We start from the raw sequence: 72,089 nt of genomic DNA, 5'->3' as shown, positions 1-72,089 counted from the left end.
TCCTTCAGTATCAGTTTCTTGCAATACCAGACAATCATGTAGAGAATTATGACAGATAGTGGCAACCCCATTCTTTTTACCATCACCTGGTAAAAAATAAACGTCACTAACCCACTCTCTCTTCAAAATCAAGGACTCTGATTCTGTAAGATGAGACTTCTGTATGAGAGCAATATCAGCTTTAATATTGGATACATGTGGTAAAACCCGTTGCTTTTTAATAGGTGATCCTAGACCCTTGACATTCCAATATACAATTTTTAATTACATAAAGAGGAAATATGAGGTGATATATCAGATAATAGAAAAAGAAGGACCAAGTTTGAGGTGAACAATAAATGAACTAGGAATGGAAGCGAGATCATGTAAAAGGAAGCACTGAAAAAAGAAATAGTGGTGATTAATAGAAACAAACAGAAAAACAACAGGTATCATACGTAAAAGAAAAGAAGACTACAAAACAAAAAACAAAAAGGAAATGGGACATACCTAAAGATATTTTCAAAAAGTCTTGGGATGTTGACCCACATGGAAGGATGACACACCTGGGCTCTGTAAACAAGGCAAAAGGGAGACTTGAATGTGGAACAGCATTGATGCAAACAAATACAAAACCTATGAATCGAAAGATAACGTTAGTTGAGGTAACATTTCAAAAGAGGCAAATACAAACAATGATAATGTAAACAACAACACATGTCAAACAATGTCAATTTGAAAGTGAGACATATGCAAATGAGAAACAAAAGAAATAAGTGAAAAAATTAAAATGTCAAGGTTTAGTAGTTGTGGATACATCCACGGCTTCAGCTTGACAACCCTGGAGAAAGGCTTTTAGATGGGAAGGCTCCTCGAAGATAGAAGTTTTATTATTTTATGTGACCTTGAACAAACAGGGATGGAAAAGTCCATAAAGAGCTCCAAGAGTACAAAGGGCTGGGCTCATGAAAAGAAATGCTTTGCATCTGTCTGCCATATTTTCTTGCACAGAAATAAATGGTTTCGCTGGACCACAAGATCAACTTCATCTACCTAGCTGCTGAAAGAAATTTAAGCCAGAAAGTAGAGAATGACACCAATGGGTCTTTTAGAAGTGGAAGCAGCATTGGTAGATGACCAGGTGTAGGAGAGCATTGAGAGGAGGAGTTTCTAAAATATTTAGTAGTGAAGGTAGAAATCTTTTGAAGAACAAAATTGGATCAATACCCTCAGAAGCCTCTGGGAGGTCATAAATTCATACATTGTTACACCTGTTTCTGTTTTTCAAGTCCTCAACCTGTTTTTAAAGCTTGACGACTTGGGTCTGAAGATGAGTAACTGTCAGAGAAGTGGAGGTAAAGGTAGAAATTTGGTGCTCAGCTGAGAAAATTCTTTCTTCCATCCTTTCTCATCAAGATTTTGCAATTCTGCATTGGTCTCCTCCATATTCGGGCTGAAGATTCTATTTTTCTCCAATAAAATGTCCATTGAAGCCTAGAGAAGAGGTTTGGAAGGAGAGGGAGGATCTTTTTTAAGTTGATTTTCCTACTATAGTTGGAGGTGGAGGAATGGTGACACCTGCTATAGCAGCTGAGTAGAGATGTGTGAAAAACAGAGTCCTCCATCTCTTGTTTGTTAGAAAGTAGAAGAAGTTGCAGAGGGAATACATGTTAGGATTTTGAGGAACTCCTATGAGATACGCATAGCTTTCTCAATCTGCCCATTTAACTAACTATATGTAGAATTATAGTGTGTCTCCTGTCACGCAAACAGCGTAGCAATAAAAGTCAGCACTATGATGATAATGCAGGTAGAGTGATGAGGCGCAAGATAAGCTCATATGAGCTGAAACCACATCTGTTTGAGGAGATATAGTTTCACACAAAAGAAAGGAGTATATGGGAGGGGGCATTTATGATGAGGCATGGACATTGAAATTGAAAACCGCAAGGAGCCATATGGAGAAATAAATACAGGTTCCATGTCACAGAAAAACGTACACACAGCTAATGAAATAGCAGCAGAGAGCTTTCAGTAGATTAAATGTCAGTGATGGGCGCTATGGATACCTCATGAAGCGTATGTCAGCCACCATGCATCACTCTCATAGGAAAAGGACTGTGTCACGGTGAAAATGCAGGGGGACACAACCTCGTTGTAGCTAATGGAGCTGTGTAGTGATGCTATGATTCATCTCTGCTGTGAATCTGTTTATGGCAGTGAGCAGCACATGAAGAGGCCATCGTCTTGTGAATAGGTTGTCCCTCAGCCTAAAGAGAGCTACAGGAATACCACCATCTTCCATGGGTGCAAGCCACACCCTCCTCTTGAGCATTTACTCCTCATTTGTTACAATTTTTATACTGGAAAGCTGTAGTACCAGCATTATAGAAACAGCAGCAGACTTGATGCCACCACATATGGGAGCTCCATGCTGGGCACCAGGTAACCCTGCATTCTTGAAAGGCCTGATACTTGATAAAAGAATGAAGGGTTCTATGTCCTTCAATGGAAGGCTTTAAGTTCATTTATGCACCTCTTCCTGCATATTGCAGAATACATTTTTGGTTCTCCCGCAAACACTCGCTTCCCCTCTTCCTGAGCTTTAGTGTCAACCAATTGTTCTTTCAGACCATGGGACAGTGGTGGCAAAATTTGTGTTCTCCTTGGTCCTTTCCATACTCCCTAGCTGATGTCTAAACCAACTCTTTCTTAACAGAAGTTTCACAAAATAGGATAAACTCAAAACTCTTCTCTGGGGAATGCTGTCTGTTACATGACCAAATCTCATAGGGATACACAGTTGTTTCCTGAGAGTTGGTGACATTTTGGCACATTTGCAGTTTAAGCTTCTTTCCTTATCACTCTGTGGCAGAGGCTCTGCATTATGGAGAGCTCAAATGTAAAGTGTTAAGAAAAATCAAAAATTTGAAAAATATATTTTGATTATTGTTTTCCCATTAAAAATGAAGTCATTTAATCCATTTATCACCATACCGCAGGAACATATGTAATTTGCATGCATTTTCTCTATTCTTTCTGCAGTGCTGACACCAGAGTAAATGTTGGACGAGCATTATGAATTTTAAGAATGGGTGGGTTATCAGACCACCATGTGATACTACAGCTGGCAAGGCCCACTTTCACTCGTTTTGGCTCTTATGAATACGAATCTTCAGTATACTATGCATAAGTTCGAAAGCCGCATATTAGACCTCCTCATGTGTGATTTTGTATGTTGTGCACTGTTCCCAAGCCTGCGTAAGTAACATCCATGAAGAACTTGTGAAAAACTCTCAAGAAAAAAAGAACCCAGTCCTCTATTTTGTGACCTCTCAGAAGCCTGTGGTACCTAAGACCAATGAATTTGATAGAAAGACTTAAGGAATTGATTCAGATTTCTGGTCCAGCTCTGGACTTGATCCTTCCTCTCCCACTGCAGCAAGCACGTTTAAAATGGGTCAGTATGATTATCATCTCACACAGTATCCTGTAAGGAAACAAAAGGATCACCCCTGTCCTGCCTGTTCTTTAACTTCTACCTGTGTACTAGAACAGTATCAGGTTTAGGGCAGAGAAGAAATCAATTGCTGCACACTTTCAAAGGCTTTGAAGCCTAGACATGGCAACTCCCACTGCAGTAAAAGGGAAAAGTCTGAGAGTCTCAGATTTAAGCAGCAAGTCAATTGAAACATCAATGGTATCAGTCTTCAACTCTTCCTTTTTTATTGATTCCTATACCAGACCGTTAAACCAGTGGGTTTAAGAAGAGAAATCTGGTATTTCAAGCCTGCTTGAACTTCCATTTAAATGCAAATTTTCTCAGTATCACAGAAGCCTTTATGATTCTTTGTGGCACAACATTTCCCGTTACATCAAAACAACGTTGCTTGACACATGTGTACACTGTACATACACTTTTAGGTGTTTCTTCACTGATCGAGTCCTTTCTTTTGTTACAGCAGAGAAGTGGATAAGGGTTGCTCTTTTCCTTCACTTCCCTCACTTGTTATGTGAAAACAAATGTTTAATAGCCTTGAAACAGTTCATGAATACTAAAAGAAAATTTGTTAATCTATAGAAAGGCCCATTGATGTACACCGATATGCCATATGTGTCCTAGGGAATTGATGTACTAGCTATGGTGTACTACCTTAGTAATAAAAAAATATAGCCAGATGTGGAAGCAGCTATCACTGGTGGAGATAACCCTAACATTTTAACAACAACCTGTGAAAAGATTCACTCACATTTGTAATAAGATCCAAAATGTATTTAAGAGATTCACGTACACCCTATTCATCAGGAGCGTCCTCGCCAGGTTCAGCCACCGACTCTTCAACCACAACTCTAATTTGAACCCAAACATTCTAACTCAATTTGATCAAGAAAACTCAGCGCTATCAAGAATATAAGATTACCACACACCTCCTCTTTATGAACTAAATAAACACAGATTAGTTATACAAAGAACTTACATGCAAAACAAAACAAAAATGAAAATTGGCAAAGCATAAAAAATCAAGTTCAAACAAAATCTTTCATATAGGATGGCCTTTTTCCAAAATGGGAGCTCTTCCTCCTGCCCTTCAAATTGACCTGCTTGTTCTTGGCATCCTTGGCAAATGGAGCTACACAGATGCTCTTCCTTCTGTTTTTCTCATGTCCTTGGCCAAACTGTCCCTTTGTAAACCAGAACCCTAAAAAGCCACCCTTTCCAGATTTCAAATTCGGTGATCATCAGTCTTGACAACATTTTCTGAAAGTCTTAGGGGCATATTTACAACGAGGCGATAAAAAATTATCGCCGCTTTAGCGACCGTTTTCGGCCGAAAAGCGGCGATAATTTTATCGCCATATTAGCAAGGCCACGCTAACGCGTGAAACCTTGCTTTAGCGTGGGGATGTCTAACGCCCAGCTTTGCATCTCTAATGAGACGCAAAGTGGGCGTTCCTGACCTGACATGATAGGAGAAATGTCGCTAAGCGACATTTCTCCTATCATCAAGCCCCACGCTATGAAGCATAGCGTCAGGAAAAGTAGCGATAACACCTGTTATCGCTACTTTCCTAACACCTGCTTCAGGACTGACTTAGCCATGATATCCTATGGAAGGTGGATATCATGGCTAAGTTTGTGAGTGCCTATCAACAAGCTAACGTGAGATTATCGCTGGGTTTCCAGCGATAATCTCACGTTAGCCAGTTAGCGCTAGGATTTTTATCGCTGATGAGATAAGCGTTGCTAATAGGACGCTATCTCAGCGATAACAATCGGCGCTAGCCGGCGATAATTATCCGAGCGCTAAGTGCGCTCAGCGATAATTATCGCCGGTTGTTGTTGATATGCCCCTTATTACCTTCAAGAGCTGGCTTAACTTGTCAACTAAACCCCCTCTCCTCAGGTTCTTTAACCTAACCCCAGCACAAACACAGACCTTTGTATCCTTAGCAGCCATGCTCTTGTCAAAATACATTTTTATTCGCTAATTTCTGCCTTCCATACAACCAGTATTTTCTCCAGCCACACCATCCTTACAATGCCATCTCATTTTATTCACCCATGATGCACACATTTGGCTATTAGAGGCTCTTTTCCTAAACAACTCAAAGGGAGAAACCCCAGTTGTGGAATGCAGTGTCAACCTGTGAACATGCACCTTCTTATCAAGCTCCTCAAACCAATTCAACCCATTAGCCAAGGCATGCTGCACAGAATCTTTAAGAACTTTATTAATGCATTCTATCATGCCATTGACCTTCAGATGACATGACACCATTTTTATATGTTTAATTCCCCTTTCTTCAAACAATTCCTCCATTGCATTAGAAGTTAACTGTATGCCATTGTACGTCAATAAAGATGTGGGTAGACCCACTCTTCTAATGGGATCTCCTAAAAACCTGATCATATCACACATCTCTGCAGAATTTACAATATTCACCTCAGGCCATCAAGAAAACACATTAATAAATGCTATGGTATACATATCTGTACTAGAAATCCCAATAGGGCCACGTCCACCCAAGGTTCAGATGCCCATTCCCTGATCACCATGGGCTGAGCCCTATATTTCAAACTTTTATCACTCTTCCTGCACTCAAAACATTTCCTTACCACTCTTTCAATCAATAGATCCATCCCAGGTTACCAGCTACTCTCTCTGACCCTTTACTTCATCTTGGATGTGCTAGGATGGCTCTCATGAGCACATTCAACCAACTTCAACCTCACATTAACAGGTGGCACAAGTCTATTTTCTCTCACAAGTACACCATCTACTAAAGAAAGTTCATCTCTCACATGTGAATATCCTCTCATATTAGCATCACACATGTTCATTACAATCTACCCATCCTTCAACTAACAAAGCACTTCCAACAAATACTTCTTGTTCTTTTCTCCACTCGTCTTGACATACAATGCCACCTGAGGGTAAACACACTTTAACACTTTCCGACAAAGTCATCTTCCAAAAACTCACCACACAATCCTTCAGATTCTTCAACACACTGTCTAGAACAACAGTCTACTACAGTATTCATAGCACACAGGAGTTATGACAAAACAAAATCAAATTCTTGCAAGGCCACTACCCATCTACGTAGACTGCTAGAGATGGAATCTATCCTTTTCTTACAAAAAACCTCCTATAATGGCTTATGATCCGTCTTAATGTCAAAGAGGCTGCCCCACCAACGTTTTATAGCTTTCTCACTGCCAAGTACATAAGTAGAGCCAACTTTTCAATGACTGAATAAGCAACCTCAGCCCCTCTCAATCCACAAGACACAAATATAATGATGTTCTTCTTCCCAGTGCATACCTGAGGCAGAACTGCACCAAATCTGTTCGAACTGGCATGCATCTTTAGAATCGTCTTTGCTTATGGTACAAAGCTTCTCAACCTAAAAGCTTTGCACAAATTAAGTTTAATTTCATTGAACACCTTCTCACTAACTTCTGGCCACAAATATTCCACTCCTTTCTTCAATAACTTCTTCATACAACTACATTTCTCTGCAAAAGCTGAAACAAACTTACTGTAGTATTTTGAGGTCTCCAAGACCTTTAAAAGTTCATCCTTGTTACTCGGGTTAGGCATTTTCTTAATAGCACTCTTTAAATCTTCCTTTGGCTGTATGCCTTCAGACATAATTGGATTACCTATGTACTCTATTCTTGCAACATCAAACTTACATTTCTTCAACATAAGAGTCAGACCACTTTACTTAGTTTTGTCAAGACAACATCATGCTCCTTCTGACTCTTTCCATACATATATGATATTGATACTCATCTCCAGTCATTTTTAGATCTGGGTTAAATCCATCATCGTTCTTTAGCTCACTTCTACACCCCAGCTCACCAGTGCTTGGCAGTAGAAACTTCTCTTCAACAAAATGTACAGATCCATAGTTCAGAAAAGGTGACCACTTATTCACAGTGAAGATTAATGGTATCTTGCAGATATCCAAAGTTCACAAGTTCAGCTACCACGATGTTCAGATTTCTCTTCACCGTCATTCTTGCCCCTCGTCGCCAGTGTGAAAAGATCCATGCACAGATGTTGTAAGATCCAGAATGTAATTAAGAGATTTAAATACTTAAACCCCATCCATTAGGCCCTTTCTCACCAGCCCAGCCATTGACTCTTTGACCACAAACCCAATGCAAATCCAAGCATTCAAACTCTCTTAGAGACAACACATCAAAGTATTCTAGAACTCAATGCTATCAAGAAAACTAGTGCTATCAAGAATTTTAAGATTATCACACATATCAAATAGGCTAGCAACTTAATATAATTGACCCTCAAATGATTAAATAATACTCAGATATATCTGAGATTCCTCATAGATACTGTGGAGGTCAGGGGTGTTGAAGCTTTCCGGGGAAATGGTGAAATGGCAAGCTTTGTGCATGTTAGGAGTACTACATCATCTGCAATATTTCAGGGGAGAAGTTCAAAAGGATTCAAAGAGAGAGTAGAAAAACTTTAACTCTCAGATCAAATTTCCTTAAGGATGCTGGCACAAATGGTGGGCTTGTTATCTTCAATGATTCAAGCTGTTTTTGTGGACTGTTGAATTATTGTGCTTTATAACCATTAACGGCAGGCCATTTACAGAGAGGTTTGAAATATTCCCAGATAATATTTTTGACTTAGGAGTCAAGTATGGAGTTAGAATGATGGCTCAATAATTTAGAGGCTGGGAAAGGTTTGGCGATGATTGGAGAACATCCAGATTTTATGATATAATCAAATGCAAGTCTACACTGGTCCGGGTGCATGGGTGAGGGTGGTACAGTGCAGATGGTAGTGAGGGGCATAGTGCGTGATACTGTTGCCCTCTGTTTCCTCTGCTGTTTTCCCTAGCTATACTGGCAATACAAGTGCTTTGGGTTATGGATTAATGGGGGATATGCAGGTGATGCATTATTTTACCTCAGGGCCCCAATGGTGTCCTTCGAGGTCTTAAAATTGCTACAGGAATTTGGAGAGGTGTCTAGTCTTCAAATTATTCCGAGGATCGTCATTATTGTTCCTGTTGTGGGCATTGGCTGGGATGCCCGTAGATCGGTTACCGGACCTGGGCCTGAGATCGTAGGTTGATCATTTTTTTAACATGAATTATTGTGGCACATACATGAAAAGAGCAGTTGCAACACACTATTGAACTGCGGGAGATAAGACTCCTTGCAGGCTTCTGTGTGGTTTTGGAACACCCTTTTATTATCACTTACGGGCATAATTGCAGATTTCAAAATGGTGTTACTGCCCAGTTGCCTGTATGTGACCCAGAACGTCTTGTATCAGTTGCACACGGGGTCATCAGCTGAATGCACTCCTCACCTTTCTTATTTGGGCCGGGAAGCACAGCTGGGTGGCTCATTAAACACTAATGAGGAGTAATATTATTATTATGCCTCACAAATGCAACACGCGGTGAAAAGGATGGTGGTTGGCACCTACTGGGAAAAGGCTCTTGTGGTGGGCATGGTGGAGTGAAGTGAGGTCCTGGTTGTTGATGGCTGGATCGAATGCATCCCATACAGCCCTCTATATGATGTGTCAGACTGCGACGGTGTGGCAGAGATTGGTTGCAATGGTGATTATAAGGACTCGATTCCATAGGGAGTTGCCTTTATGGTTGTTGGCTCCATTTCAACAGATAGAGAAGGTTGTTTTGTTTTGTTTCAATCTTGGCCTGAGGGAGACTGCCAGTTGGCAGGTGACTTGTATCCTAATGACATATTTATAACCTTTGAGGAAGCACAGACTCACTTTCAGCTGGGTCCAGGACACTTTTTACACCACATGGTCATAACAGATGTAGTCAGAACAGAATGGGCATCTCTTCCTGCTGCACCGTGAGTATTGCATCTTTGGCAGCTGTGACACTAGGAACTGGGAGTCATCATATCTCACTAATCAACAAGGTGCTACAGGCCCATACAACTACAGGACCGCTAAGGGTATGACAGGTCTGGGAAGTAAATGTTGGAGTACCGTTCTCAGATGTGGACTGAGCTAGGATCTGCGAACCACTGAAGTCTGCGTCCAGCAATGCCCAGTTCAAACTAATTTATTTGAATTTCTTACACCGTACATACATGACTCCTGGGGTTTACACAGAATGAATCGAGAGCATTCTCCTGCATGTCCCCGTTGCAGGGTGGGGGAAACAGACTTAATGCACATGGTGTGGGCTTGTCCACAAGTGAGTGACTTTTGGGGGAGGGTTGTAATCAGGCTGAGTCAGACTACACTTACTTGCCCAGACACACCTCAGTTTTGCCTGCCGAGCAGTCTTGTTTGACAAAAGAAATGCAAATGGACCTACTGGTTGCCCCAATAGGCCCAGGTCCTGGCAAGGAGGCAAGTGGCCATCACATTGATGGGTGTCTGTGTATCCACTGAGGACATTGGGATGTCTCGGAATGGGTGGTGGTAGAGGAAACGCAGATGCGTCTCACCTGCTCAGATCATAAATTACCTATTGATCTGGAATCCTGGGGTGTACTACGTAATAGACTACTCGGAGAATGATTCCCTGGCAACTGATTAAATTAACACTCACCTCTGACTGTTACCTAACCTGGTATGCTTCGTCAATGGGCATGTTAACATGATGCGTATAGTGTTTTGTATACAATGCTGTTGTGATGCGACCCTTGATCATAGTGCTGAGCTGTGGTTTGTTGTTTATAATTTGATAAATAAAGGTTCTTTTAAAAAAAGGATGGATTGTTATTGCACTGTGCTAAAGCCTGTAGGAAGATACTTTGTTGCATTGAATTTACCAGTTTACTGTAGTAGGCAAGAGTTTTGGTGTTGGCGATCCACCCAAGCAAACTGTGGGGATAGAAGATATGCACTACATTTCTACTTTTGAAACTGTTTGCTGGGTGGTTGCCTTGTGCAATCTTCCGCTCTGAACAACGAGTTTCTGTTGGTAATGGTGACAAGGCAATAATAAAGGCTATATGTCTGATTGTGTATTGGAAAAAGTATGATAAAAGCTGTAGGCCTGACATATTTATTGTGGAAACATGTATGTTAAAGTCAAGAAGCATTTAAGGATGAATTTTTCTTACTCTGAAATATAGCCTACACATAGGATTTTATTTCGCTATGTGGAATGTCATCAATTACCTTAGTAGGCACGTGTTTTGGTGTTGGTTACCCCTCTGACAAAGTGTGAGTATAGAAGTTTGCGCTGTGGGAATCCTTGGTAAATCCTCTTAGGAGAGGTACTATTTTTCTTTGCCAACTGTAATTTTGTATGCATTTGCAATGTTATGACCGCATGCCTGAGGGTTGCTTTATGGGAAAGCCTTTGCTCAGTACAATAGGCCTGAGTTGGTTATGTTGAGAAGCCACTAAAACAGCTACAAGCTTGATTGGTGTATATGAAAATGTGATGCCCGATGACATAGGTCTGGCCTGTTTAGTATGAAAAGTTATTACTAATGCAGTATGCTTGGCATATTTAACAGTGGATTTTTATTACATTATATCACTCGGCATAGAAAGGTATTTGGTTGCATGTAATCACACAGATTACAGTCGAAGGCAAGGTTTATGGTGTTGTTCATTTATTCTGATAAACCCAGGGAGTAGAATTTCACTGTGATGTTTCTTTTTAGGTTCACAACAAAACACAGTGGTAGGGACAAATTGCGCAGAGAAGTGAAAATCTTAGTTCAGATATCAAACTAGAACCCTTGCTGCAAGGTTAACGGTACGACGACCACTGACGTCGTAAACGATGAACAAAGTTCACCTCAAACATAAACAAGCATTGAAAACCGAGCAAAATGGTTCTTAAGTAAAGCACAAATCCGCGAACGGACTAGCCGCATATTACATCAAACACAAAGGTTGCCCCATTGGAAGGCCTCACTCAAGGGGGTTTCACACTCGTTTGCCGCCGGCAGTGGCACCGCAGTCCGGTCGCGGAAGGCCCCGCCGCTTTAAGAGGAGCGGATCTACATTGCCCGTGATTTTGAGCAGTGAATTGAACGAGGGGGGCCTGAGCCGCAGGTATATATTTGTGTCATTGCGGCTCTCACCACGCTGTACTCTGCCCACAGGGTCTTGACATTTTTAACACAGGGAAATACTGGCAACCACTGGGTAGTTGCACTTTGTCCAACAAGGAACTGCAAAGACCATAATGCTCCCTGATGACGCCTATTTGGGCGGGACTGAATATCCAAATAAATTATGTGCAAGTAATCAGCCTGTGTCTCCTGTTGTTTCAGCCAGTGATCAAGGGCGGGAGGTACGCCCGAAACGCGTTTGGCACGAGATGGAGTAAAGCATGACGGGCTGCGATGCCACTGCCGGCGGCAAACAAGTGTGAAACCCCCTTGAGTGAGGCCTTCCAATGGGGCAACCTTTGTGTTTGATGTAATATGCGGCTAGTCCGGTCGCGGAAGGCCCTGCCGCTTTAAGAGGAGCGGATCTACATTGTCCGTGATTTTGAGCAGTGAATTGAACGAGGGGGGCCTGAGCCGCAGGTATATATTGGTGTCATTGCGGCTCTCACCTCGCTGTACTCTGCCCACTGGGGCTTGACATTTTTAACAATGAGAAATACTGGCAACCACTGGGTAGTTGCACTTTGTCCAACAAGGAACTGCAAAGACCATAATGCTCCCTGATGACGCCTATTTGGGCGGGACTGAATTTCCAAATAAATTACGTGCAAGTAATCAGCCTGTGTCTCCTGCTGTTTCAGCCAGTGATCAAGGGCGGGAGGTACGCCCGAAACGCGTTTGGCACGAGATGGAGTAAAGCATGACGGGCTGCGGTGCCACTGCCGCGGCAAACGAGTGTGAAACCCCCTTGAGTGATGCCTTCCAATGGGGCAACCTTTGTGTTTGATGTAATATGCGGCTAGTCCGGTCACGGAAGGCCCCGCCGCTTTAAGAGGAGCGGATCTACATTGCCCGTGATTTTGAGCAGTGAATTGAACGAGGGGGGCCTGAGCCGCAGGTATATATTGGTGTCATTGCGGCTCTCACCATGCTGTACTCTGCCCACTGGGGCTTGACATTTTTAACAATGGGAAATACTGGCAACCACTGGGTAGTTGCACTTTGTCCAACAAGGAACTGCAAAGACCATAATGCTCCCTGATGACGCCTATTTGGGCGGGACTGAATTTCCAAATAAATTACGTGCAAGTAATCAGCCTGTGTCTCCTGTTGTTTCAGCCAGTGATCAAGGGCAGGAGGTACGCCCGAAACGCGTTTGGCACGAGATGGAGTAAAGCATGACGGGCTGCGGTGCCACTGCCGGCGGCAGACGAGTGTGAAACCCCCTTGAGTGAGGCCTTCCAATGGGGAAACCTTTGTGTTTGATGTAATATGCGGCTAGTCCGGTCGCGGAAGGCCCCGCCGCTTTAAGAGGAGCGGATCTACATTGCCCGTGAATTTGAGCAGTGAATTGAACGAGGGGGGCCTGAGCCGCAGGTATATGTTGGTGTCATTGCGGCTCTCACCACGCTGTACTCCACCCACTGGGGCTTGAAATTTTTAACAATGGGAAATACTAGCAACCACTGGGTAGTTGCACTTTGTCCAACAAGGAACTGCAAAGACCATAATGCTCCCTGATGACGCCTATTTGGGCGGGACTGAATTTCCAAATAAATTACGTGCAAGTAATCAGCCTGTATCTCCTGTTGTTTCAGCCAGTGATCAAGGGCGGGAGGTACGCCCGAAACGCGTTTGGCACGAGATGGAGTAAAGCATGACGGGCTGCGGTGCCACTGCCGGTGGCAAACAAGTGTGAAACCCCCTTGAGTGAGGCCTTCCAATAGGGCAACCTTTGTGTTTGATGTAATATGCGGCTAGTCCGGTCGCGGAAGGCCCCGCCGCTTTAAGAGGAGCGGATCTACATTGCCCGTGATTTTGAGCAGTGAATTGAACGAGGGGGGCCTGAGCCGCAGGTATATATTGGTGTCATTGCGGCTCTCACCACGCTGTACTCTGCCCACTGGGGCTTGACATTTTTAACAATGGGAAATACTGGCAACCACTGGGTAGTTGCACTTTGTCCAACAATGAACTGCAAAGACCATAATGCTCCCTGATGACGCCTATTTGGGCGGGACTGAATTTCCAAATAAATTACCTGCAAGTAGTCAGCCTGTGTCTCCTGTTGTTTCAGCCAGTGATCAAGGGCGGGAGATGCGCCCGAAACGCGTTTGGCACGAGATGGAGTAAAGCATGATGGGCTGCGGTGCCACTGCCGGCGGCAAACGAGTGTGAAACCCCCTTGAGTGAGGCCTTCCAATGGGGCAACCTTTGTGTTTGATGTAATATGCGGCTAGTCCGGTCGCGGAAGTCCCCGCCGCTTTAAGAGGAGCGGATCTACATTGCCCGTGATTTTGCGCAGTGAACTGAACGAGGGGGGCCTGAGCCGCAGGTATATATTGGTGTCATTGCGGCTCTCACCTCGCTGTACTCTGCCCACTGGGGCTTGACATTTTTAACAATGGGAAATACTGGCAACCACTGGGTAGTTGCACTTTGTCCAACAAGGAACTGCAAAGACCATAATGCTCCCTGATGACGCATATTTGGGCGGGACTGAATTTCCAAATAAATTACGTGCAAGTAATCATCCTGTGTCTCCTGTTGTTTCAGCCAGTGATCAAGGGCGGGAGGTACGCCCGAAACGCGTTTGGCACGAGATGGAGTAAAGCATGACGGGCTGCGGTGCCACTGCCGGCGGCAAACAAGTGTGAAACCCCCTTGAGTGAGTCCTTCCAATAGGGCAACCTTTGTGTTTCATGTAATATGCGGCTAGTCCGGTCGCGGAAGGCCCCACCGCTTTAAGAGGAGCGGATCTACATTGCCCGTGATTTTGAGCAGTGAATTGAACGAGGGGGGCCTGAGCCGCAGGTATATATTGGTGTCATTGCGGCTCTCACCACTCTGTACTCTGCCCACTGGGGGACACAACCTTTACAACGCAACTTTTACAACGCACTACCATTACAACGCATTTTTTACAACACATAATCCATTACAACGCATGACATTACAACGCATGACACTACAACGCATTTTTAAAAACTACCTTTACAACGCATTCCATTACAACGCATACTACCATTACAACGCATACCATTACAACGCATAATATTACACTATACTATCCAACACTTACCCTACTGATGCACCCCCTGGAGTTAGAATAGTAATTTTTACCCCTACACTATCCAACACTTACCCTACTGTTGCACCCCCTGGAGTTAGAATAGTAATTTTTACCCCTACACTATCCAACACTTACCCTACTGTTGCACCCCCTGGAGTTAGAATAGTAATTTTTACCCCTACACTATCCAACACTTACCCTACTGTTGCACCCCCTGGAGTTAGAATAGTAATTTTTACCCCTATACTATCCAACACTTACCCTACTGATGCACCCCCTGGAGTTAGAATAGTAATTTTTACCCCTATACTATCCAACACTTACCCTACTGATGCACCCCCTGGAGTTAGAATAGTAATTTTTACCCCTATACTATCCAACACTTACCCTACTGATGCACCCCCTGGAGTTAGAATAGTAATTTTTACCCCTATACTATCCAACACTTACCCTACTGATGCACCCCCTGGAGTTAGAATAGTAATTTTTACCCCTATACTATCCAACACTTACCCTACTGATGCAACCCCTGGAGTTAGAATAGTAATTTTTACCCCTATACTATCCAACACTTACCCTACTGATGCACCCCCTGGAGTTAGAATAGTAATTTTTACCCCTACACTATCCAACACTTACCCTACTGTTGCACCCCCTGGAGTTAGAATAGTAATTTTTACCCCTATACTATCTAATACTTACCTTAAATGTAATTTAATATTATGCGTTGTAATGGTATGCGTTGTAAAGGTAGTATGCGTTGTAATGGTAATGCGTTGTAAAGGTATTTTTTAAAAATGCGTTGTAGTGTCCTGCGTTGTAATGTCATGCGTTGTAATGGATTATGCGTTGTAAAAAATGCGTTGTAAGTGCATGCGTTGTAAAAGTGTGCGTTGTAACGTCATACATCCGCCCACTGGGGCTTGACATTTTTAACAATGGGAAATACTGGCAACCACTGGGTAGTTGCACTTTGTCCAACAAGGAACTGCAAAGACCATAATGCTCCCTGATGATGCCTATTTGGGCGGTACTGAATTTCCAAATAAATTACGTGCAAGTAATCAGCCTGTGTCTCCTGTTGTTTCAGCCAGTGATCAAGGGCGGGAGGTACGCCCGAAACGCGTTTGGCTCGAGATGGAGTAAAGCATGACGGGCTGCGGTGCCACTGCCGGCGGCAAACGAGTGTGAAACCCCCTTGAGTGAGGCCTTCCAATGGGGCAACCTTTGTGTTTGATGTAATATGCGGCTAGTCCGGTCGCGGAAGGCCCCGCCGCTTTAAGAGGAGCGAATCTAAATTGCCCATGATTTTGCGCAGTGAACTGAACGAGGGGGGCCTGAGCCGCAGGTATATATTGGTGTCATTGCGGCTCTCACCTCGCTGTACTCTGCCCACTGGGGCTTGACATTTTTAACAATGGGAAATACTGGCAACCACTGGGTAGTTGCACTTTGTCCAACAAGGAACTGCAAAGACCATAATGCTCCCTGATGACGTCTATTTGGGCGGGACTGAATTTCCAAATAAATTACGTGCAAGTAATCAGCCTGTGTCTCCTGTTGTTTCAGCCAGTGATCAAGGGCAGGAGGTACGCCCGAAACGCGTTTGGCACGAGATGGAGTAAAGCATGAAGGGCTGCGGTGCCACTGCCGGCGGCAAACGAGTGTGAAACCCCCTTGAGTGAGGCCTTCCAATGGGGCAACCTTTGTGTTTGATGTAATATGCGGCTAGTCCGGTCGCGGAAGCCCCCGCCGCTTTAAGAGGAGCGGATCTACATTGCCCGTGATTTTGCGCAGTGAACAGAACGAGGGGGGCCTGAGCCGCAGGTATATATTGGTGTCATTGCGGCTCTCACCACACTGTACTCTGCCCACTGGGGCTTGACATTTTTAACAATGGGAAATACTGGCAACCACTGGGTAGTTGCACTTTGTCCAACAAGGAACTGCAAAGACCATAATGCTCCCTGATGACGCCTATTTGAGCGGGACTGAATTTCCAAATAAATTACGTGCAAGTAATCAGCCTGTGTCTCCTGTTGTTTCAGCCAGTGATCAAGGGCGGGAGGTACGCCCGAAACGCGTTTGGCACGAGATGGAGTAAAGCATGACGGGCTGCGGTGCCACTGCCGGCGGCAAACGAGTGTGAAACCCCCTTGAGTGAGGCCTTCCAATGGGGCAACCTTTGTGTTTGATGTAATATGCGGCTAGTCCGGTCGCGGAAGGCCCCGCCGCTTTAAGAGGAGCGGATCTACATTGCCCGTGATTTTGCACAGTGAACTGAACGAGGGGGGCCTGAGCCGCAGGTATATATTGTTGTCATCGCGGCTCTCACCACGCTGTACTCTGCCCACTGGAGCTTGACATTTTTAACAATGGGAAATACTGGCAACCACTGGGTAGTTGCACTTTGTCCAACAAGGAACTGCAAAGACCATAATGCTCCCTGATGACGCCTATTTGGGCGGGACTGAATTTCCAAATAAATTACGTGCAAGTAATCAGCCTGTGTCTCCTGTTGTTTCAGCCAGTGATCAAGGGCGGGACTTACGCCCGAAACCCGTTTGGCACGAGATGGAGTAAAGCATGACGGGCTGCGGTGCCACTGCCGGCGGCAAACGAGTGTGAAACCCCCTTGAGTGAGGCCTTCCAATAGGGCAACATTTGTGTTTGATGTAATATGCGGCTAGTCCGGTCGCGGAAGGCCCCACCGCTTTAAGAGGAGCGGATCTACATTGCCCGTGATTTTGAGCAGTAAATTGAACGAGGGGGGCCTGAGCCGCAGGTATATATTGGTGTCATTGCGGCTCTCACCACGCTGTACTCTGCCCACTGGGGCTTGACATTTTTAACAATGGGAAATACTGACAACCACTGGGTAGTTGCACTTTGTCCAACAAGGAACTGCAAAGACCATAATGCTCCCTGATGACGCCTATTTGGGCGGGACTGAATTTCCAAATAAATTATGTGCAAGTAATCAGCCTGTGTCTCCTGTTGTTTCAGCCAGTGATCAAGGGCGGGAGGTACGCCCGAAACGCTTTTGGCACGAGATGGAGGAAAGCATGACGGGCTGAGGTGCCACAGCCGGCGGCAAACGAGTGTGAAACCCCCTTGAGTGAGGCCTTCCAATGGGGCAACCTTTGTGTTTGATATATATATATATATCTATATATATATATATATATTACCTACTGGCGGTCGCCAGTAGGTAGTTATAGTAAGGACCCTGTTTCATAGGAAATCCGCAACATTCTATTTGGAATAACTTTGGCACCGATCGACGAATCCTCGCGAAATTTTCAAAATAGGTGGGGCGCTACGCTCCGCTCCTACCCTGAAAGTCTCGGGGGGATTCGTCAAGCGGGGGCTGAGAAAAAAGGAGGGTCCCAAAACGCGTTTTTCCCATGCATTTTTCCATAGGACCTTTAGACACAGCTACAGCCCGAACGGCCGAACAGAGTTACTTGAAATTTGGCAGAGAGGTAGTCCTCAGGTCAAGGAAGTGCCTTTTGTAGGTCTGGTGTAAATCTGTTCAGTAGATCCTGAGAAAATAGCATTTAAATGAAAATATAAAAGTTTTAAAAAAAAATAATAATCCTACTATCCCCACCCCGTGTGCAAAGGGCACCATTTGTGCATAGTATATATAAACAATGAAAATGTAAAAGTTTACCTTGCACAACGAAGCGCATAATATGCCCTCCATGTGCGCACGGTGGCCCATCCAGCGTAACGTGGGCACGCGGTGCGCGTAGCGCACCGCGTGTCCACCGTGCGTGCACGGCACTAACTGCGTAAAGTGGGCGTGCGGAACCAACTGCGTTAAGTGGGCGCGCACGCCACGAATGGGGTAAAGTAGCTTAGCATTTAAAAAACTGTACAAATTCACTGAAAAAACCATAGGTTTCACACACGTTATAGTTATGAATTAGCATTTAAAAAACCTTGCAAATTCACTGAAAAAACCATAGGTTTCACACATGTTATAGTTAGCTGGACATTTTACTGATAAAAAACCTATGAAATTCCCCCGTTATAGTTAGTGCAGGCAACTATAACTCACGCGACCGCAATCCTCTGCTGATGACATATGTGTCTTTATGAAAAAAAAATATTTGTAATATATGTATAGCTAAAATTTAATGGAAGAAGACATGGGCAAATAAGTGTCTAAATACAGTATTAGCATCAGCAGAGGATTGCGGTCGCGTGAGTTATAGTTGCCTGCACTAACTATAACGGGGGAATTTCATAGGTTTTTTATCAGTAAAATGTCCAGCTAACTATAACATGTGTGAAACCTATGGTTTTTTCAGTGAATATATATATATATGTGTGTATATATATATATATATTCACTGAAAAAAACATAGGTTTCAGGCGCGTTATAGTTAGGAATTAGCATTTAAAAAACCTTAGAAATTCACTGAAAAAACCATAGGTTTCAGGGGCGTTATAGTTAGCTGGACATTTCCCTCGTACAAAACCCTAGAAATTCCCCTGTTATAGTCAGTTCAGCTAACTATAACTCGCGCCCCCGCAATGCACTGCTGATGACGTCACATATTACATCTCTCATGACATGGTCAGTGACATCACTGATGACATCACTGATCACATCTCAAATGACATCACTGGTGACATCACTGATGACGAAGGCTGTGATGCCAGAAACCGGTCCCCGGAAGCTTGTTTCCTTCCCAGTATAAGAATTGGCTTGGTAGCTTGGTTTGCCCTGTTCCCATCATGCACTGGGACAGGTACAGACTAATTTGCATGTAGCCAGGTTCTGAGCTGGGATGGTGCAGTGAGCTAAAAAACGGTGATGGATTAAAACCATGATCTCTTGACTTGGTAAGAGTATTCTGCATCATTCAGAAACTCTGTCCATCACCACCCCCTTTTTCCCAAATCGATTTTATCCACACTCAGTGTGGGAGGGTATGCTCAGACGTGAGTCCCTTGCTCATTGCACCATCAGGATTCAGGCAAGCCGGGCCGACGAAGGCTGTGATGCCAGAAACCGGTCCCCGGAAGCTTGTTTCCTTCCCAGTATAAGAATTGGCTTGGTAGTTTGGTTTGCCCTGTTCCCATCATGCACTGGGACAGGTACAGACTAATTTGCATGTAGCCAGGTTCTGAGCTGGGATGGTGCAGTGAGCTAAAAAACGGTGATGGATTAAAACCATGATCTCTTGACTTGGTAAGAGTATTCTGCGTCATTCAGAAACTCTGTCCATCACCACCCCCTTTTTCCCAAATCGACATCACTGATGACGTCATCCATGTGACAAATTAGTGCACCTTCACACACCCTAATATAACCTTTGATACACCGACTCAAAATTTCAAACGGCCATTTTGACAACCATAGATACTCCAACTACACACCCACTCATTGACTTTTAGGTCTACATACATGTCCACTCACTCCCCTGTACAGTCACTCATACTTACAGTCACTGTGCATTTATACGGGAAACACCCATTACAACGACTCTGTATTCACGCGCTGCCATCGCAACGCGGCTTTTACATCGCGGGAGGCTTAACACCGCAGGTTTTTAGATCGCGTACACATTTACTTCGGCTACGTTTACAACGCAAGCAAGTGCAACGGGAAACACATGATGTGTTTAGATCGCATGCACATTTACTTCGCGCATGCTTTTAGATCGCAAGCACATTAAAAACGCCATTAAAGGGCAACATTGGAAAAAGCGATTAGAGGCCCCCCCCCAGATGCTAAGCAACCAAGCACCTGCGGTGTGCAATGCTCAGAACAGTAGTTTTAAACTCTCGTAAAATGCAGTTATTTAATTGGTGACTGTTACTAAACGTAATGCTGTTGAAGTTAGCACATGATGCTATAAATAATAATGCCCCCTCCCTTGCCACTACCTGGTATATCCAATATCATGCAAACGGAGTAAGAGTTTTGTAACTATGTGGCATGTTCGAGGAATGCTGCTTCTGACTAACGCCAGTTATGATTATTTAATGAACTGTTAGAATGTTGCTGAGTATATTCACCACTGTGAGCCTAGCCCGGGACACGTCTTGTGTCTGTTTCTAGCTCTGCAGCCAGGGAGCAGTGAGCAGTCAGAGCACAAGGTGCCCCATTTCTTGCTCTCCTTGCACCTGTCTGTGTGAGATAATGACAGGGCGCTGGGGCATTTCGGCACTGGGCTCCTAACCTTGAACCCAGTGGACGTGGATTCTTTGAATGTTTTCTCTGTCTAATGATTCTGTATCGTGCACACGCGTGAACACTGAGGCGGGACTTTGAAGCACATAAGCTAAGCAGGTGCACCTGAGAGGAGCACTGTATATGTTACAGAATGCAGGGTAGTGCCCCGATTCCTTACTGGTAACCCTCATTACACCTCCTCCTTCACGTCACAGACGTCACCGAAACATTCTCCCAAACATAGCATTATAACATATTTTTGAATGGACAGAAGCGAATTTTGCGGTGTGATACAATGCGTGGTCTTTGTGTCTGTTGCAAATGTATTTTGCATGCGTGTGAAGGCGGAGTGCGATGTAATGGTTTTCGTGGTGAATGCGTGCGATGTAACGGTGCGTGCGATGTGAGGAATGCGATGTAGTGGTATGTGTTGTGCTTGTTTGCGTTGGATCGTCGTACATCCATTTATACACCTATATAGACACTCACACACCGCCAATCATCCATTGAGGTACTGACACATCTAGTCAGTCATGCAAATAATTAATCACAGTCCAATTTACTCACCTATACAGTTAAACACACTCAAGTTCACTTACTCATAAAAATACTAATAAATTCTGTGTCTTCCTGCAGAAAAACAAACAGCACATGACACAGATATCCTTGCACTATGGCGCATACAGCCACTCCCAAAATCACACACTCTCACATATAGATAGTTATATACTCTTACACACATATACACTGCGTTTCACATATCTAGTTACTGACACATGTACAACTGAGATATACATTCAATCACTAACACACCCTTACATACAGTCACCCAACCATACAGTCCATCACAGATGCACTCTTAAAACCATGCACCCACTGAATCACCCACTCACACATCTAGTCACAGAGTCACACACACCCTACCCACACAAACACTCAGTCACCCATACAGATACTCAGACAACAAATCAATAACCCATATAGACACTCATATAGCTATTCACAAAACCATGCAGCCACTTATACACCAACACACAGACACATACAGACATTCACACAGTTTAGTCACTAGTCTGCAGTAAGATACATTTAATGACTCACTTATAGAGTCAGTTACTCACCTAGAAAATCAACCATTCACACACTTGTACACCCACTTATTCTTCAACAGGCCTTTCCCTATATATATTAAACATATTAAAACTGTTCAGAAACACATACTCAATGGATGATGTCATCATTGATGTCATCAGTGATGTCATTTGAGATGTCATCAGTGATGTCATCAGTGATGTCACTGACCATGTCCTGAGTGATGTAATATGTGACATCATCAGCAGTGCATTGCGGGGGCGTGAGTTATAGTTAGCTGAACTAACTATAACAGGGGAACTTCTAGGGTTTTGTACGAGGGAAATGTCCAGCTAACTATAACGCCCCTGAAACCTATGGTTTTTTCAGTGAATTTCTAAGGTTTTTTAAATGCTAATTCCTAACTATAACGTGCCTGAAACCTATGGTTTTTTCAGTGAATTTCAAAGGTTTTTTAAATGCCAATTCCTAACTATAATGTGCATGAAACCTATGGTTTTTTCAGTGAATTTCAAAGGTTTTTTAAATGCTAATTCCTATCTATAACTTATCTCTAAAGATATCATGAAAAGCATTCTTTTTTAAAAGTAGGGTGCACATTATTTTTGTGGAAAAGCATCTTTGTGATTGGTTAAGAAAAAGCAGTTTCAACATGGAGTACATATCATAGGATAAAATTTGCTCAGCTCAACCACACCTGCTACTTGCATTTGGAAGGCACTGTTCGAACTTAAAACAATCGTGAACTTTTAACCTGCACGTGTCGTTAAATGTTCAAGAAAATGTTGCAAAACAATATCGTTAAGTTTTAAAAAATTGATGAACTTTAACCTGCACGTGTTGTAGAATGTTCTAGAAAGTGTGTTGATAGAATACGTTGCACTTCTGACTTCTATGTGTTGTTGAATATTAGAAAAACGGTTCATATGGAAAATTAAAAAGAAACCAATAGAGAAGTTTTGAAACCTAAAAGAATCAAGGAACTATTCTAATTTATTCTTTACATGTATTTATGTGTTGAGCAACAAAATTATAGACACAACAGCACCAGGAAGAGGAAGAAGCAGGGAGTGGGGGGAGGGGGGGAGATGGGCTGAATGGCACACATGCACACACACATGCACAATTAAGTACAACGCACATATAGACTAACAATGGCCAAAATGAAACACACCAACAAGGAGCACAAGTCACACAACCCGCCAACATCACACCACTGAACGAGCATAGAAGTGAAAACCACGCTGCATTCATACAGGATGTGTACAAAGGCCAGCCATTGGTGTTGTGGGATGTCTGCGACCGTGGTCATCATGGATGAGATGCCCAGCATGTGGCACATGGTCGAGTTCACTGTGTGTTATGTTGCCAAATGGCTGCTCCTCCCTCCCACAAGCCCCCACACTTTTGTACGGTGCGCTGTTATATCTCGTGCACTCGTACAGCACACCATTGTAATGCCTATTTGCGCATGTCCTACTACATTCCAACTACACCATCACAGTGCCGCTTGGAGGTGGTGCATGCCACTTTACAACATCGACTGCTGCGGCTCTTGTAGCAGGCCACACTAGAACACAGAGACACACTTACCGCACTTCCTGTACATGGACATGTCTGAGACACCCCGTTCCCATTGCCAGATAGGCACACCCCTGCACTGACCTGTGAACCCCAGACCAGCACACGCCAGTTGTGCATGCAGGAGGATGCGTGCGTGGCTACACGTCCAGGCTCACTGCCAACGCTGAGGTGACAGCACACTGTGATGTTGCATGGCTCGTGCCTATCATGCTAAGACAATGACCACAGGGACATACTTGCTAAGATGTGGGTTTGGGGGGTATTGGCGGTCCTGGAGTTGTTGAGATGAGTCTTCTGGCCCTCATGGGTATCCCTGTATCATGCTCATTGACTCTATGGCACCTGTGGGTGTTCTGGTGTGGCTCTTGGCTGTGTTCCCTTTCATGGTGCAGGTAGTTGTCCTGCTTAACACCAGCAGAAAGCAGGTGTAAAATCCCTGGTGCTAACGTGTCTTATAGCCGGAATTTGTTACGCATTGCAATTGGTGTGAAAGTTGTGATGTGATTTTTTTCGTGTGCAGAACAATATACGAACTGAGCAGTGTATCTCGTCAAGATCCAGCACCTGACGCACTATTCCCAATCAATATAAATACAATGAGATTTCTTAATAGATTTTGTGTGTACACTGTAAGTGCAGCCAATACCGCAGTGCAATTCAATACAGGATTTTAGTATTTAGAATAAATCGGAAAGGTGCACCTCGTGTCTTTTTGCTCGAGAACGGCTAGTCTCCATTTCATTATCAGCACTTTAACGGAAGTAAAGTTGAGATAAATCTAACACACTATTGAGAAGTTGTTGCAAACTGCAGATATCACCAGTATTCCAGCAATAAGTGCCCCAAAATTTAACACCATGGTGGACTCCATCAAATAACAGTAATAAGAACAAGAAAGAGTCACACAGCAGTTAAGAGAACAACCAAAAACGTTATTAATTTTTTTTTCAAACTTTATTTTTTATAATCATAAATATGTAAACGATAAACTATTTTCAAACTTTATTTTTTTATTAACATATATATGAACGATAAACTAATAAACAAAATGTATCAACAATAATACAAAATAACAAGGCGGAACACTCCTGTGGGGACCATGGATGTCGACGACAGACCTGGAAAATCAGAAAGATTGTTAAAAAAACAACAACATGCTATTCTCAACAAAATACCACAAGAAACAAATCACAGATATATAAAATGCATACAGCTAACAAAATTTTATAAGTTTAACTTCCAAAAACTGTAAATGTTGCCGCTTTAAAATATTTACCGAATCTGTGGATTTTTTTTTGCAGAAGGCACCACGCCCACAACGTTTTTCTTCAGTGGTGAGGACATTTTGTACTTTTCCCAAGGGGCAAACAAAGACCAATGCCACCTTGGTCACATGCAAGATTTGCAAAAGAGTTTTGTCACGAGGGGATCCTAACAAGAAATACTCGTACGGCACGGCAAGTATGATGAAACATCCGAACAATCTTGCACGAGAAGAGTGCAAACAGATGAGAAACACTCCTATTCTGTATCTGTAAAAAAGAATCACAAATAAATATATATTAATAACTTTAAAAATTATACTATTCCATTACTGTACAAACACATTTTATATAAATACTGACTAAGAAACTATGTCACTGAACCACAAGTGTGACAATGGTTAAAACACTACATGCATAGTGCAAACTACTTTGAAGCAGTTCATGCCCTAAAGCCTACCTCACTAAAACTCTACATGCTAACTGACTAAATGATTACAGTACTATAAGGAGACACACTGGGAGAGTGACAGGGTGTTTGCTAGAAGAGTATGAATACTAAATAGGGAATTGAAGGTGTGAAACACAACTGTGTAGGTGATTAGAGGACTGCATCCATACTGCATAGGCATTTAAAGCAGTCCATGTGCTAAGGCCTGGCTCACTGCATGACTACTTGGGTACTGACTGAATGATTAGAGTACAGCAAGGAGAGTGCCTAGGAGAATTTATAAGTGCTAGGCTTTTCGCACAGGGAATGGATTAGTACTTGGTACTGAATGGGTCACTAAAGGAGTGCAAAGGCAGTGACAAGATGTTTGCTGGACTGTATGGATACTGACTAGGAAATTGAAAGTGTGAAAGACAAGTGTCTAGGTGGTTAGAAGACTGCATGCATAGTGGATAGGGGTTTGAAACAGTCCATGTGCTAAGGCCTGGCTCAGTGCATGAAAACTTAGGCACTGACTGAATGATTAGAGTACTGCAAAGATAGTATCTTGGTGAATTTATAAGTCTTTGAGTTTTCGCACAGTGAATGGATTAGTACATGATGCTGAATGGGTCACTAGAAAACTGCAAAGGGAGTGACAGGGTGTTTCCTGGAAGTGTATGGATACTGACTAGGGAATTGATGGTGTGAAAGACAATTGTGTAGGTGGTTAGAGGACTGCATGCATAGTGGATAGGGGTTTGAAGCAGTCCATATACTAAGGCCTGAGTCACTGGATGACTACTTGGGTACTGACTGAATGATTAGAGTACGGCAAGGAGAGTGCCTGGGTGAATTTATTAGGGTTTGGCGCAGTGAATGGATTAGTACATGATGCTGAATGGGTCACTAGAGGAGTGCAATGGGAGTGACAGGGTGTTTTCTGGAAGTGAATGAATACTGACTGGGGAATTGAAAGTGTGAAAGACAAGTGTGTAGGTGGTTAGAGGACTGCATGCATAGTGGATAGGGGTTTGAAGAAGTCCATGTGCTAAGTCCTGGCTCAGTGCATGAATAATTAGGCAGTGACTGAATCATTAGAGTAATGGAAAGAGAGTGTCTTGGTGAATTTATAAGTGTTTGGGTTTTGGCACAGTGAATGGATTAGTACATGCTGTTGAATGGGTCTCTAGAGGACTGCAAAGGAAGTGACAAGGTGTTTCCTGGAAGTGTATGGATAGTGACTAGGGAATTGAAGGTGTAAAAGACAAGTGTATAGTATGTTAGAACACTACATGCATACTGCATAGACATTTGAAGCAACCTATTTGGTACTTAGAAACTGACTAAATAATCAGACTACTTCTAGGACAGTGCTTAGGTAAAACTTTTACATTTTCAGTTCTGCAACAGTGAACAGAATAGTACATGGTACTGCACCTTAGTGTCAAACCCTGACTCATTTTATCAATGCATAAGCAAAGACTAGCTTCTAATGCTACTAAAACTTGACAACATGACAGGTTTTAAAAGAGTTATCTGCTAAAAAATACACGATGTTACCAAATGCTTCTCTCACAGTGCTTCCCAAATGCACACAGACTCACAGTGTGATTCTAGACAACAACCACTATACCTAGGAGTTTACCAAAAATCATTCACTACTGTGGAAGTGGTAAGGGAACTGCCTACAATCTTCATATTTCAGGCCTGCACTTTTGTGTCAAAGCCTGACTCATTTAATCAAAGCATAAGCAAAGACTGACTTCTAATGCTACTAAAACTTGACAACATGACCAGTTTTAAAACAGTTATCTGTCAGCAAATACACAATGTTACCAAATGCTTCTCTCACAATCCTTACCCAAATGCACACAGACTCACAGTGTGATTTTAGACAAGCAACACTATCCTAGGAGTTTACCAAAACTCATTCACTAGTCTAGAAGAGTTAATGGTACTGCACACAATCTACATATTTAAGTACAGCACATCAGTGTCAAAGCATGACTCATTTAATCAACGCCTAAGCAAAGACTGGATTCTAATGCTACCAAAACTTCACAACATGACAGGTTTTAAAACAGTTATCTGTCAGCAAATACATGATGTTACCAAATGCTTCTCTCACAGTAATCCCAAATACACACTAACTCACAGTGTGATTCTAGACAAGCACCACTATCCCAAGGAGTTTACCAAAACTCATTCACTACAGTGCAAGTGGTAAGGGAACTGCACATAATCTACATATTTCACGACTGCACTTTACTGTCAATGCCTGACTCATTTAATGAATGCATAATTCATAACTGTCTTCTAATGCTACGAAAACTTGACAACATGACAGGTTTTAAAACAGTTATCTGTCAGCAAATACACGATGTTACCAAACACTTCTCTCACAGTGGTTCCCAAATGCACACAAACTCACAGTGTGATTCTAGACAAACAACACTATCCCTAGCAGCTTACCAAAACTCATTCACTACAGTAAAAGTGGTAAGGAAACTGCACACAATCTACATATTTCATGACTGCACTTTAGTGTCAATGCCTGACTCATTTAATCAACGCATAAGCAATGACTGGCTTCTAATGCTACTAAAACTTGACAACATGACAGGTTTTAAAATAGTTATCTGTCAGCAAATACACGATGTTACCAAGGGGCACATGTATCAAACGATTTTGAATTTGCAAACGCTGCGAATCGCAAAAAAACAGCGTTTGCGAATACAAAATCGCAAAATGAGATGTATGAGGCATTTCAGCATCGCATTCTTAAGGAATCTCTAATTTTGTGATTTCTTAAGTTTGCGTAAGCATTTAAGAAATCGCAAATTGCGATTCCTTAAATGCTATGTAACACGCACCCAAGTTGTGCTATTTCTCCTTAAGAAATCGCAAATTACCACCAACTTCAAGTTGGCGGTAATTTACGATTTCTTTGAAAAATGCACTTTTTGGCATTTTTCAAAGTGCCATGTGGCGCACATACATGCCCTTAGGGCATGTATGTGCGCCATATGCTCACACATGCTGATTTCAGGGGTGCATCAGGGTGTCATCATGACACCCTTGCACCTTTGAAAATATTCTCAATTTGCGATTAGCAAATTGCGATTCGCAAATTGAGGAAGACTTCCCATTCATTGCTATGGGCCTCCTGGCCCGTAGGAATGAATGGGAAGGTATTCCTTAATTGCGATTTCTCAATTTGCTAATCTCAATTAAGGAATTTTAAGAATTCGCAAAATGTGTGCGATTTTTTAGATACATCCCGTTTTGCAATTCTCAAATAGCGATTCTCAAAAAATCGCTATTTGAGAATCGCAAATGGAGATTTTGATACATATGCCCCCAAATGCTTCTCTCACAGTGGTTCCCAAATGCACACAGACTCACAGTGTGATTCTGGACAACAACCACTATACCTAGGAGTTTACCAAAAATCATTCACTACTGTGGAAGTGGTAAGGGAACTGCACACAATCTTCATATTTCAGGACTGCACTTTTGTGTCAAAGCCTGACTCATTTAATCAAAGCATAAGCAAAGACTGGCTTCTAATGCTACTAAAACTTGACAACATGACCGGTTTTAAAACAGTTATCTGTCAGCAAATACACGATGTTACCAAATGCTTCTCTCACAGTCCTTACCCAAATGCACACAGACTCACAGTGTGATTTTAGACAATCAACACTATCCTAGGACTTTACCAAAACTCATTCACTAGTCTAGAAGAGTTAATGGTACTGAACACAATCTACATATTTAAGTACAGCACATCAGTGTCAAAGCATGACTCATTTAATCAACGCCTAAGCAAAGACTGGATTCTAATGCTACTAAAACTTCACAACATGACAGGTCTTAAAAAAATTATCTGTCAGCAAATACATGATGTCACCAAATGCTTCTCTCACACTGATCCTAAATACACACTAACTCACACTGTGATTCTAGACAAGCACCACTATCCCTAGGAGTTTACCAAAACTCATTCACCACAGTGCAAGTGGTAAGGGAACTGCACACAATCTACATATTTCAGGACTGCACTTTTCTGTCAAAGCCTGACTCATTTAATCAAATCTTAAGCCATAACTGTCTTCTAATGCTACTAAAACTTCACAACATGACAGTTTAAAACAGTTATCTGTCAGCAAATACACGATGCTACCAAATGCTTCTCTCACAGTGGTTCCCAAATGCACACATAATCACTGTGTGATTCTAGACAAACAACACTATCCCTTGCACTATACCAAAACACATTTCTTCATCTAGAAGTAGTACTACATTTCAGTATAGAAACATAACATAACTCATTTCACAAATTCATAAACAATGACTGGTTTCTAATTCTACCAAAATATAAAAACAGCACAGTTATCTGTCTGCAAACACATGAAAAAAACAAATGCTTATCACAGAATGGTTTCTACATGCACACACACTGTCAATAAGATTGTAGAGAAAAAAAGTACTCCCTACACTTTAGCAGGAGAAAGACATTAGTCTGATTAAAATCAAAATAGTCTACATACATCCCCTCACAATTAAATAACTCATCTTTCAAGTTCTTTTGTAGATTAGGAAGTATATCAGTCACTCACCATATTTTATTTTACAGAATCTCTGCACTGTGCACCTCTCAGCAAAAACAAAGAATGGAAAAGTTTCCCTTTCATTTTCCACACATATACATGTAAACATCAAATCAAAATCCTTCACACATAAACTCAAAAGAAAACACACATTTCTATTGGTTAAACATTTCAACCCTTTCCAACTGAAAGACATTTCAACCCTTCCCCTAATCTGCCTTCTGCCTGTTACCATAGAAACAGGCCATGGAACACTGCACTAAGCACACAGGTCAGAAGTTCAGCACACAATGTTCCTACACAAGAGAGGAAGTGTGCTTCACTTTTCAACATATCAGCTAATCATATATAATGTTCCTTACAATCTGTTTTTGTTAACCAATAAGAATCATACCTTTAAAAAACATACAACCAATGATTTCTTGTCTTGTTTTAAAAAAATTCCATGGATCCGCGTAACCAACGCGATAGGATGCACGCACTGTGCGCGCATTTCGCCATTTTTTTTTTTAAAGGGGGCCCCAGCGGCTCCTTCTGGGACCCCCTAAGCACCTCTAGAGGGTCAGAGTATTTCCACTCTGCCCCCTTTATATGTTTTACACACTTATTCCCCTTGCATCTTCAGCCTCGCTTCTACCGAGGCAGAAAATGGCCGGCAACAGTTCCTGGTTTCGAATGTAGAGAGACACTCGACAGCCAATTAGCATTCAGCGCGCGATCGGGAGGGTGCGCGCTCGGTTCGGGGAGGGTGCGCGTACGGTGCGTGTACGGTCCGCGAATCCTCCGCGGCCATAGATATTTATGTACTTTTAACTCTCATTTTCTCAGGAACTACTCAACGGATTCACACCATTTATGCAAAAGGCACGAGTCTGAACTGAGGACTACCTCTTTGCCAAATTTGGTGTCATTCCGTTCGGCGGTTCGGGCTGTAGCTGCGACAATAGATCCTATGGGAAATTGCATGGGGAAAACGTGTTTTGGGGCCCCCCTTTTTTCTCGGCCCCCGCTTGACGAATCACCACAAAACTTTCAGGGTAGGAGCGGAGCGGAGCTGGCCAAAAGTTTGGAAAATTTCGCGAGGATTTGTCAACCGGTGCCAGACTTATTGGGAATAGAATGTTGCGGATTTCCTATGGAAAATAGGTCCTAACTATAACTACCTACTGGCGACCGCCAGTAAGTAATATATACACACACATATATATATCCGCACAGCTGCCCCTGCTGATGTATATCCTGAGACTTGGGGCTGAAGCGGTGAGGGAGCTCGGGGAAGCGTTTCTTGGACACAACAAGCAGGACATCCTGGTCTACATCCCTATCGGAATCCTGCATTCCGCTTTACCACTTGGTGCAACATGCCCCCCACCCACCACTTACCTGAAGCGGAGCACTGCATTCTGGGTGTTGGAGTTCTCGTCCATCTTGGGAGCTACTAGCAGGGGGAGCTTCGTTCTACAGGGCGGAGCCTTCATGAGGACCAATAAAAGTGGCAGGAACACTTATCCGACATTGATGGAAGCCACCTGTGAACTTGGGCGCTGAGGAAGGCAGTCATTGCCGAAATGCATTCGCCATGTCATCCGTGTTCAATAAAGTCTTCTTTGAACTTCCCTTTTGGGTCCTGCTCTTTCGTTAGGAGGAGATTCGTTCTATTTGCCTGTGTCAGCCAGAGACACATTTCTGCGACCCCCGCTTCACTTTGGACTGTACCTAAACTGGCGCTGCTTCGGCTAATCTGTTTATTTCACGGGAGTGAATTGGGTCGTGTCCGCCTCGATGACTGGGAGCTCCGGAGCAGTGGTGCGATGATTTCATTGCACTTTGGGCGGCGTGCATCCGCACAGCTGCCCCTGCTGATGTATATCCTGAGACTTGGGGCTGAAGCGGTGAGGGAGCTCGGGGAAGCGTTTCTTGGACACAACAAGCAGGACATCCTGGTCTACATCCCTATCGGAATCCTGCATTCCGCTTTACCACTTGGTGCAACATGCCCCCCACCCACCACTTACCTGAAGCGGAGCACTGCATTCTGGGTGTTGGAGTTCTCGTCCATCTTGGGAGCTACTAGCAGGGGGAGCTTCGTTCTACAGGGCGGAGCCTTCATGAGGACCAATAAAAGTGGCAGGAACACTTATCCGACATTGATGGAAGCCACCTGTGAACTTGGGCGCTGAGGAAGGCAGTCATTGCCGAAATGCATTCGCCATGTCATCCGTGTTCAATAAAGTCTTCTTTGAACTTCCCTTTTGGGTCCTGCTCTTTCGTTAGGAGGAGATTTGTTCTATTTGCCTGTGTCAGCCAGAGACACATTTCTGCGACCCCCGCTTCACTTTGGACTGTACCTAAACTGGCGCTGCTTCGGCTAATCTGTTTATTTCACGGGAGTGAATTGGGTCGTGTCCGCCTCGATGACTGGGAGCTCCGGAGCAGTGGTGCGATGATTTCATTGCACTTTGGGCGGCGTGCATCCGCACAGCTGCCCCTGCTGATGTATATCCTGAGACTTGGGGCTGAAGCGGTGAGGGAGCTCGGGGAAGCGTTTCTTGGACACAACAAGCAGGACATCCTGGTCTACATCCCTATCGGAATCCTGCATTCCGCTTTACCACTTGGTGCAACATGCCCCCCACCCACCACTTACCTGAAGCGGAGCACTGCATTCTGGGTGTTGGAGTTCTCGTCCATCTTGGGAGCTACTAGCAGGGGGAGCTTCGTTCTACAGGGCGGAGCCTTCATGAGGACCAATAAAAGTGGCAGGAACACTTATCCGACATTGATGGAAGCCACCTGTGAACTTGGGCGCTGAGGAAGGCAGTCATTGCCGAAATGCATTCGCCATGTCATCCGTGTTCAATAAAGTCTTCTTTGAACTTCCCTTTTGGGTCCTGCTCTTTCGTTAGGAGGAGATTCGTTATATATATATATATATATATATATATATATATATATATATATATATATATATATATATTACCTACTGGCGGTCGCCAGTAGGTAGTTATAGTTAGGACCACGTTTCCATAGGAAATCCGCAACATTCTATTTTGAATAACTTTGGCGCCGGTTGACGAATCCTCGCGAATTTTTCAAAATAGGTGGGGCGCTCCGCTCCGCTCCTACCCTGAAAGTCTCGGGGGGATTCGTCAAGCGGGGGCTGAGATAAAAAGGGGGTCCCAAAACGCATTTTTCCCATGCATTTTTCCATAGAACCTTTAGACACAGCTACAGCCCGAACGGCTGAACAGAATTACTTGAAATTTGGCAGAGAGGTAGTCCTCAGGTCAAGGAAGTGCCTTTTGTAGGTTTGGTGTAAATCTGTTCAGTAGATTCAGAGAAAATAGCCTTTAAATCAATATATATATCTGAGCCAGCGTACAGTGCTCTTACGGTGCGCTTACCGTACGCGTACGGTGACGTGCGCGAGCGCGATTCTGATTGGCTGTTAGATCTTAGTAAACATTCGAATCGGTCGAAACCAGGAAGCGGCGGCCGCCATTTCGTGTGTTTCACTCAGAAAAAAAAGAGTGATATCTTGAAAAGGGGGCAAGGGAGAGAGTTACAGACCCCCTAACATTTGTAAGGGGGTCAAAGAAGGACAGAAAAGTACAAAGAAAACATTTATTGATTTTAAAAAAAAACGCGGGGTACGCGTACGGTAAGCTCAACGTACGCGTACGGTAGAAAAAAAATAAAATAAAAGAAATGAAATGCAGATTTAAGAGTTTAGATATTAGGGGGCTTTAAAAAGAGCCGTTGTGTTTATGAAGTGATTTTTTAGTGGTACCTACAAGTAAGTACCGATGCAGAGTCTAAGGTTCAAGAGGAAGACTCTGTTCCCTTCATCATTGAAGTGCACACCATCTCCTCTATAAATGTCTTGCATGTCGTAACGCAAGTTGTTGTGGTAAATGGAACCCATACCATAGTCACGGAGGAAAGCAGAAACAGATTTGTTGACGTGCTTTCTTGCTTTGTCAATCTGCGGACAGAAATGATTGGACCAGTTCCATTTTTGCCTTTGGCATATGTTAGAAAACACAAAGGCAGTTTTAGGGAAAAGTGAAAACAGTTGTGCAAAGGTGTCCTTCATAAGCATTTCCAGACCTACCCCAGTCAAAGTGCCTAGGTCATTGCCACCACAGTGCACTATTATGAGGTCAGGGTGTTGGATTTGCATGAAGGATTTCACCAATGGCATCAATTGGTGCCACTTTAACCCTCTCTGACCAATCCATTTAATGTCTACATTTGGCAAAGCAAGGTCTCTCACCATATCTGTTTTCTCTGCATACTTTTCACTCCAGAAGACATAGCTGTGCCCTACAATCCACACTGTGAACATCTTCAAAGGAGAACTGGATGCACTCAGGAGGTGTAATTCAGTAGAATGGTAAAAAGAAATGAAAGACAGTTTGGAAATGGAGGCATACATATTTTTTTTATAAAAAAAAGAACTGATTGGCTGTTTCATACCATTCTAGAATAAAAACTAGGCTGTATGTGTAAATTAATAGAAGCATGTTTTGTATTGGTACAGAAAAATGTGTTACCAAAGAACAGTACTATGGATTTGCTGTTAGGTTTGAAAAGTCAAGCACTCTTGCACTGTGGAATTGAAACATTGTTTTGTGAACTTCTGACCTAACTCCACACAGCAGTGTTCCATGAGCTGTTGCTATGGTAGCAGGCAGAAGTCAAGTTGGGGGAAGGGTACTAGGCAGAAGTCAAGTTGGGGGAAGGGTACTTTTGGAAAAGGGTTGGTTTTCAACCAATAGAAATGTGTGATTACATTTGAAAAAAAGGGGGAAGCACTGAGATTTGAAATTAACATGTATATGTGTGGAAAAAGAGAGGGACAGTTTGCCATTATCTGGTTCTGCTGAGAGGAGAGAGGTGTAAAGAACAGAGATCCTGGCTCTGATAATCTGCTGTTTGAGTGCCACATTTCTTTCACAGCTAACTAATTTTAAAGGTGAGTTTAGAGTTTGAGAGGGGATGTATATGGTAAATTAAGAAATGAATAATAGAAATGGAATTCCTTTTGTTGAAGTTGTGTTTATCATTTTCTGTTTTGGGAGAAATTTAAATGTGAGGAACATGTAAAATAATATGGACTATGTTTTCACGATAAATTAAGGTGTACTGGTAAAAATAAGGAATACTTTAAGGGTTTGAGGTTGCACTCAGTAATGCAAATACATACAGCATCAGTAAGGCTGGTTGCACTTGCTGGAGTGTAGGCAGTCACCCAGGTTACACATGGTGCTGGTCTGAAAAAGCAGTTTGGACATGTGCTTTTTTAAGAATCTAAAAAGTGGATTCATAATGTGTCAGTCTGTAAAAGTGTTTATCACTTGCCAAAAAAAAGAGTAGTAAGTGTGCTTTCAAATTGGCAAAGAAATTTCGTTTTGTGACTAATATGAAAACATGACTCTGTGTGCAAAGAGGAATTACAAGCAGAGATTTATTGCGTATTGCTCTGGTGATTTCACAGTTGCATTAGATGGAAAGGGGGAGCCATTTTTTGGTGCAGAAGCAGACTCTTAGCACACACCCAGCTGCTTACCCTGTGGAATCATGCACAGTATTCACAAGCGAGTGGGGTTTGAGGTTTCAGTCAGTAATGCAAATACATTCAGCATCACTAAGGCTGGTTGCCCTTGCTGGAGTGTAGTCAGTCACCCAGGTTACACATGGTGCTGGTCTGAAAAAGCAGTTTGGACATGTGCTTTTTTAAGAATCTGAAAAGTGGATTCATAATGTGTCAGTCTGTAAAAGTGTTTATCACTTGCCAAAAAAAAGAGTAGTAAGTGTGCTTTCAAATTGGCAAAGAAATTTCGTTTTGTGACTAATATGAAAACATGACCCTGTGTGCAAAGAGGAATTACAGGCAGAGATTTATTGCGTATTGCTCTGGTGATTTCACAGTTGCATTAGATGGAAAGGGGGAGCCATTTTTTGGTGCAGAAGCAGACTCTTAGCACACACCCAGCTGCTTACCCTGTGGAATCATGCACAGTATTCACAAGCGAGTGGGGTTTGAGGTTTCAGTCAGTAATGCAAATACATTCAGCATCACTAAGGCTGGTTGCCCTTGCTGGAGTGTAGTCAGTCACCCAGGTTACACATGGTGCTGGTCTGAAAAAGCAGTTTGGACATGTGCTTTTTTAAGAATCTGAAAAGTGGATTCATAATGTGTCAGTCTGTAAAAGAGTTTATCACTTGCCAAAAAAAAGAGTAGTAAGTGTGCTTTCAAATTGGCAAAGAAATTTCGTTTTGTGACTAATATGAAAACATGACTCTGTGTGCAAAGAGGAATTACAGGCAGAGATTTATTGCGTATTGCTCTGGTGATTTCACAGTTGCATTAGATGGAAAGGGGGAGCCATTTTTTGGTGCAGAAGCAGACTCTTAGCACACACCCAGCTGCTTACCCTGTGGAATCATGCACAGTATTCACAAGAGAGTGGGGTTTGAGGTTTCAGTCAGTAATGCAAATACATTCAGCATCACTAAGGCTGGTTGCCCTTGCTGGAGTGTAGTCAGTCACCCAGGTTACACATGGTGCTGGTCTGAAAAAGCAGTTTGGACATGTGCTTTTTTAAGAATCTGAAAAGTTGGTTTAAAATGTGTCAGTCTGTAAAAGTGTTTATCAATTGCCAAAAAAAAGAGTAGTAAGTGTGCTTTCAAATTGGCAAAGAAATTTCGTTTTGTGACTAATATGAAAACATGACTCTGTGTGCAAAGAGGAATTACAGGTAGAGATGTATTGCGTATTGCTCTGGTGATTTCACAGTTGCATTAGATGGAAAGGGGGTGCCATTTTTTTGTGCAGAAGCACACTCTTAGCACACGCCCAGCTGCTTACCCTGTGGAATCATGCACAAAATTCACAAGCGAGTGGGGTTTGAGGTTTCAGTCAGTAATGCAAATACATTCAGCATCACTAAGGCTGGTTGCCCTTGCTGGAGTGTAGTCAGTCACCCAGGTTACACATGGTGCTGGTCTGAAAAAGCTGTTTGGACATGTGCTTTTATCAGAATCTGAAAAGTGGATTCATAATGTGTCAGTCTGTAAAAGTACTTTTCACTTGCCTAAAAAGTAGTAGAAAGTATGCTTTGCAATTGGCAAAGAAATTTTGTTTTCTGTCTAATTTCAAAGCATGACTTTGTGTGCACACAGGAATTATTTTTAGATATTTAATTTGTGAAGGTGTTATTGTGATTTTCATTTATAGGAAAGGGGTTTATAGTATTTTAAGATTTCTAAAGAACATAAAAAATGTAGTAATATATTTAAATAAAATAAAGGAATTTTTTTTAGTTTTTTTCAGGTATTGCTGAAGAGCAGTGAACAAAATTTAAGATGCCTACAAAATCCAGAGTAAAGAAAGACGACAAAAAAAACCTATATTTGAAGACAACTGGAGGACCTAAGTTAGTTGGAGATGCTCATGTTGGGAAAAAGAAAAAATCTTCTGGTAAGCAGACAAAAGATTTTTTAAAGAACATATTCAAAAAAAGGAAAAATGTACAAAATGTCTGTACTGGAAAGAATGTTTTCAATAGAAAAGGACAGGAAAAAATTGAGAATTTAGTTAATGCAAATATACCTTCTGCAACTAAAAAGATTAACTTAAACAGAAAAACAGCGTTTAAAGAGATACGTAGAAAAATGTTTCAGAGAAGAGTTATGTCCAATTTGATAAAGGATGTGAAGAAATATAAGCAAAAGGCTAAATTTTACAAGAGAAAAAAAGAAATTGAAGCCATTGCAGCAAAGGCATTAGAATTAAAAAGGAAACTATTCATTTTAATTTTGAATAGGATGCGTACATTAGATAAAATGGTTAATGTACTGAAATCACAAAGCAAAAGGAAAAGAGTAGTGAACAGAACAAAGTTTTGTAAAGTGTTTTTAGGAAAATGGATGCATAGTTCAAGTAGTGAACCTTTTTTTAATGAAGAGAGCTATTTTCAAAGTAATAGTTTGCTGCATGCAGTTGACACCAGAGGTCGTGCTTACGAAGTGAAAAATGGTTGCATAATGGAGAAGGAGATAATGGTTCCAAGAGATGAGGTACAAGTGATGGCGGATGAGGCTATGGGGAGACGTCCTAAAGCCCCAGTGTACACTTGGAATTGTAGTAGTATTTGCACTGTGCGTCAGGAATCTATTGATAAATTTTGTGAGTTTCTAAGAGAATATAGTAAAAAAAGTGTAAAACAGAAGATTAAGGTGCTTCAAAGTCTAGATCCATGCAGAGTGAGAGAGAATACTGGTTTGCAGGGTCATTCTCTGGCTTGTCTATCTAGAAAAGTGTGTAATAGTGTTTTCCATCATTTTAGAATGCTGGCTGTTCATCATACTGAAATGAGAAAGTTTGTGAGACGGTTGTATTTTGCTAAAAGTCCAGCAATAAAGTTAGATGAATTGAATAGGGCTCTGTTCTGTGGATCGGTATCAGATGTAGAGAAGGTTGTTGATGAAATTCAGTTTTGTTACTTTGGTCCTGAACAAAACAGTGCAGAAAAGGACACAGTAAATGAGGAAGAAGTGGAAGAGAATGTAGAACCCTCTGTAAGTAAGACATTTAATGATCACATAACAAAATTTGCAATAATCTCTAATGAAAGACCAAATATTACTTGTATTTGTTGCCGCAGAACTCATTATAGAAAACAAACTAGGAATGTTGATCTCTACAGAAAGAGTGAAAATGAAGATAATTATAAGTGGAAGGATTTTGCCACATATATATTTCTTGAAAATTGTTTTGAATTGGGTGAAGATCAGCGTATTTGTAAATACTGTTACAACAAGTTAGAGGAAAATAGAATGCCGACCAGAGCTGTACATAATAATTTAGAATTGGATGCTATTCCTGCTGAACTTTCTGAATTAAATACATATGAGTCTATACTCATTCAATGTGTTCATCCGTTCCAGACCATAGTACGTATGGAGCCCAAAACTGGTAAATTACCTCCTTCAGATTTACTGAGAGGTTTAAAAGGTAGAGTGGTGTATTTGCCCTTGGATTTGAAAAAAAATATGGAAACTATTGATGCGGATACTTTGGAAACTGAACCATTAATTATTCTGGTTAATGGTGTACCTACAAAGAATAAGAAGATTTGGCAGGAGCTGGTAGATGTACGGAAAGTACAAAGAGCAAATTTGTATTTGAAAAGGAATAACAAATGGTATGAATCAATTTATATAGAAGAAGAAGAAGAAGAAGATTTACAAGAAGACACAGAAACACCAACTGGACAAATTGAAAAAGTGGACAAGTCAAAGGAAGAAGAAATTTATGAACATTTTAGCATACATCCTCTTCATTCAAAAGAAGTTATGGGAGACAATATTGATCTGTTTCAGATGAAGAAAGCAAAAGGAACTCCCGTGAGTGTATGGGAGGAGAGCTTGGAAGCTCGATGTTTTCCCCAGCTGTTTCCTAAAGGAAAAGGAGGACGATACGATGAACGTCCAGAACAGATTCCATTATTGATGAGGTGAGCATGGTATCAAACTTAATGCTTGCCTTTGTGCATTTAAGAATGCAGCAAATTCTAAGGACAGACTATGACGTGTTTTTTGGTGGAAAACATGTCATAGTTTTTGGGGATCTTCTACAGCTTACTCCAGTTAAAGGACAAACAGTGTTTAATACTGTGACACATGAAGACACAAAGAAGTAATTGGGAAGCATCGGTAATGCAAATATTTGGTCCTTCTTTGAGTACAAGGAACTTACTACTAATATGAGGCAAGCAAACGATGAAGAATATGGAAGTATTCTGAAAGATATCAGAATTGGACTACTCACTGAAGCTGGCACAAAAGCATTACAGAGTCGGTTGCTACATAATTTATTTCCAAAGGAAGAAATAGTTGCAGAGAAGATATACAAGAACATTGCAGAAAAGAAAAGTGTAATCTGCTTAATGCCAACTCTACGTGAATGCTCAATATTCAATGAGGAGCTTTTGAAATTGGAAAAGGAAGATATCAGGAAATTGGAAGCAGTGGACAAAATTGAGGATGGAAGAATTACTATCACATTAACAGGCACACTGAAAAATAAATTGGATTCACTAGAGAAGAACATTTCCATAACAGCTGGATTAGAAAAAAATCTATATGTTTGCATGAACTGTAGAGTATTTTTAAGGAGAAATTTGGATGTTGAAAAAGGTTTAGTTAATGGAGCTATGGGAAGAGTTGTGGGTTTTATTAATTATCAGAAAAAAGATGGAATTGAATGTTTAAAAATAAAATTTGATCAGATAGAAGAAGTTAAAGATATTTGTCGTTGTTCTGTTCGTTTCATGCTTGTGAAAGACATATGTACGTAGGAAGCAGTTTCCGTTTTCTCTAGCATATGCTGTAACTATTCACAAGTCTCAAGGATTGACTGTAGATTGTGCATTTGTGAACATTGGTTCAACTGTGTTCAAAGAAGGTATGGCATATGTTGCTTTGTCACGAGTGAAAACATTATCAGGTTTATTCGTGATAGACTTTGATGACTCAAAAGTTAGTGCTGATACAAATTGTGTAAAGGAGTATAATAGATTAAGAAGAAGCTATGCTCCTCATTTAGGTCAGTATCCTGTGTTGGAGAAACGTGTAGTTTCTCGTAAAAGGAGAAATGAGAATATCTGTAATGAAGATGTAGAGAGGAGGAAAAAAAAGAGGAGTGATGTAATTGCAAGCAAAAAGAAAAAGGAAAATGAAGAACAGGTTGTAGGATGTCATTTTGAAAATAGCTCTGGTGTCAACTGCTACGCTAATGTAGTGCTGAATGTTGCATTTTATCTGGAAAGTGTGCAAGAGCAGATAATAGTAAATCAGGGAAAAAGATTCTGTTCTGAGTTGGGTCTCCTTTTTCAAAAGCTGAGTAATGATAAAACTCAAATAGAAAGTGCTACTGAAATTAGAAAACTTTTAGATGTATGTTCAGGACGAACACAGTTTTCTCAAAATGTACAGCAAGACGCACAGGAATTCTTGATGTTTTTTCTTCAGGTACTGGAAGAAGAAGGAGTTCCCATTGAAAATGTATTTGGTCTCTCTTATAAATGGGAACATAGTTGTTAAAACTGTTATAATATATGTGGCTCTAATGTTGATTCTGAAAGGTTTATTTATTTAACATTGCCAGAAAGTAAAACAGTCACTTTTGCTAAATTAGTTAAAGATGCTAATCATAGCATGGAATGCAGTGAGTGTCAATCTGACATGTTTTCAACGTTAATTTTAAAGGAATACGGACAGTATGTAATTTTAATGATGCAACGCTGTAAAGCTGATGGTTCAAAATTAGATACTTTAATAAAGAAGTTTACAGGACAGCAATTATCAATTTCAGGAAAAACTTTTGTAACAGTTGCAATAATTTTCCATGATGGACCTACTGTAACTTCTGGTCATTACGCAGTTTATCTTAAATGTGAAAAAGGCTGGACACTGTGCAATGATTCCCAATTGATTTTTAAGCAACGTTTGCCTTTTGATTTAGCAAATTCCTATCTAATCTTCCTGAAACCAAAATTTTAGAGAGACTTGGCAAGATCTGTACAAAACAATGTTACCATTTTATTGGATTACCATTGGAATTTTCAAAAAAAATGATTTTACAAATTATCATTTGGCCTAATGGAAAGGTAACCAATTGTAATGTGGACTTTTTCAATTTTTAATGAAACTTTGGAAAACCAAAAATTTAGAAAAAATCGGTAACATCTGCACAATTTAAATTTTGGAATGTTATTGGATTGCCATTGGCAATTTATTCCAAATTTTTTTTTAAAATTACTATTTGGCCATGCGGAAAGGTAAACAATTTTATTGTGGACTTATTTAATTATTAATTAATCTTTCGGAAACCAAAATGTTACAGACAATCGGTGAGATCTGTACAATTTAAACTTTAGATTTTTATTGGATTACTATTGGAAATTTAATCAAAAAAGAATTTTAAAATTACTATTTGGCCTAAAGGAAATGGAATCAGATGTATTGTGGAGTTATTTGAGATATATTTTTGTGATTATACTTCTGAAACAAAAATGTCAGACGGTATTTTAAAGAAATAAGTATTGATATTAGATGATATTTTTTAAGAATATTATGCATTTCTATAAAGTTATGTTTATGCAAAAAGAGATTGTGGGCTTTTTTAAAACAATCTTTGAGATTGTTAATTTTTTTTTTGCCCGCTGTTAAATGATGAATGCAATTGCTTTCACAATTTATAGTGAAATGCAATATATTCTGAAAACAGCAAAAAAAAGGCAAATTTTTTTTTTGAAAAATATGTAAATATGTGTACTGTATTATAAAATGTTTTATTAAATATTAATACTTTTTTCTTTTTTTTCAGATTGAGATAGAAAATTTTCGAAAACTAGAACCATTTTTAAAGCAATTAAAATTAAATTTAAATTAATAAATATTTTTTTGAGTGGGTATGGTAAGTCAAAAATTTCATGGTCCCTTTTTTCCACTTCTCCACAATCACATTTTCAGTTTTTCATTGTAGTCTCTCAAGGACCTTGTAATGTGATAATTGATTTTTAGTGTTTTTAAAAAAAATAAATAAATAAATAATTACGCGTACCGTACGGTAAAAAAAAAATCAAAAAAAAGTTTTAAAAACATATATAAAAAATAGATGAAAGATAAGGTTGGCTCTTACAAGAGCCGTTGTGTTCATGCAGGGACAGAGGAAAGAAAGAATGGGAATATTAGTCGGTACGACAAATGTGCTGATCTATTTTATTGTTCACTAGGGAAACACTGGTCTCCCTATGACAAATTAGATCATGACAAGTGGCGCACCGTATTTCAACCCTCAAAAAACGATGGTTTGTTTCCAGAGGAGAAGAAAAAGGAGATGCTCCCACCACAGATGAAGGGCTCACCTGACCTGCCGAAGATGGACTCGGCCCTGCAGATGATGGACCAGGCTGAGCTGCTGTGGATGTGCTTGGTTGACTTACTGAAGGGTTACCTTCAGTATGTCGAGCATGTGTCCTTCTGTGTACATCTTTAAGGTGTCTCAACATGGTGTGATTCCCGAAGGAATACTTCTTGTTGGGATTCCCTCTTGAAAGTACACGGCCACACAGCTTACAAGTCACTAAGGGTGCATTTACCTTTTTCTTGTCCTCTGGAAAAGTAAAATACTCCCATATGAAAGAGGTCTTTTCTTTCCTCCTTCTCTGCCTCAAGGTAGTGCTGCTAGCCTCACTCTCAGAAGAGCTCTGCTGTTCTGCCATCGTATCACAAAGACAACCCAGCTCCTTCTCCTAATGGATCACAAGCAGAAATGAGGGGAATGGGTGTGGTGTAGGAGAGTTCTAGAACTGAAAGTAGTTTCAACCAATCAAAAGTTGTGTTTCATGATCACATGACCCACCGTGCGCGTACGTTACGCTTACGGTGCGCTTACGGCAAAAGTACGCATGCGCGTAAAAAAGACACGCGCTCGCGCGCATGCGCATAACAGTCACTCCCCAACACTTCTGCGTAACGTGCGCGTGTAGCGTACACGCGTACGCGCCCCACGCGCAGTACGCGCGGCTACGCAAATTGCGTAACTATACGCAAACAGAGTAGATAAATTACGGACATTGCGTAAACCGTACGCTTACCGTACGCTTACCGTATGCGCACTAAAAAAAAAAAAATATATATATATTTTTAAAGTTATACTAATATATCTTACCTGTTTGGTAAAAAAAAAAAAAGAGAAAACTTGAAATATTGCAGATTTTTTAGAAAAAAAACATAGTGTTTTAAGAGAATAAAAAGTTTAAAAAAAACTTGTTTTTAAAAAAAAAAAAACATTTAATATAAGAATTTATAATAAAAAAATCATAAAAAATCAATAAAAAAAAATATGGGAATCACATATGTTATAGCTAAGAATTAGCATTTAAAAAACCATACAAATTCACTGAAAAAACCATGGGTTTCACACACGTTATAGTTAGAAATTAGCATTTAAAAAACCTTGCAAATTCACTGAAAAAACCATAGGTTTCACACATGTTATAGTTAGGAATTAGCATTTAAAAAACCTTGCAAATTCAGTGAAAAAACCATAGGTTTCACACACGTTATAGTTAGGAATTAGCATTTAAAAAACCTTGCAAATTCAGTGAAAAAACCATAGGTTTCACACACGTTATAGTTAGCTGGACATTTCACTCGTAAAAAACCAATGAAATTTCCCCGTTATAGTTAGTTAAGCTAACTATAACTCGCGCGCCCGCAATGCACTGCTGATGACGTCACATATTACATCACTCATGACATGGTCAGTGACATCACTCATGACATCACTGATGACATCTCAAATGACATCACTGATGACATCACTGATGACATCATCCATGTGATAGAGTGGCAGACCTCCTCTCACCCTAATATAACCTTTGATACACACATTCAAAAATAGAGACTGAAATTTTCAAAAAAATGGACATACCAATACCAATTACAACAACCTCTTCAATAATTCTAAGATCCACATAAACATCCACTTATTCACCAACAGTCCTGTACAGTCACTCATTCTTGTACTCACACATCATATGTACTCATAAACCTATACATCCTATAACACAATGCCACTCATCCATAGAGTTACTCACACACATAGTTACTCATGCTAATAAAGAATCAAACATCCATTTACTTGCATATACAGTTATACACACACCACCACACTTACTTCTACGGAAACTTACACATACTTAGTCTTTTAAACAATCACTTATAGAAACACATACTTATTCATACAGGAACTCTTTCAATCTCTCACTCTCACATACACTCACTTATATACACCAATAGTCACATATACTCATTTAAAACATATGTAGTTACTCATAGAGACACTATTGAGACAGCCTTTCACTCACTAACACACCCATACACACACTCTTCAACCCATACAGTCCTGCACATATGCTGTCTTCAACACATACAAACAGTGAGTCACTCATTCATGCACTTATGCACTACGTAATACCCCCCACTGAACCATACAGACACTCAGACACTCATACTGATACTCAAAAAAACAACTAATAACCTATATAGACACTCATGTTGCTGCTCACCAACCCATGCAGCCACTTATACACAAAGTGAGAGACTGATACAGGTATTTACACATTTAAACATTACTCACTTAGCCATGTATTCAATAAGATACACTTAATCAGTCAGTAATACAATCAATTTTTCAAAAACAAATCATCCATTTAGACACTTATATACTCATTTATTCTTCCATCGACCTTGAGATATATAAAACATATTTAATTTTCAGAAAAACACACATTCACTGGATGATGTCATCAGTGATGTCATCAGTGATGTCATTTGAGATGTCATCAGTGATGTCATGAGTGATGTCACTGACCATGTCATGAGTGATGTAATATGTGACGTCGTCAGCAGTGCATTGCGGGCGCGCGAGTTATAGTTAGCTTAACTAACTATAACGGGGAAATTTCATTGGTTTTTTACGAGTGAAATGTCCAGCTAACTATAACGTCTGTGAAACCTATGGTTTTTTCACTGAATTTGCAAGGTTTTTTAAATGCTAATTCCTAACTATAACGTGTGTGAAACCTATGGTTTTTTCACTGAATATATATATATATATATATATATATATAAATATATAAATATATTCACTGAAAAAACCATAGGTTTCACACATGTTATAGTTAACTGTACATTTCACTCGTAAAAAACCAATGAAATTCCCCCGTTATAGTTAGTGCAGGCAACTATAACTCACGCGACCGCAATCCTCTGCTGATGCTAATACTGTATTTAGACACTTATTTGCCCATGTCTTCTTCCATTAAATTTTAGCTATACATATATTACAAATATTTTTTTTTCATAAAGACACATATGTCATCAGCAGAAGATTGTGGTCGCGTGAGTTATAGTTGCCTGCACTAACTATAACAGGGGAATTTCATTGGTTTTTTACGAGTGAAATGTACAGCTAACTATAACATGTGTGAAACCTATGGTTTTTTCAGTGAATTTGCAAGGTTTTTTAAATGCTAATTCCTAACTATAACGTGTGTGAAACCTATGGTTTTTTCAGTGAATTTGTACGGTTTTTTAAATGCTAAGTTACTTTACGCCATTCGTGGCGTGCGCGCCCAGTTAACGCAGTTCGTTCCGTGCGTGCACGGTGCGCTTCGCGCACCGTGGGCGCACAGTGAGCACGCGGTGCGCTTCGCGCACCGCGCGCCCACTTTACGCAGTTAGTGCCGTGCACGCACGGTGGTCACGCGGTGCGCTGCGCGCACCGCGTGCCCACGTTATGCGGGATGGGCCATGTACGCACGATGCGCTTCGCGCACCGTGCGCACATGGGGGACATATTATGCGCATCTTTGTGAAATTTATTCTTTGTTTATTTCTTAGCTGTAATAAGCCATGCGCAAATGGTGCCCTTTGGGTACCATTTGCACACGGGGTGGGGAGGGTGTGGATAATTTTTTTTAAAAAAATTTTTTACCGTACGCGTACGGTAAGCGTAATCGGCGATTTTCCGAAAAATTTGTTTTTTTTTTATTTGGGCTTGGGGGTTGTTTGGGGACCCCTATATCAATGCTGGGTGGTTAGGATCTCAAGAAACTGCCTCTTTAGACATTTTTTGGCATCGTTTTTGCTGCCCAACTCAGAGAGCGAGAGAGAAAATGGCGGCCGCCGCTTCCTGGTTTCGACCGATTCGAATGTTTACTAAGATCTAACAGCCAATCAAAATCGCACTCGCGCACGCCACCGTCCGCGTACGGTAAGCGCACCGTAAGCGCACCGTACGCTGGCTCAGATATATATATATTGATTTAAAGGCTATTTTCTCTGAATCTACTGAACAGATTTACACCAAACCTACAAAAGGCACTTCCTTGACCTGAGGACTACCTCTCTGCCAAATTTCAAGTAATTCTGTTCAGCCGTTCGGGCTGTAGCTGTGTCTAAAGGTCCTATGGAAAAATGCATGGGAAAAACGCGTTTTGGGACCCCCCTTTTATCTCAGCCCCCGCTTGACGAATCCCCCCGAGACTTTCAGGGTAGGAGCGGAGTGTAGCGCCCCACCTATTTTGAAAAATTCGCGAGGATTCGTCAACCGGCGCCAAAGTTATTCAAAATAGAATGTTGCGGATTTCCTATGGAAACGTGGTCCTAAATATAACTACCTACTGGCGACCGCCAGTAGGTAATATATATATATATGTATATATATAAGCAAAGCAATCCCTTGTGCAGTCCCGCACAAACGTGGACACGGACAATGTATATAGCTGGTGCCAAGATTCAAAAGTTTATTTTATAGGTGCTGTCTCTGACGCGTTTCGGCAAAAGACGGTGGCCTTGATCACATGACCAGCGCTAATCAGGAATACGAATGTAAAGGTAAGGGGGAGCTTCCAATGACGAAAATCAGCACTGACAAACATGATAAAAATACTATTGTACATCTATAGTAAGACCTTACTATGGACATGAGTCGTAAGTGGCGTAAAGCACATATATGTATAACATAATTAATTCCTAAGACAAAACAATTATTTGTACAGCATTCTAAAAGGCATTCTAAAAAGCATAGTTGATATATATCTAAAACATGACACATCGTGGGATATGAAAATGCATAATACATCCTAAAATCAATTGTAGTATCTCAGATGTTCATCTCTATAAAGTGCAGGGTGCATACCGTACTGTTAAATATTAAATTCATATAGAACAGGCTAAAATTATGAACATTTGTGTATACTAAATTATTACACTATCCCAACATTTAAGCAATGTGTAGTTATTCATGTACAAGTAATTCCATCAGCTTATATCGAGCGCATATTATATAAAGTGCATAGTGCAATTTGATGCTCCACATCACATCAAAATTAGAAAAAGCTGAATGCTGTCTGCTGTTACAGTATTGGATGTCATACTGAAAAGACGTGCAAATTTGGCTATATGTCTAATATAGCAAAGGGAAAATATGTTGTGCAAAAAGTGCAAAAAGATTGCTAAAAACAGATTCATTTCCTTAGATTAATTATCTGCCGCTAAGTATAGGACATAATGGCTCATAGGTAAAACTGGATGAAATGTTAAAACACACAGTACAAATAATGATATGCTACTCTTTATCCCCCACGTCAATACCTGTGCCCAGGGAGCCCCCTGGAACTGGCCATTAGATGTGTCCATATATAACAGCGTGGCAAAAATGCAAACATTGCGTACATTTCTGGATAGCAGACAAGGTCAAATATAAACCCCCTATCTTAACTTCAATCAACATCAAACTACTTGATTTAAAAAATAGATAGAAGCTGTGTGGGAACTTTATCAGCAGGAAAGCCCAACTGATAATCCTGACACAGTGGTTACAGAAAATTGTGCAGATCATCCCCGATATTAAGACCTAATGGGGACTTTGTATCCAACTCGATGATATATCTAGTTTCAAGTTGGTGTAACCTCCGATCTCGGTTACCTCCCCGTTTATCGGGCTGCACTGCGTCTATTGCAAAATATTGCAAACAGTTGAGGTTATTGCCATGTATAAATTTAAAATCTCTTGCGACAGGATATGCAAGATCGTTGTTGACAATCGAACGTAGATGTTGTAAAATACGATCATGCACTTGCAGTTTTGTGCTACTGATATACAACAGACCACAGCTACATCGTAGAACATAGACCGCGTGATCTGTTCTGCACGTGTAGTGATCACGTAGTTCAATGAGTTTTTCTGAAAAGGCAATCTTATATACAGTGGTATTATTGCCAAATTTGCAAGCTCTGCATGAGATGCACTTGAAAAAGTCCTTTGTTGGAGTAGCCAGCTGCCTTTACCAATGGTTTCTGGACTGTTCCTCACCAAATCATTTCTCATGGCATGTGTTTTGCGGAAAGTGATGGTTGGCTTATTGGGAAGGACATTTTTAAGCGTGGCATCCGTAAGGATAATGGGCCATTGCTTATTCACTATGGCTCTAATAGCTTTCGCCTGCTTACTAAATGCAGTGATCAGTCTGCTTTCTGTGCTTTCATCTATCGGACTGCTGGCTGTAGCCTCAACTTCCCTCATTTCATGTCTCATGGGACCAAGTAGATCTAACCGTTTTTTCTAATTGGCTTTATTCATGGCTGTGTAAAGTTTCCTGATGTTATATCCCCTGGCTATGAGTCTCTTCTGTGCTTCCCCTTGGTGGTATTCACGGGCCTCTGATGTACTACACGCCCTGTGGATACGAAGGAACTCACCAAATGGAATGCTAGTGACAGTGTGTTGTGGATGGAAACTGCCTGCATGTAGAACTGTGTTCCCTGATGAAGCTTTTCTAACAACCACATTTTATATATATATATACCCAGAAAGATAAGTACAATACCATCCCATCCCAACATGCATCATTAAGTACGGAGGGAGAGGAAGGAACCCTCTTTGAGTTTGTGCTGGCCCCAGATTCTGATGGATCGAGTGACGCCTGATTCCCTCCCCTGCTAGCGTGTGCGGTAGTCCCCTTCATCAAGTTCTGTAGATCTGCACTTCGTGATCCAAGGGCCAGGGCAAAGCAGTATGAGAATCAAGTAATATCTCCTGAAGGTGGCCCGGTCACCCTAGTTTCTGTGGGCAATCCTTGGTTATATAAATTGGATTCTCTAGATCCATTAATTTGTTTAGACTTTTTTTCATTCCACCAGGAATGGGGCTTCAACTGACTTACAGTGCCTGGCTATGCCTCGCTTTGCTATCACAAGCCCGAAGCACATTAGTGCTCTTTTTTATCTATTGCCCATGATATTGTCGGTAGTGTGTAAAAATGCTGGCTTAGCCTATTAGGGAGCGGCAACCCTAGGACATCCTGGAGATAGGTTAGGACCTCAGCCAAGAACGGGATAAGGACAGAACAGCCCAGACTGTATGATGTGTATATGGTGTGTTGTGCAGCCTAGACACATCGGGTAGGCACTTACTCCCATACATGATAGTCTGGAGCGCTGTGTAGGTATTTGAACTGAATGAAGCAGAATTGGGAAGCGATAGTGGCCCCACTAGGAGAGCTTAGTGCTTCATGCCATTAGTTGTCATCCAACAGCTCAAGGTCCTGCATCCAAGATGCCCAGAGCCCCTGGATGGAATCAGGAGTGTGTGACCAGTGATTTATGTATAAATTATGTTTTGTGCCTGATAGACAGACTGAGCAGCGTCTGAGCCTCCGGAGACATAGGGTAGGAGAGTATGCTGGAGCTACAGAAAGCAGTAGAATTGGATTTTGTGAAGCTCGTACTCTGCAGGTCCGTAAATGACTCAATGGTGGCCCCTTTCATCATATCTCCAAGGGAAGAGATACTTATGAGGTCCCAGCCCCCAAATCCCTCCAGGTCAGTCGCTTGTGGAGACATCGCCCGTTTCACCACAGGGTTTCCCTTGTCAGGAGCTTGTTCCCACTCAATGCCCGAGAGGTATCACACAAACCTTATTTACTACCTTTGTGGCTGGTTGGACCCTATTGGGGAGTGGGCCTCCATATAGAACATGAGCGATCAGTGTGCCCTACATAGCCCTGCATAGCCCACTTCTCAGAAGAATCCGCTGGAGCGTCCAGGCCTAGGTGTGTGGTTTTGTAGTAGGAAAGGATGTCAGGTGTGGCCAGGTGTTAAAGGTGGTCTTAAGGAATTTAGGGCTATATGTATGAAGAATAGGAATAGTGATTTACTAATTGAGATTTTCTGCGAATCGCAATTATGAAATTGCAATGTATGAAACTATTTTGAGTTTCATTTGTGATTCCTAGTGGGTTGCAAATAGATCTGCCTCGTGAATATTAATGATTTATGTGGCAATTTGTGACCCATGAAAAACCGCAGCCATCACATGGATGGTGGCCTGCTGGGGTCAGCAGACCACCACTTCTGTGATTGATTTAAATAAAGCAATATTGTTATTTTTAAATGTTGCCCATTTTCCTTAAGGGAAAAGAGGATGCGTTTAAAAAGAAAAAAATGAAATTTCGAAGATTCATTTTTTAAGAGTAGGCAGTGGTCCGTGTGGCCACTGCTTGCTCTTAAAAAATATTTTACCTGCCATTCTCAAAGGAAAAGGGGTCCACTGGAGACTCCCTCCCATTTCCAAATCGCAAAACCCAAATTGAGATTCGGTAATGAGTTACTGAATCACAGTATGGGCCCGATTCACAGAACTAACTTAAGACAAAATCCTAAACTTACTACCATTTTGGTATTCACAGAAGGCACTTACTCATTTTGGTATTCACAGAAGACACTTACTCATTTCGGTATTCACAGAAGTTAGGAGTCCTAACTTTAGGACTCCTAAATGCCTTCTGTGAATACCGAAACTCTTAAAATTAGGATTTTTCTCGATTTAGTAGTAGTAAAGTTAGGACTCCTAACTTTAGGACTCCTAAATGCCTTCTGTGAATACCGAAACTCTTAAAATTAGGATTTTTCTCAGTTTAGGAGTCCTAAAGTTAGGAATCCTAACTTTCCTACTACTAAACTGAGAAAAATCCTAATTTTAAGGCTTTTGGTATTCACAGAAGGCATTTAGAAGTCCTAAAGTTAGGAGTCCTAACTATACTACTACTATACTGAGAAAAATCCTAACTTTAAGACTTTCGGTATTCACAGAAGGCATTTAGGAGTCCTAAAGTTAGGACTCCTAACTTCTGTGAATACCGAAATGAGTAAGTGACTTCTGTGAATACCAAAATGAGTAAGTGCCTTCTGTGAATACCAAAATGGTAGTAAGTTTAGGATTTTGTCTTAAGTTAGTTCTGTGAATCGGGTTCTTTGTGCTTTGTACATCCCAAAAAGCATTTTTCTGGCCGCAAACGGACCGATTCTGTGAATCGGCTCGTTTGTGACCGGAAAAAACTTTGTACCTGTGGCCCTTATTGAACACGATTTTGGGCAGCCGCCAAATCCAGAGAAAGCATCTCACTGAGTATTAAGACATGTAAAGAAGGTTCCCGGTATAGGTCATAGGTAGTTTGGGAGTTTGTACAATAGGCGAGGGAGTCCGACCTTCTTGTAGATTGCCGGCTTGAGCATAAGGGAAAGGGGAAGTGTGGACCTAAAGTGGAAATCTTTGTAAAACCTGGTTAAGTGTAGTTGCGGATTTTCATCTCAGGCCTGCTGGTTGTCCTCCTTAATATAAACTCCCAGGTACTGAAAACCTGCTGTGCACACCTGTAGGTCTCCTGCCCAGGCTGTCGATTATGTCAGGCCTGTTAGTGGGTACAGAGAAGACTTAGGACCTGATTAATTTATTTTGACAGATTTTGACGGACTGTCCATCCGTTGTCGGAATTGTCTCCCCACTTGATTTATATGTTGGCGGTTCGACAGCCAAAAGTCCGTCAGTTCCTTGCCGTCACCACTGCATGCAGACTCCTCCATCGATGGAATAAGAGCAGAAAAGCAGCTGATGGCGGGATTAAAGCTACAAATCTGCCTCTTAATCATTATGTTGGTTTCAATCTGCATTCCCATGGCGGCTAAACCTCCACTAATGAGCTGGCAGCTTAAAGCCAATAATAGTGCGTAAACTACCGTTGCCAATCTCTTGTACTTGACTACTCACAATGAACCAAATGTTGCAACGTGCTGCATACCTGCTCTTGGATATGGATGGCGACCCACCACGCCGACACTGTAATAGGAGATATGTGCGCTTAAATATCTGTTATCGTATTAAAGTTTCCTTTGTCATGGATGTACACATATGTAACGTTGTCAGAACCCATTTCAGAAAGCCATGAAGCACACAGGGGCTACTAGGCCCAAACATGGTGTTGAGGCCTTTTACTCCTGATGTCCCATGCCAGACCAACTATGGATCCTGACCAACCGGCCCTTCTGCCCTTGACTCTCAGTAGTAGCTGTAGTCCAGCAGGTACGGCTCACTTGGGAGGGGGGGGTGTATATACAGGTCAGTGAACCCGACTCATAAGTCAAAGTGCAAACAGTACAAACAATAAAGCAATGTCCAGTCAAAAATTTGTTTTCATAAGAAAACATAGTATTGTAATTCTAACTCTGCACATGCAAAGGAATACGACATTCAGAAGCAACAACACAATCTGCTTGAGGTTGCGACTCTAGTAGTTATCAGGCAAATACCTGTCCAACCGTTCTTCATGTAATATGTATGGGGTTATTCCCCATTCATTGGTGGCCGCATCCTAGGAAGGCTCACTATTAGGCAGTACTCAAGAGTTCCCCTTTGACTATTCTGGTTTTAGCCCAAAGTGCCCTCGGTGCAGCAGCACTGTTTGCACGGTTAGCAGCAAGTTCCCCAGGGTCCAACTGGCTAAGTTCAAGTCTTACCCTCTCTCATAGAATGGAAGACTTCAGTGGTGCAACAGGTGACCTCAGCACAAGGACCCACAAGTTCTTCTCTGCTCGGAGAAGACGTGCTTCCCGCAGCCCAGCACCAACACCCTAAGGGGCAGGCTCTTTCTCCTGAGCGGCGCAGCAGGAGATCTCTCAGTTGTTGAAGCAGCTCCTAGCTCGCAAAGACGCAGTAAGATGGCTTTACCCAGCAGGGGGAAGACATGGGGTTGGAACCCTTTCTTCATCTTCTGACTGGAGCCAAAAAGGTACATCATCATCCATGGCACCCTCAGTAGTCCTCAGTGTTTAGTAGGGGCAGTTCCCTCACAGTTTGGATCCAACCCGCTGAAAGTAGTCCTTTCGTCGTCAGCCCGAATCCTTCAGCACCGTTGGCACCGGCAGTCTCTTCAAGCATACGGGGTTGCCTGTGTATGAGATAATATGAATACAGGCTCCTCTAGCACAGACACCCTTGCCTAGACGATTACAAGTGTCAGCACTTCTCACAGTAGCAACTGTACCGATGACCCCCTCTGGCATACTGGATCACAGCAGCAAGGCGGTAAAGGCTTGGTAAAACTCGCACATTGATCATCACACAGTTCAGTCGATGGCAGCCCATCTCTTGGCATACTGGAGTCCCTGAGTCAACACTGCACATGTGTAATGACCCGAACAGTTCACAGCCAAATCCTCACACAGGGAGGCCTTATGGTTAGGCTCCCCACTGGACCTCGCTCCCTCCAATGGTGCTCCAGGCTCTAGGGCACGTGGGCACGTGGTCTTGGTTTCCCTGGGTGTTGTCCGATCACCCAGTAATGGAGTCTAGTAGGCATTTGCCCCCAGTCCTGGTCACAGGCAGTAATCTTGCAGAGCTTCTATTTCTTACACAGCCTGTGTGGCTGCCCAGCATATGACATATTTTGGACTCTCTACTTTCCCTTTTTATAGCCCATTTCCAGACATTTAAATATATTTTAGGCCTGGCTTTTGTAGTTTTATATTAGGGTTCTGCTTCTTTCGAAGTGTTTTTTTCCATCTAGAAAGGATGTTTCTCTCAGCAGGCATGAATCCAAAGCTGAATGACCCACAGCACAATTCATGGGATTGACTTGAGTTAACACCTGGATGTCAGCCACAGAGATATACGCATCAGAAGCTTAATCAAAGACTCCCAGCACTACTCTTTATGATTTTCCTATCAGCCCCATCTCCTTCCTGAGATGTCTCCAGGTCCCTTCCTTGTGATCCATCATTGAATCAAAGAGCAACCACATGTACACCTCACCTCGAGTAACTACTCCTGCACTGGGCAGCATTCCACATCTATGTGATGTAGGCCAAGTGTAAGTGAAGCACACAGCATCAGCACTTTTAAAAAGGTGAGTGAGCCGATAGGCCTCACTTAGTGAAGCAGGGTAAAAAAGACCTGTTCACTACTACTTATCACCACTTGGTATGACTGCGACCACCGTGCTTGGGCTGCTTAATTCTTGGTGAAGGCGGAGGTCTTCCACCATTATGAGGGTAGCGGTTTGGACACCCCTCCTGGTCAAAGACTGCAATACGTGAGACATGCTTATGTCATGGCGCACATGCATGATCCGTAGTTGCCTATGACAAAAAATCATCATTAGGGATCCAGACAACAGCACAGCTGGGCACTCAGTGTGGGGATACACATCTCTTACCACGCAGAGGACTTTTCCGTGCCAAAAAACATACTCTGTTAAGTATACAACAAATCTTAACCTTTACATTTAAAACGTACATTTTTATTGTGGTGTCTGCAAAACTAATCAATGTGTTATGTTGAACTTTAACGTGAATTAAGTAAAGTGTACATATGGCCAGACACATTTTGGGCATATATAAACAGTCTGACAAATTGTATAGGTGGTGTCTTGTCCCTCCTGAGGGAAGCGCATACAAAATTTCAAATTTAGATGATAACGTTCAATTACTAGTAAATGAATAATTTAAAGTAAAGTAGCTCCGACATTTGTGAGACACAGAGTTTTAAAGTTTCATAATCCACTATCCTATCAGAAAAACATTAAAAAATGTACACACATATGTAATGGGTTACTGCCGAATTATTTATATTGCTCTATTTAATTTTTTTACTTTGCTCTCTCTGAAGGGTGAGCAAAATACACCTCTCCTGTTATCTCAACATGCCTGTTATATTTTAGTGATATGGTTCATTTACCTATGCAATTCAATTATAAAATAATTTGCAACACTCATTTGCCTTACACTTGTTTGCAAGATCATATTGACACTTGCAAGTCCAGGAAATTGTAATTCACTGTAGGCAGGGCCCATGCATCTGATGCAACTGTTGCTTGGATATGAATTTACCTTAAAGAAATGAAAAGACAAGCGGTGTTGAGCAAAGCAGGAGCGTGTTGGTTTAATTAAATGCAGCAGCCGGAAGAGTCTTGACAGAATGCGTGTGAGGAAAGTCTCTCCTTACAAAGTTTCATCTGACATTATATACATCTTGTGAAGTACAATAAAATGATTTTTCCATTCTTGAAAAGTCATCTCGGTCATAAATTAACAAGTTTGGGCACCTGATAAGGACACAGACGGCTCTCAGCTTTGGGGTGAGCTAGTGTGGTCCAGTGTTTATTTGTCTAGATGTCCGGTGTGGAGAGCGTGTGATCACTACGTGTGGTGTGCATGTCGTATCCTGACTGGCTGAGTGTTGCAATCTACATGTGGTATAGAGCTTTGTGGTATTTTTGGGGAACGCAAGCCTTTGGCCAAACGGGTTTTATTGGGGCCAATTTTTGAGACTTTTTTTAGGTTAACTATGTATCTGTGGGATCGATCAGGGTTTTCCCTTGGTGCACGTTTGCTTTTGGACTAAGTGGGCACCCTACCTGTGAAATGGCACTTGATTTGTGTGCATTGGAGTCCCAGGACCTGTCTGACCACGTGGCTCTAACTCAAAGTTGACGGGGAGGTCACCAGGGGTGAATCTGACAGCAATTAAACAAGTTCATCAGAACTTCTAAAACTAACATGGCAGTCATTGATATAATTCGTATCAACATTCTCAATTTTGTGCATATAGTTGTCATAGTATAGAGCAACTTTGTCTTTACTGATATTGACATACTCATGCGTGCGTACATCAACGTTGTTTCTACTGGTAACAACATTGCTATGTGTGCATGGATTATGGCATACATTGACATTGCATTTATAGATATTGACATTGTTATATGGGCACTGGTTATGGCATACATTGACATTGCATTTATTGGTATTGCCAATCTCGGGCCTGCACATATAATGGTAGTGATTGACATTGTATTCACCCATTCCAACATTCCCCCCTCTAGTTGAATTTTCAACTACTCTATCCTCCTCATATGTCAGGACCATTATTTTATTTGGAACTGTGTGTTTGTCTATAGTGTCTGTTACTTTTTCCCTAACTATGTGCATACTACCTAATTTGAGGACTGCGTTTTTACAGCAAGAAACCCCCATTTGTAGGAAGCCATACAACAGAAGTGCAGCAGCGAAAACTGGGATGAGTGACGCGAAGGCTTTGGACATCCATAGGGGGATCCACCAAAACATAATATGTAACCAGTCCTGTCCAGGGCACCTCCCTCCTTCTTTATGTCTGCTTGCAGACTATGCAGTTCTTGGATGGCATGAGCTAATGTCCCATTGTCCATATCATTTCTTGGGATAAATGTACAACAGGAAACACCAATCTTGGACACACACCACCGTCCATTGCGGTCATCAAGTCCAACATGTACCGAGGTTTCATCACCATAAGCCGAACGTCTCTCAGTTCTTCCTTGATAGCATTTAGGATGAGCTCAGTATCATTAATCATCTTCAGCAATTCCCACGTGGTTATTTGTAACCAGTGGGCGTTTGCATTGGTGAAGAAGGGTATTTACCCACCGGCATTTACTTGAGTCTCTGTGAACAGTCTAACTTCTTTTGTAATGTCCTTATACTGAGCCAAGCCAAAATAATCATGAGTTATTCTCCTTTGAGCCTGATGCAACCGAGTTGTTTTCTTCTGTGTTGGATGTTGAGATAACTCAGACAAATCTCCTCCAGGGATGACCAGTGTTGGGGTGTGTATGGTCACGAGGGTGAAGAGGCCCCACCATCTGTGGATGAGCTGAGTGTATGCTAGGTCACCGCATAGCCAATACCATCAACGTGGAGGTGGCCCATTGCAGGTCTGGTATGTGCAGTATCAGGCTACAGTTTTTGTTACTGCCCAACGGGATGGTTCCTTTGCCTCTGAAACACAGAGAATATAGTGTAAGTTTATGTACAATTAGGGGTTGCCCCTTCCCCTCCAACCATGTATACCTATTAATCTCGGTATCCCAGATTTCCTGCCACTGTCGTGTAGTTCCTATAAATCTGTATAAGATGTGTGCGTTTAGACAACAGAAACTAAGGGATTGGTGTTCAGACTGATTCCAGACACCTCCAAAGGATATGTTAGTCTGTTAGACCACCTAGCTCACAGTGCCACTATGAGCCCCTCTTACCAAGGAGTGGATAGCTTCTGACAACTATCGAACATGACAACCCTGACCCCTTAGGGATTGTGGAAACAGTACAGTATCTTTCGCTCAGTCACTCATGCTCACGTGGTCTCAGAGAGATATACTGAATAAACGGTGGGGCCGTTTTCAATAAGTATTTATTGAACCAGCGTCATTCTAGTAAAAAAAGCATGTGCTGCAACAAACATTAGACATAAACATATGTATACGGTTATAAGCACCGACAGAGTAAAGAAAAGGTAGAATTCTACCATAGTGCTAAAACAATTACTATGTGCAGGCATTTAGATACATAACCATAAAATGTGTACTCCTACGATGCAAACCCTAACTAGATGTACCTAAGTGCACATAGCATGTATGTATGTGTATAGCCAAGAATCCCCTTAGAATAGAGCCAACCCCATTACCTGATGTGGGAGAGCGAAGGACCCCGTCTTGGTCTCGAGATGGAAACCCCACAAGGGTTGCCAGACAACTGCGTGCTGGAGTGTCTGCATGCATGGACCACAGCATCTCGCATCAGCGTATCAGCATTGAAGTATTTCTCCTCTGGTTTGCCCAGTGAAGTAGGGGTTGCTTATATACCCAAAAGGTACCTTCTGGGTTTCTACCTAGACGTGTAATATGGGCATGTCAGCCAAGGATGACGATAGTGGGGACCCTTATGCATAGTTATTATGTAGAAGATGGTAATCCTGCTGTGATTCTGAGAATCCTCATGCATGAAAAATGAGGGTAGATTTCTGAGAAAGCCACACAACATTTATTTATCACCTAACTAGGTAAAAGGTCAGCACCAGACCTGTTATGTAGAATAATGGTAGGACAAATGTAGTTAAAGGGTCGTGCAACTACCTAGGCCTATATTGGGGTACATTGGGGTTCATAACAGCACGGGGTGTCTATGCTAGTGATGGACCACCTCCCATGGGACTAGTTTCCTCCAGTATGATCGAGGTGAGCTGCCGTGTACTGGAACCCCATGTCCGGGGTCCACCAAAAACGTTAATGCCCACCCTGGGACCGCAGACGGAGGCGGGAGCGGATGTATTTGTACACTGGTGTGCTGGTCTTGTTGCCTCCTGGAACCTCTTTTCCTATGAGGTCCCGGGGCCACACAGTGTCCTCTTCTATAGTGCCCCTTCTACGCATCATGTCTATCTCGGTTTGGATGTCGCTAGGTTTGGCAAAAAGATCCAGTGCTGTGGGGTTGGTCTCATACCAGGTGATGTTAACAATTGCATTACAGGGTTCTACTCTATTGGGTTGAATCTTAGCCCTGATACTACATAGGTACAGATTGAAAAGGCATTTTGCTTTCTCAGGGCTATCTCTTGGGATAAGTAAAGTCTGTCTGCACCTACAGCGTGGAGTATTAGTGAACATATGTAGCATGACCTGTTCGTAGTTTGAGTACCTATGGCAGTCATGTGTTGGTACCAGGTGATGTGTAGGAGTGCGCTGTGTAGTGCATGAGGAATGCTAGCATTTGGTTCAGTGTAGGTATACGTGAGGTAAAAGAGGTTCCTGCGCATACGTTGTGAGAATGTAGAAATAGGGTTTATGAGATTAGGCATAAGTTTAGCTCTGGAGGGGCTCAAGAGCACCCCAGCAAAATAGAGCATGTACAAAAATACAAAAAGACAACTTAAAAAAAAATTCATAGGCTGTAAGATCGTCTTCTGGTGAGATGTCTGTCGTCTGGGTGCCCAGAGGTGTCTTGTCTTGGTGCAGTGCAAAACATTTCTCTTAAAAAGATGTTGAAGTCAATTTGAAGCCTGTGTTACTTGAGCGATTGGCCTTGTGAAAGTCCTTTTGAAAGCTTTGATTGAAGGGACGGGTGCCCCAGGGTGAGTCGTGCGCTTTAGAAATATTCTTAACATAACAGAACTTGCAGCTCAATCACAGACCTGTAAGATAAGATCTGTGCATTGTAGGCTAGCTTAGAAAAAACACATCGTTAGGTAGCTGTTTGGAATATTCCTGCGCTTACATTTTACCAATGCACTAAATGGTTTTGCTGTGAGCAAATATTTCCTAGTGGGGTACTGAAAGCTGTTAGGATTTTAGGAGAATAGTGAGTTTTTATATTAATTTAGGAGGTGCTAGGATTTTAGGAGAATGGTGATTTTTAAATAGAGTTAATGCGGTTTATATTTTGGATTCCCCTGCTCCTTGCTATGGTGGGGACAGTGTGCTTTGCCTGTAGGCTGCTGCGTATAAAGGTGTAACATTTTAATTGATGCTGGGGTGTCTTTTTGACCTGCACGTGCTACATGCAATTGTGAGGGGAAGTAGAGGTTTGAATTTTTGGCTAATGTTTCCATTGACAAGTGTGTGTTGCTTGGGCCTCTGCAAGTGACATGGACAACGTTTTTCTCTAATTTGGTGGAGATACTGGATTACGCCCATCTTCTGGAAGGGTTGAGAATCTTTGGGCTGTTTTTAGGCTGCTTTGTGCATGTCCCGGTTGGTGCTTGCCTGTGTATTTGGGCATTGCTAATTTTAACAAAGGATACCAGAGGTGGTTGGAAGGTAGTGTGTGGATCCCATAGATCCTGCAGGAAAATGGATGGAATTGTGTTTATTTGCTGTGTTTTTGGATGAGATTCAGGGGTCTCGTTGGGACTTTATGTACTTGCCTGATGGAGGTGCCACTAATGAACTCAATGGGTTTTCTTATGGAGTGGGGTCATGTGAATTGGATTTATTTGGAGTTTTGAGGACATTGCTGCTTTTGCTAGCATCGTTGCACTCTGTTCCTTGTGGAACCTTGCTCCCAACACTAATGCTGGAGCATTCACTTTGTTTTGAAACTAAGGAAGGGCCTCCATTTGGTGGTAAACCCTGAGGCGGGTGAGACTTACGTAGCCTGCCCAAAGTTGGACTTGGGTGAGTGGTCCTGGGTACATGTTTTTATGCACCAGCTGTGGGCTCACCATGCTCCCTCGTCAGACTGTCTTGGTCAGCCAGCCTTTCCCTGGGGGATTACCAGCAGTGCAGGCACAAGGATGGCATACTCTAGCATGGATTCTCTGTCTACATAGCATGTCTGTTCTGAAGGCTGGCTCTGAAGGCAGATAAGGAACTATGACTGGGAGTGGTATGAAGGGGATAGGTCATTTCAGGGGATGGTTTTGGACGTATGGCGTGCTTGTACCCTGTAATTGTGCTGGGGCATTGCCACCCCGGACAGTCACCCCACCGTCGCATCTCAGTGGGTAGTACCATGTTGAGGTTGTTGTAGAAGGATGCATCCTGGGGACCCATGTCTGTCCGGTCTGTCCTGTTCCCAGCCCCCATCATTCTCTCATTCTGTCTAGGTCTTCGGTTACAGTCTTCCCAGGCTTCATGCTCTCTGCCATCAGTCCTCCTATGTCTGGGCAGTTAAGGAATATCTCCCTCATGGCCATCCAGATCTGGTGTCTGAACGGTGTTGATAAGCGTGATTGTGAGGATACGGGCTCGGCAGAACACTGTGTCGGTCTCCTCCCCAATGAGGCTACTGAGCAGACTTTTGATGTGACCTATAGCCAAGTTTATACCCACGGTTTTCTTTTCAAAGTAAAAGATCCATTTTACTGCCCCATCCATCAATGAGGGCAGTTTTTTCCTGAGCCCTCCTTTGTCAAGCTGTGCCCAAGGCACGTAGATGGTTCCTGCTGCACCTTTTTGCAGTAAAGGACAAATCCTGTCTCGGGTGGCTTTGTCGGTTTCTCCTCAATGTAGCGCTACCTTCACCTCAGGCATTCCTGCATGTATGGAAAATTCCATTTTGGGTCTAACCCTCCATGCCAACTGCAGTCCTCTGCAATGGCCATGTTCTCTGGTTTGAAGGATCCCTCCTCTGGCCAGGGACGATCATACTGGTGGCCCTTATTTTCGGTCCAGCAGGCCAGTAGATGACAAAAAGGGTGCACCAAGGCCTTGTCGTCTTCTCTGGATACTATCTCTCTAGGGTTTGATCTGCCTGACCAGCGCGTTTGGGGGGAGCAGTGAACGTCCTCATCATTGCTCTCCTCATGCATGTGCAAAGGTGCCATGCTGTGTCTCAATTGTGTCTCTGTCAGGCTTTCCTGATATACTTATATCCTGACCACTCCTCTCCTATGCTTAAGGCCAGGTGATGTGTGTATCTCTGCTAGGGGCCTTCATTCTGACTCATCCCTGGGCTCACCTCCATGTGGGGACCGAGGCCTAGCTCCTGCTCCTTTCCGGGGAGGGGGAGTTGTTTTCCTCCTTGCTGGGATTCCCAGGCAATAGCTCTCTCTCTTTCTATCCTTCATTCTCAACTGTCCTCTAAATCCCACCTGGATTGCCTCCTTCTCTCTGTGCTATGAGCTGTTTTGCTAGGCACTGTCTTGGCCTCACCCTCACTCCCTGATACTTCCTCCATGCCATAGGACTGCCTTGGTTGAGTGTAGCCTGCTGCTCATTGGTCAGAGTCAGATTTTGCAGTACTAGCACCCGTTCTTCCTCTCCAGTGGTTGAACCACCTTCCAGGAGGGCCACAAACCTCAATCTAACCTACTGGTGTCCTGTGGGGCATTCAGGAGCATGTTCTCCCTGTTTGGCTTGAACCTGATGGGCCGCGACCGGTAAGTAGGTAGTCGACCCTGAGGGGCCATAGCAATGGACTGAGCTGGGGCTCACTGCTTCTGGGCTGGAGGGATTTGTAGCAGTAAACTAGAAAAATACATTCTGATCTTGAAAAAATGGTTATTATTTCATAAAGCATGGAGTTACTAATATGACATAACATTTAAACATGTAGCACATTGCAAAATTTAACAGCACCACAAAATGGAAAAATCGAAAAGAGACTAAGGGAGAAAAAGCCTGTCTTTTCTCCTCTAAGGTCTAAGATGTTCCTTGTGAAGTTCCAAGACCCCAAGGTAAAATGATTGAAATAAGTTCAGCAGAAGAAATACCTACAGTTGAGTTTAGGAATCTGTCGCCTTAAATAGCACACATGATAGAATCTGTGTCAGTTTTTGTGCAAAAGGCAGAAGCCGCCGTCACCGTCCCCGTATGCTTTCCACTCCATGTTAGAAGCTGTCACGGATCTTGACATGAAACATCTTGTCCTGATGATGGTGTCATAGATTTACTACGGAGAAGACCGAAACGTCAACACCCTAACCCACTTTACTTTAAGTTTCTGTTAAGACTGAACTTGCGAGACTTTGTTCCTATGTTTAGGACAGTCTCCATACTGCTTACTTTTGGAAATGGGTTTCTGTGCATTGTGACTAGCGAGACCTAAATGTCAAGAATTTTTCAGTTCTGTTCTCAATGCCTCAATGTATTTCCTTGTTTTTGAACCCCTAATGTAACTATCATTCTTTGAATGCAATATAATGAATTAAGAAATACACCTGGTTGGACTGATTTACTTTTTCTTTGAATTTATACAGACTATTGTGCCTTTCATTGTTTTTGGATATTATGAATAGATGTCTTGGAAGTAATTGCTAACTTTATTTAAAAATCTCCCTTATGGGTACTATTACCCGAAACATTTTAAAAGTAGCATTTTCAGACTTGCTGCTTAAAAGTTGAGATTTTAAATTGTGAGTCCAGAGACTCCAAACTGAAAATATCCATATTTTCCCAATTGGAAATTACACTTATAACAAGTAATAAGGTAATCCCAATGCTAACCTATGGGAGAGATGGGCCTTGCAGTAGTGAAAAATGAATGAAATAGTTTGTCACTACCGGAACATGTAAAACTTAAAAGTGCATGTCCAACTTTTTAAATACACTGCACACTGCACTTGGAGATGTCCAGGGCCTAACTTAGGGGTGAGTTATCTGTATTAAAAATGAAGGTTTGGGCTTGGCAAGAGGGTTAACTTGCCAGGTCGAAATGGCAGTTTAAAACTGCGCAAACAGGCTCTGCAGTGGCAGGCCTAAGACATTGTTAAAGGAAAGGGCTACTTGAGTGGGTGGCACAATCAGTGATGCATGACTACTAGTAGCATTTAATGTATTGGCCTTGGGCTCATGTGGAACATGTGCAACATTGGGTGGAATAGTAGGGAGGGTGGTGGTGGTGGAGAACAATGTAGTAAGTCCATGAGATGGTATTGAGTCCACCACCACTTGGGGCTTGTTTGCTGTGGAGGCCTCTGAGTCAGATGAGATTGAGTCCTATCCCATCATCTTACATGCTAGTGGGTTCATTAGACCACAGCGGTCCCTCCTGACCACTGTAACACCACCAGAGAATGGCAGTTCTCTAGTGGCTACAGCGCAGCTGTGGCGGTCGGACCCTCCGAATCTCAATCGGGAGGTCAGGAGACCGCCACCCCTGCACCCCTAAAAGTCTGGCGGTCTGTGGACTGCCAGACTCATAATCGGGCCCTAAGTGTCTGTAGCCTGTACCTGGGTCCCATGACTGGGCATAGCTGACAGTTTTTGAGTATACCTCTTAGACAGCCACACACAATTGGGAGCTTAGGTGTGCCTGGATGGGACATCACTGGCAGGATTGGAGGGCATAACTGGGCACAGCCCCACTTACACTTGAATAGGCTATATCCTGCCTCCACACAAATAGCTGCATATCCCCTGTAGTTAGCCTGGAGTCAGCACTGGGAAGAAAGGATGCATGGGGCCTTCGAATGGAAACCTCTAGAAGCTTCTCCCCCACTTCAAAGGAACAACTGGGTATGAATACTGGACCTCAGACACCACCACTTTAGTATACTTCTGGACCTGTGGATACTCTGCCAGGAATAAGGACTGCTATGCTGCTGAAGGATTGCCACTCTGTTGGACTGCTGCCCTGCTGGACTACTACCTTGCTGGACTGCTGCCTTGCTGTACTGCTGCCTTGCTGTGCTGACCTGCTGCCCTCTTGCCTGGATGAGAAGGGCTGGACCGGCTTCTCTTGATCCAGAACCCCAGAGTGACTCTAAGGGCTAGTTGGCCGGCCTCCTGACTTGAGCCTCAATGATTCAACAGCCTTGCTCCTGCACCTCAACTCTGCAATCTGTGAATCTACCCTGCAAAGTGGTACCACCCCAGACATGGACCCTTGTAAGCGGACCCAAGGTTCTCTGCCAGCCTCTGTGGAACTGATGCATCTCCTCTGCTGCATGGCACAGCACTGAGCAGAACCTAAGCATCTCAGCTGCTGCGTGGATCGGAACCGCCGCAAAGACCTGAATTGCATTGCAGCCCGTTGCTGCATAGGAATTGCAGATCTGCGATGCATTCTCGGTGCAAACCCTCGCATCCCTTGTTGACAGCAGCCTCGACAACAATGACAGACTCCTTATCGCAGCCTCCCAGCTTCTCAGATAAGATTAATCACTCCGACTGCACGATGCATCCTAACACTGGACTTCGTAACACAATCCCTCAATTGGATCGTCAACGATGCAGCAGGACCTTTGCATCGCAGCCTAGCGACTACGATTCTGTAAGTACCAGTACAATGCTTTTTTGCAGGGCTTCCACTTCTCATTAGGTGTTTGTTTCTCGGGTTACCACATCATGTTTTCATTTGTGTTTTTAGCACCCTTAATGAGGGTTGACTCTGTTCCTACTCGAGGAGGCTATAAGTGCTACCCTTTTTGAGTGAGTTGTCTGACACCCATGTCACAGTGTGTGAAATCTTGTTGCTTGCCATTTCCCCCATTTGTGTCACTTGTCTGTTATGTGTTTTGTTTCCCACTGTGCTAGTTGCACTTACCACTGATAGCAGCATGTTGATGATTTCTCTGCATGCTGCACCACGATGAGAATATGTCCTTGCTGATCTGCATCACCCAGATCACTTGTATTCGTGATTTTATCTGTATTTCAGGTTGGGGTTTTAGGAATCACTGTACACCACATTTAGTTTCATTTGTGATTGGACTATCCTTGACACCAACCCAGATTCCAACCACCATGTAGAGTAGAATCTCTTGGTCATGATAAATTGCCATCTGATCATTATTGACAAATACGGCAAGAAACATGTTGAACCCTAGACTTTTTTGAGCTACCAAAGAGCATTACCACTACTGTTAGCCATCACTTTTTTAATTTGACAACTAGACTTACTGATTAAAACATGTTTTAGAGAACAACATAGTCTATTTTAAAACACCTTTTTCCACGCTTTATTTCACCACACCAATCTACACTAATGGGCCTACATCCCCACTTCACATACAGCTTTGGAACAAAAGATCTCCGATAAAGAGCCCCTTCGAGGGTGCCCGTTGGGGATTGCAGCGCGGACCTGAAAAGGAGCACGCCCTATGGTGAAGCATGACACCCATCTGTCCTTTTCCTTAGACACTGTCTGACTGTATATTCTCGCCTTCTTTCCTCTAAGGAACTGCATATTTTTGTTGATAGACTATCTTGAATTTATGCCATCAGCTTGAGCCACAACTTCTGCCTCTGAACCTAAATCCTGCTACAATCACATCACTGGTGAAAACTATGGCAATTCTCAATTTTGCTGCCACTGGAATGTTCCAACACACCGTAGGAGACTGCAACGGAATGTCCCAGATACTTTTAGTGGGGAACTATAGGAATTCATGGCAGTGATGCTGACCCACAAACACAGCTTCATCCAGTTCTCAAGTAATGTAGATGAACTGAACAACGCGAAAGCTGAATTTTATGCTTTGAGTGATATTCCACATGTTATAGGTGTCTTTGATGGGACACATATTGCCTTGGTTCTACCACACAACAGATAACAAGTGTACTGCAACAGAAAAATGTTCATTTAATAAATGTGAAAGGGGTTTGCCTACTTGATCTGTACATCACAAACATCTATGCACACTTCCTTGGATCCATCAATGATTATTTTGTGCTATGCAATAGCAGCATACAACAGCAGATGGCACAACTTGGAAATAGTGAGGGCCAGGTTTATTGGTAAGTATTCTGTATGAATATATCTGATAAAATAGCATAATATTGTTATGTCAACCTAGCAAATGTATATTCTAAATATTAAATTATGTTCATCTTTGATGTTTCGTAGGATACTCAGCATATCCTAATAGACCCTGGTTCTTACCACCACTGAGAAATCCAATAATGCCAGTGGAAGTCCTCTTCAATGAGGCACATGATAGAAATCCCAGACATGAGGAGGGGCTTTTGGGCTCCTGAAAGCAAGATTCCATTGACTGGATAAGTCTGGCAGAGCCCACCCCTACTTATCTGACAAAATGTGCAAGATAACAATGCTCTGTTGTATGCTGCCCAACATTGCTATGCGACATAACATTCCGTTCATCCCATCTACAATGAGGTGGCCCAGGGTGATGTAGAAGAATTGCAAATTAAGTTAACAGTGGTGAGGAAGAAAGGAAGGATTTACGTCAAGATGTCATCAACAACTTTTTCTCATGACGGTAAATATCAGTTAATGGACATGAATTGAAATGTAACAATCTTGGTCTAAAGGGGACAGAGTACTGCAGTTTTTGCTAAATTAGTAAGTTTAAGTTTTTGTCCACAGTTGGTGGTTTTAAATGGCGCTCTGTCCAACTATATTTACTAAATGGAAGAGTGGAAATCCTTGAATATGATATTTTCATGTGTCAATATCAGCATGAGAGGATTTATTTTTGAAGTTACAACATTGTGGTACAGTCCTTTTGAGTTTACCTAAGTATCTTATTAAGATCATGAATTTTCAACATGCTTCTTTTCCCATAGGTCAACATATATGGTCATCTTCAGTTGCACAAAAGAATCCTTGGTGACCTATTGAAGAGGTACCTTACCTTACTTAAGTCGTACAGATGTACTGTCTGTGAATCTTTTTCCTGTTGTGGAACTTTGTATTGTTCTGCAATCTGAAAGATGTTGTCACTGCTGGCATCATTACAGTGTGATTCTAGGACTAGCTAATACGCCTGTGTGAGTATAATCACATCTAATGTGATGATAATGATATATACCTAAAATGTGAAATCTGCATATATTGTAATATATGAATAACAGAACAGGATGATTGTGTTAATTGTAATAAAACCTTTTTTCTTCTCAAGAACATCAAAGTTTTGTCATTATTTAGATAAGATGTCAACATTATTTTAAATGTGACTATTTAACTATGAATACATTTACAAAACCAGCAAAGAGTAGTGCAACATTCAATTTAAATGTAGTAAAAAAAATTTAATGTATTCAAATGAACAAATATAGGGCCTGATATACAAAGCTTATTTTTCACTGGCAAATCACCCCATTTGAAAAATCGGGCCGCTTGCGAATGAAAAGCGGCAGTTTTCAAATGTACAAAGGTCCAATTTGCGATTCGGTAACCTATTACCGAATAACAAATTGAGTTTGCGATTATGTATTAGGAAGGGGTGTGTTTAGGACGTCTCTTTCTAATACCCAATCGCAGTGGTATGTTTAAATGTTTTGTGACCGAAATGCCTACTTCAAGGAGGAGGTATCCCATTTTCAAATAGGAAGAGGACCCTAAAAGACCCCTTGCCCTTTGTGAAGGTTTGGAAAAATATTTTTTGAGAGCAGACAGTGATCCCACGAACCACTGCCTACTCTTAAAAAATGAAAAGAAAACTTTTCATTTTTCTTTTTAAAATGCATCCCATTTTCCTTTAAGGAAAACGGGCTGCATTTAAAAACAGAATTGCTTTATTGAAAAGCAGTCACAGACATGGTGGTCTGTGGACCCCACCATCCCTGTGATTTTTGCTATTCTCAATAGATAGCAAACCGAGACCTATCCCATGAATAATATTGAGGTAGGTCTGTTTGTGACCCACTTGGAATCGCAAATTATGTTAAACACACATTCATACATAGCTGTTTGTGATTACCAATAAGCAAATCACAAAAATGTGCTTTTTGTAATCGCAAACACTTATCTTAGTACATCTGGCCCATAATGATTAAGGTAGGACACAAAAACAAAGAAAAGTGATGATTATTCCAAATTATAAAAAAACTCTCAAACATAGAATTAACTATCATGATAGATGATATCTTTACGGTTCAAGCCACAGTTATTTGAAGAACATGTCCAAAATGCTAATTATCCTAAAAAGGCAAATGTGCTGAAAGAATTGTCTCAAGAGATACTGTTGCAATTTAACAGGAGGAAATTTCTTGCACCACTTGGTGGTGGTTTTGGTGGGATCCTGAGGATCCTCAGGGTGACTGTTGGCTCAACAAACGGAACCTCCTGAGGCTTGAGCCGGGAGTAGAGCGATTTTGCATATTTTAAATAGAAAGTGACAGAATTTCTTTGGTCTTTTAAAAACTTGCACTCACCTGCACCGAGCACTTCGCGCTTTCACGAGCCCTCTGACAGCTGAGATACAAGCTTCCATTGGCGAGGGTTTGTTTTGGTTTCCCTGCCGCCATTGCCCAGGACATAGGCCACGCCCACCCGGTCAGGCCACGCCCACCCCTACCTTCCCGCGCTATATAGAGAGCGCTGACTACAAGCGCTGCATCTTAAAAAACGGAACCTCCTGAGGCTTGAGCCGGGAGTAGAGCGATTTTGCATATTTTAAATAGAAAGTGACAGAATTTCTTTGGTCTTTTAAAAACTTGCACTCACCTGCACCGAGCACTTCGCGCTTTCACGAGCCCTCTGACAGCTGAGATACAAGCTTCCATTGGCGAGGGTTTGTTTTGGTTTCCCTGCCGCCATTGCCCAGGACATAGGCCACGCCCACCCGGTCAGGCCACGCCCACATCTCATCCCCCCTGCCAGCTATAATTCATGTGCCTATACAGGAAGCGCAGTGGACGAGCGCAGCGGGCGCGACGAATGCGCGCCGAAGGCGCGCATAAGGCAAGCTCGTCTGCGCTCGTCCGCGAGCGTCCGGGACCAGGGGCCAAGGACCCTGCGAGCCACTACACTTATACTTCTGCTGAACTACAGGTATGGCGCCCAACCGCCACGACGTGTCCACCTGTCCCTTATCACGCAGCTAAACGCATTTCTCACTTAGGTATAGGCAACTCTGCCTCCCTCACGAACGCCCCTGCTCCTGAGTACTCTATGCGCACGACCACACCCTGCTCCACCTACACGTTCAGGTGTATCTATCTTAACACCCGCTCCATGATTAAGCACCAATCTGATATATTTCTGCTACTCATGGACAAACAACCTGACATGCTGCTACTGACGGAGACCTGGCTCACTCCGGACTCACTACCGGATATTTTAGCTGCCCTACCTGCAGACTACTATATTCTATCAGCACTCCGCCCAGGCGGAAAAACTGGGGGAGGAGCAGCAATAATCGTCAATAAAAAGTTCCAACTCAGACAGCTCCCCTCTCTGCCTTTACCTAATACTGAAAATATAGTCGCCAAAATAGACACCCCCAATGGCTCACTTATATTGGTCCTATTATATCGCCCTCCCCAAATCATGGCTACATTTCCTTCTGTTCTAGCTCAGCTACTGGCACCATTGGTTACTAACCATCCTAAACTACTCCTGGTTGGAGATCTAAATTTCTGGTTCGACAATCTATCGTTGGACCCCCAAGCTGCAGAGATGAGCGAACTCTTCTGTGATCTTAACCTGACACAACACATCTACACCGAGACCCACCAGAAGGGCCACAGCCTCGACCAAATCTGGTCTCTGAACCTGCCCCTATCTGTATTAGACATAAAACCCTGTTGCTGGTCCGATCACCACAGCATAAGTTTCTCTTTCCAGCTAGATAAGACAACCCACTTTAAACTACAATCCAGTAAAACCATCAGGAAATGGTCCTCCATGCATATGCCAGCCTTTCTAAACTTCTTGGGTAACTCCCCCCCCCTCGACAGCAACAATGTGGATGAGGCCGATAGCCGGCTCAATGAATGGCTCACTGAAGCGATTAACATCTATGCTCCCCTCACGCATCTCAGCTGCTCAAGGAGCCCGGATGCACATAAATGGTTTACACCCGAACTAAAAACACTGAAATTAGAAGTGAGGCAAAAGGAAAGAACCTGGCGCTCCCAGTACTGTCCACTGGCCAAAGCCGCATACTGCTCAGCCAGGAAGACATACCAAAAAACTCTACAGAACCATAAAACAACCTACTATTCATCTAAAGTCCTCAACTCTACCAACAAGTCAAAAGAAATTTTCAGGATTGTGAACGACCTTTGCAACGACGATAGAACTTCCCCCCCGGTAGTTCCCTCACAAGCGTTATGCAACTCCCTGAACGACTTTTTCCGTGATAAGATCTTAACGATTAAGCAGAACATCTCCACACTCCCATCATCCGCCCCAGTGGATGACATCTATCTCAATCCCTCAACCTTACATTCCTATCCCCTTATTGATTTGAAAACTTTCTTGACATTATTGTCTAGAGTCAAATCAGGATCCCCTATGGATGTCTGTCCCCCCCATATCATGAAAGAAATTGGTCGAGCTATGCCCAACAGCATGATATCCCTACTCAACGACTCTCTCACGTCAGGGACAGTACCTAGCAGCTTCAAACAGGCCTTACTGATTCCCCTCACCAAGAAGCCTGGCATCGACCCGCTCGACCTTACGAACTATCGGCCCATATCTTTGCTACCTTTTCTATCGAAAATGCTGGAGGCGCACGTCACCAACTGCCTCTCTAACTTCGTGGAGGAAACAGAATATCTCCAACCCAACCAAGCAGGCTTCCGACCTGGTCACTCCACTGAGGCAGTAATATTGGCAGTCCAGAACACCTTGAGGTCCAACGCTGATAACAACCTTCATCAAGCCTTAGTACTTCTCGACTTGTCCGCGGCATTCGACACGGTTGACTATTCCATTCTGGTCAACCGTGTCGAACAGGCGGGTCTCAGAGACTCTGCCCTAGCCTGGTTAAAATCGTTCATCTCCGAACGCACCCAATCGGTTCGCTTAGGCTCCTTTTCTGCCGCCAAGGCCAAGTCTTTCTGTGGGGTGCCCCAGGGCTCCTCACTATCCCCCTTGTTGTTCAACCTGTACATGCGGCCCCTCCTCTTTGCCCTGAGTAAGCACAAAGTCACTGTATATAACTATGCAGATGACTTACAGCTTATCTTTGTTCTCAATTCCCCTAACGCGGTGGAGGACTTCCAAGCCACCATGACCCTAATCCAGAGCTGGATGTCCTCAAATCACCTCAAGTTAAACCCAGGGAAAACTGAGTTGATTCTGCCCGGCAAGAGCGAAATCAGTTGGAGCCCTAACTTCTGGCCGTCGGACATGGGTCTTCCCCCTAAGAAATCTTCCACT

The sequence above is a fragment of the Triturus cristatus genome, chromosome 9 (assembly GCF_964204655.1).
Source record: "Triturus cristatus chromosome 9, aTriCri1.1, whole genome shotgun sequence".
Classification (NCBI taxonomy): domain Eukaryota; kingdom Metazoa; phylum Chordata; class Amphibia; order Caudata; family Salamandridae; genus Triturus; species Triturus cristatus.
The sequence above is the reverse complement of the archived record's forward strand: the minus strand, read 5'-3'. Positions refer to the sequence as shown.